At 41.5% G+C, this 72,089-nt stretch overlaps 1 pseudogene; it reads right to left on the reverse strand.

The window, feature by feature from the left end:
• Positions 1 to 20,205: 20,205 nt before the first annotated feature.
• Positions 20,206 to 50,234, reverse strand: LOC117447965 (piggyBac transposable element-derived protein 4-like; annotated as a pseudogene).
• Between the last annotated feature and the right edge of the window lie 21,855 nt (positions 50,235 to 72,089).

Consider the following 72,089-nt stretch of genomic DNA (forward strand, 5'->3'; position numbering starts at 1 on the left):
TATAGACCTATTTCTAATCTTCCGTTCCTCTCAAAGATTCTTGAGAAAGCGGTCGCAAAACAGCTGTGCGATTACTTAAAAAACAATGATTTATTTGAAGATGTTCAGTCTGGCTTTAGAACACATCATAGCACAGAGACAGCTCTGGTTAAAGTCACAAATGACATTCTAATAGCCTCAGACCAGGGACTTGTCTCTATTCTTGTTTTGCTCGATCTCAGTGCTGCATTTGATACTATCGACCATGATATCTTATTGCAAAGACTAGAGCACTTAGTTGGCATACAGGGAACTGCTTTAGGCTGGTTTAGGTCCTATCTATCTGAACGCTCTCAGTTTGTACGTGTTAACGATGAATCTTCCACGCAAACCAAAGTTAGCCATGGAGTGCCACAGGGTTCAGTGCTCGGACCTATTTTGTTCACATTATATATGCTTCCGTTAGGCAATATTATAAGGAATCATTCTGTAAACTTTCATTGTTATGCGGATGATACTGAAGTTATTGTACTTGGCCCGAAGAATCTACGAAACAAATTATCTAAAGACATACTAACTATGGATGGCATTAATTTGGCCTCCAGACTGTAAGGAATCTTGGTGTTATATTTGATCAGGATTTATCCTTTAACGCCCACATAAAATCAATTTCAAGGACCGCCTACTTCCATCTACGTAACATTGCAAAGATCAGGCATATCTTGCCTCAAAACGATGCAGAGAAACTAGTCCATGCATTTGTTACTTCAAGGCTGGATTATTGTAACTCCTTATTATCAGGGTGTACCAAGAAGTCAGTCAAGTCGCTTCAGCTGATTCAAAATGCTGCGGCTCGTGTACTAACCAGAGTTAGGAAAAGGGACCACATTACTCCTGTTCTGGCTGCCTTACACTGGCTCCCTATAGAACACAGGATAGAATTTAAAATTCTTCTTCTTGCCTACAAAGCCCTTAATGGGCAGGTGCCATCTTACCTTTTTGGTGTCTATATACGCCGGGATCCGGAGTCATGGATGATCCTGCGGTCCTGTGTCCTGGATCGCGAGCCCTGGATCTTGAGTCGTGGCTGTGGTCCTGGATCATAGGTCCTGGATGGATATCCTCGTGGATTCATCCTCCTATTATACACACATGCATTTCCAAACATTTGGACTACCTATGTTGCAAATATATTATCTTTTCAATTTACACACGGCATCTATTGCACGTCTGTCCGTCCTGGGAGAGGGATCCCTCCTCTGTTGCTCTCCCTGAGGTTTCTCCCATTTGTTCCCTTTAAACTGTGGGTTTTCTCCGGAAGTTTTTCCTTGTACGATGTGAGGGTCTAAGGACATTGTCATACTGATATTCTGTACACACTGTGAAGTCCACTGAGACAAATGTAACATTTGTGATATTGGGCTATATAAATAAACATTGATTGATTGATTGATTGAAATAGTGCAGCGGACCTTTAGACGATCAAAATAACTTCGGACCGCCCCCCAAACCTGCAGGACCAAACACCAACGAGGGTGGCCTGTTCATTCAGAAGGGGAGGGTGGGTATATTTGCCCTGGCACTTCCCCATTGGCTCTGCTGGTGCTGTTCACCCTAATGCAAACAAAAAACAAAACAAGGCCTTCGCACTACAGTGTCTGTTACTCACGCCCCTGGGCAGAGCTCGTAACTCTGCCCCTGGTCTGCTTTTATCCGTACACTCTTGGTTTCCATGCTTGGTTCCTTTGCTGGATTGCAGCCGCCTCTCTCCACTCAGCTCCTCTGCTCGTACTTCTTAATCCGATGGACACTGTGTCCCAGCTTTCTCTTATTGCATGCTATGTTAATGTGACACTGCTGTTTTCGTTGTGTTCTGTTTTGCTTGTGTAGCATGACTGGAGTTTTAACTGCATTTCCTGTCAACCCTGTTGTGCAGAATGACAATACAGTATAGTCCTTCTATCCTTTAGTCATGCTGACTTTTCTCTCTAGCACAAACTACTCCTCAACAACCAGTGGTGGAAAGTAACTAAGTAATTTTACTAAAAATATTGTACTTATTTTGCTAATCCATTACATTTCAGAGGCAAATATCATACTTTTTACTCCACTACATTTATTTAACACTCACAGTTACATACTGTACAATACTGTAATGTACAGTATTTCACATATCTAAAAAGCTTCACATTGACAAACTACAATAGGAAAATGCTCTCACATGATTCAAAACAGGAGAATATAATAAGCATAATAATATAATACTGCATAACAAGTACTTTGATGTTTCTACTTTTCTACTTTACCTTGAGTTAAAGACCGTAGTATTTGGTTTTTTTTTTACTTAAGTGAAGGATCTGAGTATTCAACAATGGCAACAACTACTACATTTTCAGTTTGATCAATACTACATGCAAAACTAAATAAGTGCCTTCTGCCTCAGCTGTTTTTTGGTCCAAATTTGCTTTAATATGATGTGAACTTCATTACGATATACTTTATTGTCACCCTTCAGAAATAAGTTGTGGACACCATCTTGCAGTTCCACAAAAGATACAAAAATCATATGACATAGTACACGATAAAAGACAAAAAAGTGTTAACACAAATTGCTGATGTGCACAGTTAGCAAATCACACATATACACAGACAACATACTGACATTGGTGACCTATTATACAACCCTCATGGCCAACATTCAAACTATACATTACATTTGTTTGTTGACAACATTAGCATTTAGCTTAAAAGCTTAAAAGCACCACCGTGCTAACTATAAATACAGTGTCACAGAGATGCTAACATGGCTGTAGACCCTTTTTAAAAACGCCTTTTCCTCCTCTTTTTTTGTATAGATTTGTTTCCAACAGCACACATTAAGACATATAATTTATTCTGTGTAACATACTGTAATTTGCAACCGCAATAAACGAGTACCAAGGGACTTCCTGCCTGATTATGTGTGTTTAATTATTAAACCATATTAGATCTTCTGTACTAGTGTGTGCTATGCATTAAACAGTATATGTGGCCTTGAACCACAGCAAACCAACATGCTGTTTGTCCTCATGAATTATTGTGTGATTGAAATGCCTGCTTTGTGGCTATGGCCGGAAACAGCCTGAGGGAGGGGTGCAAAAGGAAAATGAAGGAAGAGAGGATTGGAGCTGGTCGAGGCCGGAGGGGGATACGGATGAAGATGAAAAAAGAAACCAGGTGCAGATTAAAAACATTACAAGAATAGATGTGGTCTGTGAGGAGAAGGTATTAAGAGATCTGGATGATGAAGATGATAATGAGGAAGAGGAGGAAGAGGCTGGGAGAGGAAGACGCAGAGAAAACAAAGAAGTGTGTGTTTTTCGTTCAGTAAGGATCTCTGTTTGGTGGTCTGGTCCATAAAAAACCCTGTTAATGGCTAAAGGCCGATGGCTTTTACCGCCAGGGGCCAAACACAGTCAGTAATGGTTTTCTTATTTGTGTGTGTGTGTGTGCTGCTGTGTATATGTGTTTTCATTTTGATAGAACAAATCACAACCGGCATAAGTCCATTACGTCCTAAATGGACTCATCTGTCCTTCTGGCTTTTTGGGTCTCAGATAGAGAGTGAAAATAATCCAATCGGCTGGATATAAATATGTTTACTTGGGCTAAAAGTATGAAGAAAGCTAACCAGATAACAGAGAGTCCCTAGCTTTATCTCTCCCCAAGAATCTAGATCCCCTTAAGAGAGCACCTTGACACTCCAGTGACACAACCAGAGGTAATACTGCTCAGACGTTATGGACTGACCATAGCTAGTGTCTTTAAATAGTATCATTTTCTTTCTTCGTAAAATATATGCAAATCCGTTATTTTTTAAATGCTGAATAGTACATTGTTTATGTCAACGTTAATTTGCTAGCAGTATTTTGATTCCCTGTCTTTGATGGACATATAACAACGTAAAAGTAATGAAAGAATTGTGACAGGACAGGGTGAAAACCATAGACCTCGCCCCCCTCACTCAACGAAAAGCCACTTGATTTTGTTCAACATCAAGACAATAAATGACAACTAAAGTACCCAACTTGTGTACATAATAAGTTACACACAACAAACTTGGTCCAGTCGGCCATCGTGAGATCAATTGTGTGAGGATCCACAGTTCTGCCTCCCTCTTTGTCTGTCTTCCTGACTGGGCGTGGCTGACCTACTTTTGGATTCCTGCCTCCACACCTCCTCAGCTGCTGCTCGTCACCCTGATTGTAACTACTCACCTACAACTGTATAAACCCGGTTCCCTCATCCAGTAGCTACTCGCCAGTTCGTCGTCCAACCACCAGTGGTAAAAACGTCTCGGCTATCTTAGCTTCTAGCTAAACCTTGTTCTCAAAAGTATGTGTTGCAATTCTAACCTTTTGCTCTCCCTGCCCAGTGACCAACTACTAGTGATGGCAAAATGAAGCTTTGAATGAAGCATCGAACCACTTGGACAATTGTGTCGGAAATAGGTTAATTTCTCGAAGCTTCAGTTACAGCGACCTCTCCTGGCAATGTGCAAGGCTGCAGTGGGTTTAACGTATCTTTGCCTTGAAATAATGAACTGAATATTCGATGCACACACACAGAGTGCTGGAAAAATGTTTGGGCGGAGAGGGCCTTTAATCAGTTATTAAAGTTGAAAAGCAATGATTAAAAGTTTGACTATTCCGGGCTTTGAACCAGGTGCCAACCTATTGAAGTGTTTTTATAGTAATTATTGTCTTTTTGTTCACAACTTCTCCACATTTCAAGTGTTTCCCGAGCCAGAACGACTTATCTTTCTTCCTGGCTTGCTCTGTAATGATCCAATTAAAATGCAATACCAACAACAACTCAACAGCAACAACGCAAACTACGACAACAACCCACACATTGCGCATTGTTTAGAGCGGTCATAAAGTGTTGAAGCGCTCAAATTTGAAACTGTCTCAACCTGTCACCTGTCAGAATCGAGACGAGGCAGTGCATTGAATCGCGTGAATGGACCGCGAACCAGTCAAGTGATTCATTCAGGAAATGAAGCAGTTGCTGCTTCGGACGTCACATGTCACGTGATTTGAAGCAGTTGCTGCTTCGGACGTCACATGTCACGTGATTTGAAGCAAGCTTCGAAGCACTGCTTCTATGGAATAGGAAGTCCAGGGTTGAAGCTCCGTTCGAAGCTTCAGTGTCAAACTGCCATCACTACCAACTACCTGCTCCTCTGCCTGCCGCGCCCAGCCACCTTCCCTCCTGCTGTGTTCCTCCGTGTTCCCTCGCTCCCCTGGTTCAGCCCGCTCCCTCGGCACCCCTTATTCCAGGATTCTGTCCTCCACCCCAGCACATGGTACAATCTCTGGCCCTGGCTTTTTGGATTCCCTTTTCCCCTGTTTTTGGATTATTTCACTCCTGCTCTGTCCCCTGCTTCAGCCCAACCCCCACAGACCAAGCCTGTTTGAAAATAAACATTTTGTTAACTTCAGTCTCCTGCCCAGTGTTCAGTATTGTGGGTTCACTCCAGTAGCTTTTTTGGGAGCGTAACAAATTGGTGGAGCTGGTGACCCATGCACTGGGGCTCAGTTTGCGCGGGGGTCCCAGGTTTGATTCCAGCTTGGAACCGTTTAAACATTTCATCCCTCTGTCTCAAATTTCAAAACACTATAACTCTCCAATAAAAACTAATCTGGCCCAAAAAGTTCTAAACATTCCCCTTGTTCACTGAGTTCCAGCTGGGGCTAGTGTGCTTCGCAGTTGGTTCATTTTGCGAACCACTTAACAGCCAGTTTGCTTTTCCAACCACCAGAGTCAGAGAAAGAAAGAAATCATGACGCACCGTTCATGTCGCTGCAACACTTTGTATAAGGAATATATATAATTATTTGTAACAAGTGTTTAAAGGAATGGTCCACTCATTAGATAATTATTCCAAACTTCAGTATTTAGTGAAACGTTATGTTTAAACCATACCCTGAAGAAATCAGCGATATTCCCCGGTAAATAATGATTTTATAGCTCTTTTTTATCAATACCTGTATATTCCGTCTGGCCGCAGCCATTTTTGCCATTTTCAGTAGTCACGTGATCGTCGTGACGTCATCCATGCGTTCACTTTGTCAACACACGGAAACATGGTGGAGTATTTCAGTTCGGACTCGTCAGCAGAGGAACAAGTTTTGACCAATGTGAAGAGATTGGATGGGGGAATTCAGCCATACATATCAGTATGACAATACGACACCCTCTGTCCTTAGACCCTCACATCGTACAAGGAAAAACTTCCGAAGAAAACCCACAGTTTAAAGGGAACATGGGAGAAACCTCAGGGAGAGCAACAGAGGAGGGATCCCTCTCCCAGGACGGACAGACGTGCAATAGATGCCGTGTATAAATTGAAAAGATAATACATTTGCAACATAGGTAGTCCAAATGTTTGAAAATGCATGTGTGTATAATGGGAAGATGATATAAGATACTATATGCATGCATGTAGTACCACCCTTGCTAGCAATTCCCTCTCTATAGTTTAGCATACTCAGCTTCGTTGTCCCTGGCCATAGAATCACGATTTTATGGGGCCGGAAAAACTGGGGGGAAATACACACTAGTCGGTACTACGCTATATGGAAAGGCCACCAAAAACTGTCCTGGCCTGGACGTTAAAACGGGGCTAGCCGCTGCAATGGAAATGCGCTATAACATACCTTATTCTTACTCCGAGCACTACTTCTGCTCCTCCGTCGCTTCACACTTGCAGAGGGCGATTTCTCTACTGGCCGAACTGGTGTCCTGGTCGGTGATGACACCAGAAAGACCGATGGTACTGCATCTCAATTGAGTAATGGTTGTTCTTTAAATCCCATGTTATGTTTGATCATACTCTCAGAGTAGTCGTCCGGAAATGTGAAATGTTCGCTGCATACATGAGCCTGTAAATCTCTCGGTTCGGGCCGGCCACATTTCGCTAGCCACTGCCTCCGAATGTACTTCTTATGCTTACCTTTTGGCAACAGATGGAACCGAGCATTCCGTGGATTGTTCCTATCCGAATTATGGCAATATTTCGCGATACAGTGAGGCATATTTGAAGAGAGAAACTACAGTAAATAACATGGAGATCAACGTGTCTTCGAAAACCAAACGCATGGATTACGTCACGTCCGGGAAATGGCGGCGCCCACAGTGTTGATGTTATTTCGGTATATAATCAGTTTAAAATCACTGATAATGTCATCGGATTAAAAAAAAAAAAAGAGAGACTGGCAGAGACTGGTCTGTTTTATCGGATGATAATTTTTTAAAAATGAGTGTCATGAGCATACCATTCCTTTAACAACATCTTTTCTGAACGCTTAATACACCGTTAGACAACACAAATACCAACACTGTCTACTTCGTGTAGCGAATGAGTCCTTACTGCAAGGCAAGAATTTCAAGTATGTTGGGGTCTTGTTCTCGAATGAGGGACAATAGAGTGTGAGATGGGCTAGAGAATCAGAACAGTAGGAGGGTAAATGCAGTCGCTTTACACGATTGATGAGTAGAAAGCTGAGCCAGAAGACCAAGCTTGGAGGCTGGAGCTACCTATCCATCTTCTTTCCTAGTTCCTACTCTCATATGGTCATGAAGGGTGGATATGACTGAAAGAACGAGATATATATGCGGATACAAGCGACTGAAAGGACTTTTCTACGGGGGATGGCTGGCATTCTATCTCCCTTAGGGTAAAGGTGAGAAGTTCGGACATCCGGAGGGGATTCGGAGTAGAACCTTTTTGTTAAAGACCAAAAAGGACAATGAAAGCTTCAGAAGAAAAACAAAAACTTAAAAGGATTATCTCTCACTCGACGGTGCTTCTAATGCACTTCTGAAAAATACTGCTCCCCTAAAGTCACATGCATTCCCTCACAAGAGCACTTCAAGATAAGCAAGATTATTAATATTTCAACTGATGTATCTCCCAGGTGTGATAAAGGTATTTTTGATTAACCTTTGCTCAACTTTAAAACAGCACAGTAATTTCTCTGCATGGCCATAGAGAAAGATATGACAACACTGAATGCTTGAGCTTCATTAACAACACTATTCTTTTTTAATTACTGTAAAAAAGAGACCAGAAACACAAGGACATGAAACGGCGAATCCAAACACTGCAGAGAATGTGTTTAAATGCTGTACTGTCAGGAAAACAAGTATAAATTCCAACATACTTTACAGTCTGTTCTATAAATATAATTCACATATTATAGCAGCAGTAAGAAAAACTAACAAAATCAGCTCAGATTAACTGTTTTAAGAGTCAAACAGCACATGTTTTTGTTTACATACCTTTAACTGCAACAGGAAGTACACATTTCAGATGTATGTATTCTGTCCAGAAAATGTGTTGACTATTATATCTAACTACAAATCCGTCTTCTGTAAAATATTAAGTGAGGGATTCTGCAAATTGTACCTGTGATAATACATTCTTAAAAAATGTATTTAAGTGGATGTTCTAGGGGAAATCAAACAAACAATGGCGTGCTGTTATGGCAACAAAACTAGAGTAAAGATGATGAATGAAATGCAGGAGAAATCCCATATTTGAAGAATTACTTACATTTGAAATGTACACACACTCTTTAATTTTGTCCTCTACACTGTACGTGTGTAAGGTACGTTTATATATAGACTAGTGTAGCAGCAGCAGCAGCCCACATGCAGTTTGTAGAGGGTTAGTAGGAAGTGCACATAATGATGGACTCCAAAGCATTCATGTAGACAAGCAGTGGCGTTTTCTCCTGGAGGCCAAGGGAAGCCAGGCTTCCCCTGTTTTTTCAGAGTGTAGTTCTAATTTTAATAAATAAATAAAAATACTTCGTTTAGTTTTGGAAATTCTTTGTTGTGTGTTGCTGCCGGCCCGTCTCTCCCCCATTCTCATTGAGTATTTTACAAAGAGTGAAACAGCGCCCCTCTAGATGTTATGGTGAAACAGTAGATTGCACTCTCTGCTGCGAGAGGAGGCTAGCCGAAATTGGCTTCCTTTGGTGAAAAAAAATTGAGAGATTGACCAATCAGATGAGGCTCACGTGATGCCCCTGCCAACCTGTGATTAGTCAGGGCAATGCCAAGGGAAGCCAGAGGCGGCTGGCTTCCCTTGCCTCACAATCCAATCAAATCGCATCAACTTAGTGTTGCAGTGACGCGTCCTAAAACCCGGAAGTAAGCTGTGCTCGGGTTCCCTCGACAGAAAGCAATGGGATTTCTTCATAGGATTTTGGAAAATTGCTCGAAATAAGGTCAGTGGAAAACGAACCTGTTAGATAAATGCACGTTGTGTTCAGTCGGATAATATTCACATGTCTACCCTACTTTTATAATTTTCGAATCATAAATCGAATCGATAGAAGATAGATAGCGTCACTGCACCACTCTCACCGCCGTTAGAAAGTAGCAAGCAACTGAAGCAAGTGCAATTATGGAGGGTGAAGATTTGGAGTATTTACTCAAAAATTATTGTACTAAACTTCCGCTACAGCAGCAACAACAAATACAATCTGATGACAGGCCAACGCCCAAACTGGAGCTGTGTACAGAGAGGAAAAAAGGAGCGAATCGGACGTAAAACGTTAAAGGTCTCCTGATTTAGTTTGTGAATGAATGCGTATTAGAGTTTGGGCTGGAGAGTGCGTGCGGACCTGTCGGTTAGATAACAGGCGTGTGTAAGTCCTGCATCTGTATGATACAAATGTGTGTAAAATGATACCGGGTGCTGTAATCACTCATCTGGTTACGTTATTATATTGACCACCACACCCCCCCGACCCAAAAGAAAGGACGTATTATTGGCTTCCCCTAATTTTTTTCCCACGCCACGCTACTGTAGACAAGTGAACTATGATATAAAGCAGGTTGGACTCAGTGGCGGCTGGTGCATTTTCTCCAGGGGGGGCTATACCAAAATGTAAGCAAACTCAAAACATATGTCATATTACAACGCAGGGCTAGCTCAAAGGCACCGAGCACTTGATACAGTCTATTATTTTAGTGCCTGTTTTTGTCAACCTCCTTATTATGCTTACTGACCCCTATCCTGTAGCCCTCATTGGACAGCTGTGTTTACTTTCCTAAACATGGCTAGTCGCATAGCATCATCCATCTACGTAACATTGCAAAAATCAGGCATATCTTGCCTCAAAACGATGCAGAGAAACTAGTCCATGCATTTGTTACTTCAAGGCTGGATTATTGTAACTCTTTATTATCAGGGAGTACCAAGAAGTCAGTCAAGTTGCTTCAGCTGATTCAAAATGCTGCGGCTCGTGTACTAACCAGAGTTAGGAAAAGGGACCACATTACTCCTGTTCTGGCTGCCTTACACTGGCTCCCTATAGAACACAGGATAGAATTTAAAATTCTTCTTCTCGCCTACAAAGCCCTTAATGGGCAGGCACCATCTTACCTTAAAGAACTCATTATACCCTACTGTCCTACTAGGGCATTGCGTTCCAAGAATGCAGGGTTGTTGGTTGTTCCTCGAGTCTCTAAAAGTACAATGGGAGCCAGAGCCTTTTTTTATCAAGCTCCACATTTGTGGAATCAGCTTCCAGTTTGTGTTCGGGCGGCAGACACCCTATCCGTTTTTAAGAGCGCGCTTAAGACCTTCCTTTTTGATAAAGCTTATAGTTAGGGCCGATTAGATTCAGCCCCTAGTTTTGCTGATATAGGCTTAGTTTGTCAGGGGACATCTTACTTCTTCCTTCTCTCTGTCTGTACCTGTGTACTCTCATGTTCCGATTAACCCAGCTTCCCCAAATTTCTGTCTTTTTGGTGTCTATATACACCGGGATCCGGAGTCATGGATGATCCTGTTGCTGTGGTCCTGTGTCCTGGATCGCGAGCGCTGGATCTTGAGTCGTGGCTGTGGTCCTGGATCATCGGTCCTGGATGGATATCCTCGTGGATTCATCTTCCTATTATACACACATGCATTTCCAAACATTTGGACTACCTATGTTGCAAATGTATTATCTTTTCAATTTACACACGGCATCTATTGCACGTCTGTCCGTCCTGGGAGAGGGATCCCTCCTCTGTTGCTCTCCCTGAGCTTTCTCCCATTTTTCCCTTTAAACTGGGTTTTCTTCTGAAGTTTTTCCTTGTATGATGTGAGGGTCTAAGGACAGAGGGTGTCGTATTGTCATACTGATATTCTGTACACACTGTGAAGACCACTGAGACAAATGTAACATTTGTGATATTGGGCTATATAAATAAACATTGATTGATTGATTGATCATCCATGTGGACTCTAGTAGGAAGCAGTGGAGAGCGTGGAAGACCTACGGTTCCTTGGAGTCAACATCTCCAATAAATTAACATGGACCTCAAACACCTCAAACCTGGTGAAAAAGGCTCAGCAGAGACTGTTTTTCCTGAGGAAACTAAGACAGGCCAGGCTTCCACAAAAACTGCTGGTAAACTTCTATCGGTCGACCATTGAAAGCACCCTGTCCAGCTGCATAACTGTGTTGTACACCAGCTGCACAGCCGCAGAGCGGAAGGACCTGCAACGGGTGGTGAAGGCTGCTCAGCGCATCGTTGGGACTGAGCTGCCCGCGGCCACTCACTGTTCGAACCGCTGCCATCCGGCAGACGGTTCAGGTCAATAAAAGCACGCACCAACAGACTGAAGAACAGCTTCTTTCCCAGAGCTGTGGCCTCCATCACTCCCATCCCTGTCCAACCACAAAACGCACTATAACATGCACACATACAAACACACTACTTCCCATCAAAGACTGCAGCCTAAAATACCATGTTATTCATTTGTATATTTATTAAGTATCAACTGATATTTTTTAGTAACTATTTATATTTAAACATTGTAGCTTTATATATTTTAACATTCTGGTAAAGTGCATATGATGACCCTGATTATTATTGCTACTATCTCTGCTTTATCACTGTTTTTATGGATGTGTTCTTATTTATGTTATGTATTGCATTGAGAGATGCCAACTGAATTTCGTTGCACTGATGTGTGATGACAATAAATATATATTCTATTCTATTCTATTCTGTTTGTTCATGCTTTTTATCATATGTGCTTTAAGTCACTCACACCTGTCTGGATCCATGCTGGGTCTGGTCCATAGACTGGTCTGATCCTGACGTTTGAGAAGGGAGGCAGGGGAAGCAAAATATAGCACTGGTGTTGCTACAGGTAGTTAGCCTTCTTGCTAAACCAGTTCCTTGAAAAAGCTTTCCCTCCAGTGTCCTCCTCTCAAAGGGTGTTTCTTTAAGTGATTAAACATAATTTTCCTTCTCCATATTCGCTATCTAGTTTTCTTTACACTCCGTCTACGTCTAACTATCTCATTCAAAGGTCAATCACTCACTCTGGTGCTCCTACTGCCCCCTAGTTGTTGGCGGTGTCAACAGCTGCTTTGGGCACAGTTTGGTGTGCCCCGAGCTGCTCCTATCTGTTGCATTGAAGAGGTGCGGACTGCGCATGCACCACTTAAAACGAGAATCAATGGGTAAAGATTTCTGCGCCCCAAGCAGGAAACATGTGACTTATTAGTAACTTTAGACACCGTAAAACAATGTATTGATATTTTATCGTAGATTATACATTTAACTGACACCAACTATATATTATGTACCTTGTTCATTAAAAAAAAAGAAATGTATTTAAAAGAAATTATATTTTTTTATGACAATCTAGAATGTGGGAAGAGGTGGGGCGGCGCCCCTCGCGCCCCTATGGGCCGGCCGCAAATTGTTGAACTGTTCTGCGATATAACATTTACAGTTGACTGACTGTGAACAACAGGAACATCAGAGTTAGAATCTTTGGACCTGTTTGTTTGTTTGTAGCCTTTATTTAACCAGGTGAAGCCCCTTGAGATCAAAAGATCTCTTTTTCAAGGGTGACCTGCAGGACATTAGTTACACATGTAACATCAAAACAACAGAACAACAATAAGGATGACATACAACATAATGTACAGGGTACAGTTTACAAAACTCTATTTACAGTGACAGGTACCATGAGTATCAAACAGCATGTCACCCAGCCGAGTTTTAAAATGTTGCAGGGGAACCAAAGTGCTCAGTTTTAAACATGTTTGCAGACTGTTCCAATTTAGTGGAGCTGCACATCTAAAAGCTTTCTTCCCTAAGACAGTCCTAGCACTTGGCACATTTAATAAAACAACATCATGAGATCTCAGGCAATACGTACTTTCAATTCGTCGAGAGATCAGAGAGCAGATATAAAAAGGTAGTTTACCCAACATGGCTTTATAAATGAACGTGTACCAATGACTGAGCCTCCGTACAGTTAGTGAAGGCAGACCTGCCTTGGCATACAGCGTACAGTGATGAGTAAGTGTTTTACAGTTAGTAACAAATCTCAGAGCACTGTGATACGCAGCATCTACCTTTTCCAGGTAATGGGCAGGTGCATTCATATATATCAAATCACCAGAGTCCAGCACAGGTAAAAAGGTCACAGTGACTAGCCTTTTCCTGGCTTCAAATGAGAAACAGGACGTGTTCCTGTAGAAGAAACCTAGCCTAACCCTCAGCTTTTTAAGCAGATCAGTGACCTGAAGTTTAAAAGTAAGACAATCATCAAGCCAGATACCAAGGTATTTGTAACAGGCAACAACTTCAAGTTTTGTTCCTTGCGTAGTTACAATATCAAAAACACGCTCTGGTGTCTTTTTTGCTTTTGAAAAGAGCATTACCTTGGTTTTATCCCCATTTAAAAGAAGCTTTAATTCAGAGAGCTGAGTCTGAATAGTGTTAAAAACAGCCTGTAATTTAACAACAGCCTCCTTAATGGAGGGACCTGCACAATACATTACAGTATCATCTGCATAAAAATGTAAAGTAGCTTCATCCACATTATCACCTACGCTGTTAATATATATGGAGAATAAAAGTGGTCCTAAAACAGAACCTTGTGGTACACCATTAGAAATGTTTAACCACTCACAAGACAGTCCATCAAACTGAACACATTGGGACCTTTCAGAGAGGTAGTTTACAAACCACCCCACTGCAAGGCTGGATATGCCTATACTGAGTAGCCTCTGCTTTAAAATGCGATGATCGACGGTGTCAAACGCTTTGGAAAGGCCAATAAACAGAGCTGCACAACTCTGCTTATTATCTAAAATACTAGTAATGTCATTTACCACTTTCATCGTGGCAGTGATGGTGCTGTGTTTCTTTCTGAATCCTGACTGATGTTTTGACAGGATGTCATTTGTACATAAAAACTCCTTTACCTGTTCACTCACAAGTCGTTCGAGCACCTTAGCCAGAACTGACAATTTAGAGATTGGCCAATAGTTATTTAAAATAGTTGCCTCCCCTCCTTTCAGTAAAGGTAAGACATAAGCAGACTTCCATACTTTTGGAATTGCATTTGTGCTGAGGGAGAGGTTAAAAAGAGAAGTAAGAGGTGGAGCAATACAATCTGCAGCTATCTTTAAAAAGAAAGGTTCTAAGTTGTCCGGGCCAGCCGGTTTCCTAGGATCTAGCTTAGATAAGGCTTCATGAACAACATTGACAGTACAATTTGTAAAACTGAAAGGGTTTTCCAGACCACGTTGTTCAGAGTCACAGATTGGGGTGTTCACAGAAGCAGAGTTAGTCACAGAATCAAACATAGAACCGCAGGACACAAAATGCTCATTAAAGCAATTTAGCATAGTAGCCCTGTCCGATATAGAGCCAGATGCTGTGGTAAGGCACGGAGGTAGCTCATTACGGATCTCACTGGTGGATATCGATTTTATTGCTTTCCAAAATTTCCTAGCATTATTTAGGTTTTCTGTGGTAACTGACAAATAGTACTTCGACTTTGCACTTTTGACATTTGAAATGAAACTATTCCTTAGCTGCCTAAAACGCAGCCACTCTGAGCCTGATTTCCTAGCCTTTGCCCAGGCCTTGTTTCTCTCATGAAGGAGACTGGACAGCTCAGCAGAGAACCAAGGATTGTCTCGTCCCTTTACTCTAAATGTACGCAGGGGTGCATGTCTATCAATGATCTCCATAAAACCAAGATAAAAATAAGACCATGCGGTTTCCACATCAGCACACAGATCGATTTTACCCCAATCAAAATCAAACAGATCATGCACAAAACCCTGCTCCACAAAATGTTGTATGTCTCTCTCATGCGAGGTTTAACTGTTAAGCTCCGTGATCGCTTTTCAGGACTGAACCCACAATACAAACACGGACAGAAAAACAGGAGTTTGTAGCAAAAGGTTTATTTTCTAATCGTGACAGGGGATATTAACTGTGTAATATAGTCCAGGAAAGGGGATACAAAAACTAGGGAATGGAGATCCTCAGCCGAGGCTCCGGAGTGAGCTGGGGATATCGCCAGGCAGATGAGAGGTGGCTTGAGCCTGAGTCTGTACGCTCCCGAGAGCGAGTAGGTTGGAGTTGGAGTTAGAGTTTGTCCTACCAGACTGGAGTGTGGCGAGCAGGGGTTTCAGAGCCGAGGGGAGCGAGCAGGCTGGAGCTGGTAGCGTGGAGAGCGGATGAATCCGACGAGGAAGTGGCTGGACGTGGCTTGCGGAGGAGGTGATGATGGGTTCTGGATAGAGAGACAAACAGGTAAGACAAAAACTGATTCCAGAGTTGTGTCAGGCTAAGCTAGAAAGCAATACGTTTACCAGTGTAATCTTGACGACGAACTGGTGAAGACTGGATGAGGAGACCGGGTTAATAAGCAGGTGTGGATGAGTAGATGATCAGGATGAATGAGAAGCAGCTGCGGAGATGAATTGGCAGGAACCAGAAGTAGGTCAGCCACGCCCAGCCCGGGAGACACAGACAGACAGACAACAAACACAAAGGGAAGCAGAAGGAATGGAGTACTGCAAATCCTTACAGTACCCTCCCCTCAACGGGAGCCTCCTGGCGACCACCAGGCCTGTCAGGATGGGCCCTGTGGAATTCCCTGACCATGACTGGGTCCATGATTCGAGAACGAGGAACCCAACAACGTTCCTCCAAGTTGTAGCCCTCCCAGTCCACCAAGTATTGTAGACCCCTACCCCGGCGTCTAACATCCAGGAGACGCCGCACGGAGTAGGCTGGATGGTTATCGATGACACGGGGGGGAGGAGGGGGAACGGCCGGAGGGCACAGGTCGCTGGTGAGAGCTGGCTTGATTTGAGAGACATGGAAAGTGGGATGGATTCTCATATTTCTGGGGAGCCTTAAACGGACAGCAGAGGGATTGATGAGTCGCACAATGGGGAAGAGACCAATAAACCGAGGCGACAGTTTCTTGGACTCGGTGAGGAGGGGGATGTTCTTGGAGGACAACCATACCGATTGTCCAAGGGCGTAAGGGGGAGCAACATGTCGACGGCGGTTGGCCGACTGTTGACTCCTGGCGGATGCTTGGAGGAGAGCCAAGCGGGTGTCCCTCCAGATCTTACGGCAACGTTGGACATGTTGCTGGACAGAAGGAACAGCCAACTCACTCTCCTCTTCGGGGAACAGGGGTGGCTGGTATCCCAGAGAGGCTTCAAAGGGTGAGAGTCCCGTGGCAGATGAGGTGAGGGAATTATGTGAGTACTCCACCCACGGTAGATGGGAGCTCCAGGTCCTCTGATTACTGTTAGCCACACAGCGGAGAGCAGACTCCAGGTCCTGATTTGTCCTCTCAGTTTGGCCGTTGGACTGGGGATGAAAGCCAGATGTTAGACTAACTGAAGCTCCAAGAGACTGACAAAAGCTTTCCAAACCTGCGATGTGAATTGTGGACCCCGGTCGGAGACAATGTCAGCTGGGATACCGTGTAGACGGAAAACATGCTGTGTTAGATGTTTGGAGGTCTCCAGGGCTGAAGGGAGCTTGGGTAGAGCAACAAAGTGTGCACACTTGGAGAAACGATCAACGACTGTTAGAATGGTTGTGTTCCCTTGAGAGGGAGGCAGACCGGTGACAAAGTCCAGGGCTATATGTGACCAGGGTCGACTAGGGATTGGAAGGGGTTGGAGCAGCCCAGCGGGTTTCTGATGGGAGGCCTTGTTCCTAGCACAGGTTGTGCAAGCTGACACAAACTCCCTTGTGTCTCTGTCGACTGTAGGCCACCAGAAGTGTCTTCGGAGGAGAGAAAGTGTTCGATTGGCACCGGGGTGATTCGAGAAACGGGAACTGTGGACCCACTGCAGGACTTGGGAACGAACAGAGTCGGGAACAAACTGACGGTTAGGCGGCCCGCTTCCTGGGTCGGGTTGTTCCAAAAGGGCCTCTTGATTGGAATTACTAATCTCCCAGGTGATGGCTCCCACTACACAACTCAGGGGGAGTATTGAGTCAACAGAGGTTACTGGACTCACAGACGAGAACGATCTGGACAGATCATCGGGCTTGGTATTCTTGGAACCAGGGCGATAGGTGAGGGAGAACTTGAAGCGGCCGAAGAAGAGAGCCCACCTAGCTTGTCGGGAGTTCAGCCGCTTGGCTGACTGGATGTATTCCAAATTGTTATGGTCCGTCCAAACCAGAAATGGCTGCTCGCTGCCCTCAAGCCAGTGTCTCCACTCCTCCAAAGCCATCTTCACTGCCAGCAGTTCCTTGTTGCCCACATCATAGTTTCTCTCCGCAGGGGAGAGATGGCGAGAGAAAAACGCACACGGGTGAAGCCTGTTGTTTGGCCCTGCTGTCTGAGACAGGACAGCGCCGACTCCGATGTCTGATGCGTCAACCTCAACAACAAATTGTTTGCTGGAGTCCGGCTGGATGAGGATGGGGGCAGAAGTGAACAGAGACTTGAGTCTGAGAAAGGCCTCGTTAGCCTCCGAGGTCCAGGAGAACCTGACCTTGATAGAAGTGAGACTGGAGAGTGGAGCTGCGATCCTGCTGAAGTCTTTAATGAACCGGCGATACAAATTGGCGAAACCAAGGAACCTCTGCAATTCCTTCCGCGTCGTGGGGACTGGCCACTCGGAGACAGCAAGAATCTTTCCAGGATCTGCCTCCAGCCTGCCTTGTCTGATGATAAATCCAAGGAAGCTGACACGTTCCTGGTTGAACTCACACTTCTCAGCCTTGACGTACAGCTTGTTCTCTAGCAGTCTCTGTAGAACCTGGCTGACGTAATTCTGGTGTTCCTCCAGGCTCTTGGAAAATATCAAGATATCGTCGATGTAAACAAAAACAAACCGGTTGAGGAAATCCCGCAAAACATCATTCACCAGGGACTGAAAAACTGCTGGGGCATTAGAGAGTCCGAAGGGCATGACAAGGTACTCAAAGTGGCCAAGGGGAGTGTTAAAGGCGGTCTTCCATTCATCACCTTGGCGGATCCGAACCAAGTGGTAAGCGTTTCTGAGATCCAGCTTTGAGAAGATGGTGGCACCTTGGAGAGGCTCAAAAGCAGAGTTAATCAGGGGAAGTGGGTACTTGTTTTTCACAGTGATGTTATTCAATCCACGGAAGTCAATACAGGAACGTAGTGATTTATCCTTCTTTTCCACGAAGAAAAACCCCGCACCCAGAGGGGAGGAAGAAGGACGGATTATTTCAGAAGCCAGAGAATCACCGATATATTTCTCCATGGCCTCTCTCTCAGGCCGGGACAGATTATAGAGCTTGCTTGTTGGTAACTGCGCTCCAGGAAGCAAATTGACGGGGCAGTCATATGGACGGTGAGGAGGGAGAGAAAGAGCCTTATCCTTGCAGAAAACTTCCCCCAGCTTGTGGTAAACTTCAGGTACGCCAGATAAATCCACATCAGAAGAGTCACAAGGAGCAGACACTGGCTTAGCAGGAAATGGAGGTACAGCTGATTGCAAACAGTTAAGGTGACACTTCTGATTCCAAGCAATTATCCTTCCTCCAGCCCAATCAATATAAGGGTTGTGAGCGCGAAGCCAAGGGTAACCAAGAACCAACGGGGTAGATGGAGCGGAAATGACCTTGAGTTGGATCTGTTCTCTGTGATTCCCCGAAATAAACAGAGTTACAGGTAAGGTCTGCTGGGTCACCCTAGAGATGCGTTGGCCATTTAAGGCATAAGCAGTCACCTGCGTTTGGGCGGACAGGGCAACCGGCCAGGAGATGCCCCAGTTTGCCACAATACAGGCACCCTCCTGCCCTCATGCGGCGAAGGCGTTCCTCAGGTGATAATCCTGCACCTCCCACCTGCATCGCTTCCTCCTTATCCAAGGTGGGCATGTGAGATGGCGAGGAAAACACAGATGGTGTGGAATCAAATGGAGCACTTCTGGGAGGATAGCTCGGCTTACTGAAAAAGGTACTTGGTGGACGCTGTCCTCGCTCCGCACGACGTTCCCTTAGCCGGCTGTCGAGACGAGAAACCAAATCAATGAGGGATTGAAGGTCTGCTGGCACATCTCGAGCAGCCAGCTCGTCCTTCAGTTGCTCCTTTAATCCTTTAACGAACACTGCCCTTAGAGCCGCCTCGTCCCATCGGGCTTCTGCCGCCAGTGTACGAAACTCAATGGAGTAATCTGCCACGGTCCGATTCCCCTGCTGTATCTTTAGCAGACGATTGTCAGCCGAGCCAGAATAGTCAGTGTGATCAAAAACTACAGACAGTTGTTCAGAAAAAACTCCAAAAGAAAGGCTGTCATAATCCACTGATGAACTTAGTGCCTCAGCCCAGGTTAAGGCTTTACCACGAAGCAAACTCAATACATAGTTTATCTTGGTAACATCAGAAGAAAAAGACTGGGGGCGCTGGCGAAACACCTTGCTGCACTGAAAGATAAATCCCCTGCATTTCTCCACTTCACCATGAAACGGTTCAGGGTCGGTGATGGGGAAATCCCGGCATGGAGTAGTTACTGGAGGGGGATTAGAGGTGGCAGGAGTTATAGCTGCTGTCGTCAGGTTGGAGATCTGAGCAGCCAGGTTAGAGATGTGCAGAGCCATGGATTGGTTACTTTCCACCAATGCACGGATTAACTGTTCATGTTGACCCAACAGATTGCCTTGATGAGACAGGGCGTGCTGGACAGTGGAGGAGTCCGGTCCGGGTTTGTGGGGTTCATTTTATGACCAGTTCGTTCTGTTAAGCTCCGTGATCGCTTTTCAGGACTGAACCCACAATACAAACACGGACAGAAAAACAGGAGTTTGTAGCAAAAGGTTTATTTTCTAATCGTGACAGGGGATATTAACTGTGTAATATAGTCCAGGAAAGGGGATACAAAAACTAGGGAATGGAGATCCTCAGCCGAGGCTCCGGAGTGAGCTGGGGATATCGCCAGGCAGATGAGAGGTGGCTTGAGCCTGAGTCTGTACGCTCCCGAGAGCGAGTAGGTTGGAGTTGGAGTTAGAGTTTGTCCTACCAGACTGGAGTGTGGCGAGCAGGGGTTTCAGAGCTGAGGGGAGCGAGCAGGCTGGAGCTGGTAGCGTGGAGAGCGGATGAATCCGACGAGGAAGTGGCTGGACGTGGCTAGCGGAGGAGGTGATGATGGGTTCTGGATAGAGAGACAAACAGGTAAGACAAAAACTGATTCCAGAGTTGTGTCAGGCTAAGCTAGAAAGCAATACGTTTACCAGTGTAATCTTGACGACGAACTGGTGAAGACTGGATGAGGAGACCGGGTTAATAAGCAGGTGTGGATGAGTAGATGATCAGGATGAATGAGAAGCAGCTGTGGAGATGAATTGGCAGGAACCAGAAGTAGGTCAGCCACACCCAGCCCGGGAGACACAGACAGACAGACAGACAGACAGACAACAAACACAAAGGGAAGCAGAAGGAATGGAGTACTGCAAATCCTTACATTAACCTTTTGGACCTTAGTGTCCCTAATTGTGGCTACAACACAGTGATCGCTCAGATCATTTGCAAATACTCCCACAGATGAATATTTATGGGGAACATTAGTTAAAATGAGATCAATTATGTTGTTTGGTATTGGCTTAAAAATGACCATGCACATGATTGGATTGGGTATTGCCTTGACCTTAAAAATGCTTGGACTTGGACTTGTCTTGGACTCCACTTAAAGGTCCAGTGTGTTGGATTAAGAGAATTTTTTTGAAAATAAATGACTAATCTCATGTTTTCACTTGTGTATTATCACCAGAAACCAATTATCCATGTGATTACGTTGATACCTATGTAGGGAGTTGGTCCTATTGAAGGAGTGCTTCATGTTCCACCTCGATAACTCCAGAACGGAAAAAGCTAATTCTGGCCCTGACAGTTCAGCGTGATTGTATTTTTTGCATTGGCCATTTTTGTGTTCATTGAGTTGCTTATGTGTTTGCAATCACCTTGTATCTACAAAAGGCAAATGGTGTGCTGAGAGTTAAGCCCTGAAGAAAGCTCTGCACAGTTTGTTAACCCAGCCCTATTTTAGCATGTGTTAACAGCGAATATGTTTTTAGAGTTTTCACTATATCATTCACACAAAGTTTTTTTTTTACTAATCGTCAGAAGAATACTGTGTTTGGTGATGGGGGGAACTTGTTGTCTCAACTTCTATTTGCTTGTTGGAATATTTTATATTAAAATATATTCTGTACCTCTGTTAAGTCAAGTCACATTTATTTATATTGTGCATTTAAAAACAACACACGTTGACCAAAGTGCCGTACAGACCGGAGCAGGTAGCTTACACATTATTTATCACAAATAAAGACATGAATATTTAATGCTGCCAGACAGAAAGCATTGTATCTTTATGGCACAACACTAGTTGGGTCATTAATAAATGCAGCAGCAACACGCTTTGCTGCTTAAAGAGGCATGGACACCAGTAGGAGTAATCTGTCGTAGTTATCAACTCTCTTTAGAAGAACCATTGTGTTGTTGTAGTCGCTACATAATTTTAATCAATATACAGTTAGTCAAGAAAGAGGGTACAGAATTTATCTTTGATATACTGTAGTTCTTGGCAATACTGATTGTTACGTGTAAAGTTTGTACCGCTTGAATTTTTATTTGAGCCATCAAATCAAGTTTTATTTATATAGCACATTTATAAACGATTTTTGGTCGAGCCAAAGTGCTGTACATATAATAAAATTAGACACCTTTACAGCAAATACAACAGCACAGATTGTTCAGAATATCAGTATGAGAAAAACGACACCCTCTATCCTTAGACCCTCACATCGTACAAGGAAAAACTTCCAGAGAAAAACCCACAGTTTAAGGGGAGAAAATGGGAGAAACCTCAGGGAGAGCAACAGAGGAGGCATCCCTCTCCCAGGACGGACAGACGTGCAATAGATGCCGTGTGTAAATCAAAGAGATAATACATTTGACAGCATATAGACCGAATATTAGGAAATGCACGAGGATGTCAGCTACAATCCTGTGGAAGCCATCAGGGAAGCATCATGGCGAGACCCAAGGCAGGACCGCAGAGACAGGTTCAGCCACGACCCGAACGTCCACGACTTAATCCAGAACTCGGGATAGAGGATCCAAGACACAGGACTACAGCAAGAGGATCAGCCTCGACTCCGGATCCCGGCGTAGATATAGATACAAAACAAGAAAAAAAGATTTGGCTGGGTTAATCGGAACACGAGTATACACAGACACAGACAGAGAGGGAAAAGGTCATTGGATAAAATGTATTCTTGATAACCCTCTAGAAAGATCTCATGAACTTCCCCACTCAATCTATCAAGACCCGAGCAGTTCTATCAGAAGTCCAAGGTAAAGGCACAGGCCGGCGCATACCGCTCATGGAATCCCTCACCATGTGAACTCTTACCCCTCAAGTGTACAAGTGAAGAGACACCATGTGTCAACTCCTTTTTAGAATAGTATTTCTTCTCTTCTCAGAGAAACAAGGGTATGAAAAGAACAGCCAGAAACAGAGGAAGAGAGGCACAACGTGATTACGTAAATGCACTCTCGAGTAAGAGGTGAAGAAACACAAAGACAGAAATTGAAATGAAAAGGCACCATCATGCTTCCCCTTAGAATAGGGTAGAAATTATGAAGACCCAAATTATGAAGAGGGGACATGGGATACTAGTGAAGAGGGGCAACAGTGAAAAGGCCCAACGTATCCAATGTACTAGCACTCTCCAAAGAGACAGAAAGTCAAAGTATACGCCGAGAGGCACAACGTGACTACGTAAATGCACTCTCCTGTATACATTACTTCAAGGGAAAGGGGGTGAAAGACTAAACTAATCAAAAGAAGGAAGTAGAGAGGCCTAAATGCCCTCTCCTAGATTCAGTTAAAGGAAAGAACTGGGGAACAAACAAGTACAGGAGGAAAGGCCCAACGAGTCAACGTCAACACACTCTCCTAGAATAGTTCAAGGTAAACGGGGTAGGAAGAATATAGTAAGAAACAGAGCTGAAAAGGCATCCAAGAACGCTTTCCCTCTAGTCCAGGGTGAAAATGTAGGATAAGAAACAGAGATAGAGAGCACAACAACCTATCTCTTCGTCAGATGCACTCCCCCGCCTGGATAAGCGACTCTGTGCCCCATCCCCCTCTACCGGACCTTAGATCCGCAGAGGGAGAGGGGAGGGACCAAACCCAAGGGGGGGTTTAGGGTTTTAAAAGAAAACCCAGCAGAGATCCAAAAATGGATGAAGAAGTAATTACAAAAACGGTTTATAAAACCAAGAGGTTATTCCTCATATTTCTAAAATGTTCTAATCTAATTCAGGATTATACCAACTCAGCTCCAATCAACCAGATTTAGCAACCAGTCAGTCCAGTCAGAACCTTCTCTAAGGTCTCCCCGCCCCCAACCTACTAATCATAAAACACTGAAACCCCATAAAACCCCAATAATATTAATAACATTTAATAATATTAAAAATAGTATCAATTCTGTGGATAACTAAATAAATAAATAATTAAACAAAAGCCAGAGAGAAAAAGTGAGTTTTAAGTGTTGATTTAAAAACCCCCAGGGTCTGGGCCGACCTCACATGGAGGGGCAAAATATTCCAGAGCCTAGGGCCAGCCGCTGCGAAAGCTCGATGCCCTCGGGTTTTAAGCCTGGTCTTAGGCACTATCAACAGCAGCTCATCAGCCGACCTTAAGGCTCTGCCTGGGGTGTAGCGATGGAGGAGTTCGGCTATATAGGCAGGAGCCAGCCCATTTAGGGCTTTGAAAACAAATAAAAGGAGTTTAAAATCTATTCTGACCCGAACTGGAAGCCAGTGCAATGAAGCCAGAATTGGGGTGATATGGTCACGCTTTTTATGGCCAGTAAGAAGACGTGCAGCTGCATTCTGAACTAGCTGGAGGCGTCTAATTGAGGCGTGGTCCATACCCACATACAGAGCATTGCAGTAATCCAGTCTCGAGGTAACAAAGGCGTTAATATCCCTTTCTAGGTCTTTAAAAGATAAAAACGACTTGGTCTTAGCCAATAGTCGTATTTTGAAAAAGCAGGTCTTGACTACAGTGCTAACCTGCTTATCAAATTTAAAGGCGCTGTTGAAGGTCACTCTAAGGTTCATGACAGAGGGGAGGATATTTGTATTGAGGGAGCCCAGAATATCAACCGGGGAGACTGTTGGTTGGGGTCCAAAAAAGATGACCTTGGTCTTGCTCTCATTGAGGGTAAGGAAGTTTTGGCTCAGCCAGGATTTAATCTCTATTAAGTAGTCCTTCAACTGCTGTAGTGAGTTGGCATTTTGATTGAGAGGCAGATAAATCTGTACATCATCAGCGTAACAATGGAAGGGGATATTATGTTTTGTGAGAATTTAACCTAGGGGCAGTATATACAATAGGAAAAGGATGGGGCCCAGAATCGAGCCTTGGGGAACCCCACAGGTAAGAGGGGCTTTGGCAGAGGAGAAGGCACCTAGCTGCACTGAGAAGCTACGGTCCGTCAGGTAAGACCTAAACCATGCAAGAGCAGAGCCTGTAATACCTGCGGACTGTTCAAGCCGTGACAACAGGATACTGTGATCCACAGTGTCAAAGGCAGCAGTTAAGTCTAACAGCACCAAGACAGCTGGGCTGCCTGAATCGGCGGCTAAGAGCAGATCATTAAAAACTCTTAAAAGGGCTGTTTCAGTGCTATGCATAGGTTTAAAGCCAGACTGACATTGTTCGTGGATGCCATGCGTGGTTACAAACGACTGCAGCTGGGTGTAGACTACTCGCTCCAAGGCTTTAGATAAAAAGGGTAGCTGGGAGATGGGCCTGAAATTTGCGAGAATGGAGGGATCGAGATTTTTCTTTTTAAGTAGTGGCTTAACCACGGCATGTTTGAAGGCAGCTGGGACACATCCTGAGCTAAGAGAGGTGTTTACAAGCAATAAAACACTTGCTCCAACTGATTCAAAAACATCTCTAAGGAAGCGAGAGGGAATGCTGTCTAAGATACAGTTTGTCGGCCGCAGGTGCTTGACTACTTCCGAGAGAGAAGAGAGGGATACAGGCTCAAAATGGTCGAGGACAGCAGGGCACAGAAAGGGAGCAGGATCTTGGGTAGCACTAGTATAGGCTAGCCTTAGAGCAGATACATTTTCGATAAAAAATTTAAGAAATGTATCGCAGAGAGTAGTTGATGGCACAATTGGAGAAGCATCACAAGGATTAATGATCGAATTGAGGACATTAAAAAGAACTTGAGGTTTATGGTTGTTTTTGGAGATTAACAGAGAAATATACTCTGTTTTGGCTGCTTTGACTGCCGTCTGATAATCGGAAAGGCAAGCACGAAGAATTTCTAAGGAGACATGAAGTTTATCCTTTTTCCATTTTCTCTCTGCACGACTACAAGCGCGTCTAAAAGCGCGAGTACAATCATTGAGCCATGGCTCTGAGAGAACTGTGTTGCGTCTAAGCGTAAAAGGAGCAACGGAATCCAGTATTAGTGTGCATGTCGAATCAAACAAAGAGATAAGCTCATTCACACTAAAAGCACAGTTCACATCTAATTTACAAATCGGATAAGTATTAAAAGCATCTGAAAACTGTGAGGCAGTCAAGGGGTTAATTGAACGCAGACAACGCGCAGGAGCACGTGATTCGACTCCTACAGAAGGGATTGAGGTTGTAAACAGAACCGTATCTTAAATGGTCTGAGATACGCGTTCCTGCACAGATTTCATCCACAGAGATAGACAATCCAAACGATAATACTAAGTCTAAGGTGTGTCCTTTATCATGTGTTGGGCCAGCCACAGACTGAATGAGACCGAAAGAGTCGAGGAGGTTTAAAAAATCCCTAACCAGAGGTTTAGACGCGCAGCACACATGGACATTAAAGTCTCCGCAGATCAAAACACGATCATATTTCACCATGATCCCGGACAGAAAGTCAGAAAAGTCAGTTATAAAATCATTATTGTACTTTGGCGGACGATACACAACTGCGCATAGTATAGGCGAGGCCAGGTTCAGTTCAAAAAGCTGCAACTCGAAGCTAGCATAGCTAGTTACTGGGTGAAGCAAACGGCATTGGAGATTAGCTCTAAACAATGAAGCTATACCCCCACCACGGCCGGTGTTACGGGGGAGCTGAAGAAAGTACAGTCGGAAGGAAGAAGTTCAGAAAACGGTACATACTCGCGGGTGTGGACCCAGGTCTCCGTCAGGAACATTAAATCCAGATCATGAGAGATGAAGAAGTCGTTTAACAAGAATGTCTTGTTTGCTATTGACCTAGCATTTAGCAAAGCCATGCAGAGATTTCTCTCCGGGCTGGCCGAAGGTGTAGTGCGTCTCAGCTGACGAAGATGTGCGTGTTGAACGCTGCGCGGACCGGGAGCAGTCAGTCGGGCAGGAGGAGCTGCCAGCGGGCCCAGCAGAGGCCGCAGCTCCGGAAAAACAGGGTGAATCCACCGAACCCTCGGGTGGCGTGCAGCGGGAGGGCCATGACATCTGATGCGTGGATAAGTCACGGAAGAAGCCGTCAGGTGTGCTTTTTGATGGACGAGCGCGCCACCACGCTTTCCCCGTCGCCTAAAGCGCTTTCGGTGAGGCAGGATGCAGGGCAACCGACGCAGGTAGGTGGGAATATCTGACAGTAGGGGGGGGGGGGGGGAGTCCATTTACGGTTGCCAGATATAGGTTTGGGTAGCAGTATAAACTCCAGTGAGGGTCTTAGGTGGAGGAGAGCTTGGCGATCATAGACAAGCAGAGCAGGGACATTCTGACAAACATAAAACAAAAACAGGATAGCTAAAGGCAGAGAGCTGAGGGAGCGGCATGCCGACACAGGCGCCATCTTGAAATCCTTCCAACGTGACAGATGGGAGGTGTATAGATACTGTCTTTATTACGTTAGTGAGCCGGATCATTTGGCTCGGCTCTCTTAAGCGCCGGCTGTTTCAACACAGTCTCACATCTAAACGTGTAATAACTACGTTGGTCCACAACGTAGGACGTAGTATTTCTACAAAAACGCCTCTGAAATTATAAGATCCCTACGTTTTTTTTCACCATTCATTTCCAATGGCTGGCGTCTATGTCACGTGATCTTCAAATTTCTCCCTGCAGAAAAAAAAAAGCCTATTTTAAGGTTAGTTTGGTCATTAAAATGCGTGTTGATGTCATTTGATGCGAGAAATATGAGTTGTTATTTCAGATTATGTGTGCAGTGAATGTACATGATCTTTAGTTTGCTAGTTATTACGAAGATTACTTCAGGAAATTGTATCCATACAACGTTTTAATTGTGACCAAGGTGGTTGCTAGGGACGCTGCTATCGATATTATTTCTGTTATGTTGTGTAACTGTTTAATGGTGTTATCTTTATTGCTACCCCCTACCCCGTCAACGTATAGTGTTGGTCCACAGCGCAAACGTATTACTTTAACAAAATCCGCATCTAAAATTGTGGCATAGATACGTTATTTTCCCCTGTGCAATTCTCCAACCCAGTCTCATATCTCACATCTCACATCTCACATCACATCGTCATAAAGAAATACCGGAAACAGACGTAGGCAAGATCCTCAGCTCGGTGATTGGATGGTTTAGCCGCAATGCACGTTGCGAAATGGTGTTTATGCGATGTGAAATCCGAAAACATTTTTTAAAAATAAAATAATACTTTATTCCGAGTGTGCTTGCTTTTCTCTTTGAAAGTCATCACATAACGGCATTGTAATATACGGTTCGGCTACATTAAATATTACATATCTGCCGTAGTTCTCTATTTATAGAGCCCCGATGAGAAGACTTCTAGACAAACAGGAATAACTGCCGCCAAAACTGAATACGTGAACTGGATCATAAATATCATCAATTAAACAACATCTTATATTTCTTTTCACACAATACGTCTCCTTGCAGTATCAACACCAATTCGGCTTACTTTTATATTTGATCAAATTGGTCAAAATGGGGCCATGCCCTCCCATTTGACATTCCTGCCCTCCCCCAATAAACACGTTTTTTATTATTTATAAAAATTTAAAAATATATATATTTTATTTTTTTAATTACAAATAAACTGTGAACTTTTATGCTATGATGTATGTGATGTCAGATAGTAACTAACATTTTTTATCGCAGGCTACGTCAAATAGATTCATGTGTCTGTTGTGATTTGTGATTCGTCCACATTTAGACCAATCAAAGCATCACACTCTGCCGCCTATTCTGGATTTGTTTATTGCTTATTGTGCATTCTGTAGACTCCCATTTATGTTTGAATTACAACATGGACATCAGGAATCGGCTTAAAAGTCTAAGGATTTATTAAAACGAAATAGCGATGAAAGAACTGCAGCCGATGCAGCTGCTGGCGACCCTGCACCTGCTGCCGTTGCAGCAGGTGCAGAAACTTGAATTGAACAAAATAACAGTGCAGCTGTTCTTATCGAATCAATCCCTCCCGACTTTAGTTTTATGAGTCAGGAAAGAATGCATAAGAAAGGGGGTGGAGTTGCTATTCTGTTAAATGATTCCCTTCAATGCAGGAAGACATCGTATGGAAACTTTGATTATTTTGAATATGTGGCCCTTCAGCTGAAATGCTGCTCTCGAGCTCTGTTCCTAAATATCTATAGACCACCCAAATACTGTGCAAGCTTTTTTGATGACTTTACTGAACTGCTGTCTATAGTGTGTATTGACTTTGACCGTCTAGTCATTGTTGGTGATTTTAACATCCATGTTGACAACCCCCAGGACAGAGGGGCTAAAGAACTGTTTTGTGATAGCTATGGACTGACTCAGCATGTGACGGAGCCCACGCACAATAAGGGGCACACTCTGGACTTAATTATCTCAAAGGGTCTGAATATCTCTAAGGTTGTGGTGACTGATGTTGCACTCTCTGACCATTCCTGTGTTTTCTTTGAGAGCTCTATTTCTGTTCACAAAAATGTTCAAAAAGAGATAACCACAAAGCGATATTTAATTGAAAATACTAGGGAAATGTTTACTCAGAATTTTTCTTCCACACTTGCCCCTGCTAACATCTCAGTAAATGAGCTAGTAGATTATTTTAATTCAAAAATTAAAAATGTTATAGATTCCATTGCTCCAACTAAGGTAAAGGAAGTGTCTGGCAAGAAAATATCTCCATGGAGAAAGGCCATGACCGGGAAAACAGAAAAAAGAGAATGTCGAAAAGCTGAACGCAGGTGGCGAAAAACAAATCTCCAGGTTCACTTTGAAATCTATAAAGAGAGACTTGGCCTTTATAATTTGGAATTGAAAAACGCACGACAATCGTTCTTCTCGGACATCATTACCAAAAACAAAAACAACGCACGTGCCTTGTTTGCTACCGTCGACAGACTAACTAACCCCCCAGTGTCAGTAGCCTCTGAATTTCTATCCACCAGGGCGTGCAATGATTTTGCCTCCTTTTTCACTGACAAAATTAATAAAATCAGACAAGCAGTCAGTGCCTCTGCATCAGGAACAGCAAATGTGTTGTCTCTGTGTCCACCTAATAACAATTCAAGCACCATGACACAATTCCATCAGATTAATGATAAACACCTAGAGGACATTATACAACTTCTGAAATCCTCCTCCTGCTGCCTTGATATTATTCCAACAGGATTTTTCAAAGATGTTTTGCCTTGCATGGCCTCAGAACTACTTCATATAGTAAACAAATCTCTTCACTCAGGTATTTTTCCACAGGCCCTGAAAACTGCAGTCATTAAACCACTCTTAAAAAAGAATAATCTAGATGCTTCAGTAATGAACAATTACAGGCCCATATCAAACCTCCCATTTCTAGGTAAGATCATTGAAAAAGTTGTTTTTCAACAGTTGAGTAATTTCTTGCATTTAAATAACTGTTTCGATGTGTTCCAGTCAGGCTTTTGTCCAAACCACAGCACTGAGACTGCTCTTGTAAAGGTCTTTAATGACATCTACTTAAACACAGACAGTGGCAGAACTTCAGTGTTAGTATTATTAGATCTCAATGCTGCATTTGACACTGTTGACCACAGCATATTACTAGACCGACTGGAAAACTGGATGGGACTTTCGGAAACAGTTCTAAATTGGTTTGAATCCTATCTAAAGGACAGAAACAACTTTGTTTCTATAGGTACATACACATCTGAGTTGACAAATATGACATGTGGGGTTCCTCAAGGCTCCATCTTGGGGCCTCTTCTCTTTAACATCTACATGCTACCACTGGCTCAGATAATGAAAAACAACAAAATAAGTTACCATAGCTATGCAGATGACACACAAATCTACGTAACAATTTCACCAGGAGACTATGCTCCAATTCAAACACTGAGTAAGTGCATTGAACAAATCAATGACTGGATGTGTCAGAACTTTCTCCAATTAAACAAAGATAAAACTGAGGTAATGGTTTTTGGAGCAAAGTCAGAACGTATAAAAGTGAGCGCTGAGGTTCAGTCTGCAATGTTCAAAACAACAGATAAAGCCAGAAATCTAGGTGTAGTCATGGACTCTGACCTGAGTTTCAACAGTCACACTAAATCAGCCTACTATCATCTAAAGAATATATCTAGGATTAAAAGACTAATGTCACAGCAGGATTTGGAAAAACGTCCATGCTTTCATCTTCAGTAGACTCGACTACTGCAATGGTGTCTTCACAGGTCTCACTAAAATATCTATTAGGAAGCTGCAGCTGATTCAGAACGCCACTGCTCGAGTCCTCACTAACACTAAGAAAGTGGATCACATCACTCCTGTTCTGAAGTCTTTACACTGGCTTCCTGTGTGTCAAAGAATATATTTCAAAATACTGCTGCTGGTTTATAAAGCATTGAATGGTTTAGGCCCTAAATACATTTCTGATCTACTGCTAAATTATGAACCATCCAGATCTCTCAGGTCTTCAGGGACTGGTCAGCTTTCTGTCCCCAGTGTCAGAACTAAACATGGTAAAGCAGCGTTCAGTTATTATGCTCCAAATATCTGGAACAAACTCCCAGAAACCTGCAGGTCCGCTGCAACTCTGACTACTTTTAAATACAGGCTGAAGACTTTTCTTTTTGTCGCTGCTTTTAATTGAACTATTCATATCTTAGACTGCACTGTAACTTTTATCCATGTATTTTTTCTTTTAATGTTTTAAATGTAAACGTAATTAATTTCTCCAAGACATTTATGAGAGGGACTGCTCGAAAGTAGGATATTTGGGATATCCATCGTAGCCAGGGTTTACGATCAGTTTTTAGGTGAGTTGTACTGAGGAACAAGTATCACAGCACCGACGGGTGAAAAATAGTGTTTTGGTAACACGGGGTGTTCAGGTAACACTTAAAGACTTTGTTATGGAACACAACGCAGAGTAGGGGGCTAGTACACCCTCCTGAGGGTCCGATTGTGGATGTCATGCGAGCAAAACATGGTGAAAACCGTCTGAAACTCTATGACATTTATCAGAGGGACTGCTCGAAAGTAGGATATTTGGGATATCCATTGTAGCCAGGGTTTACGATCAGTTTTTGGGTGATTTGTACTGAGGAACAAGTATCACATCACCGACGGGTGAAAAATAGTGTTTTGGTAACACGGGGTGTTCAGGTAACACTTAAAGACTTTGTTATGGAATGCAAAGCAGACTAGGGGGCTAGTACACCCTCCTGAGGGTCCGATTGTGGATGTCATGCGAGCATAACATGGTGAAAACAATCAGTCTAAATTAACAATCGGGACGGAAATGTTCGGATTTCCAAAGGGAGGTTCTGTGAATAAATTAAAAATCAAGAACCGAAATAATTGAACTATTCATATCTTAGACTGCACTGTAACTTTTATCTTTTAATGTTTATTTTATTAGCTTTTCTTTTTAATGACTGATTTTAAATGCCATTTTCTTAATGTCTTTCATTTTTTGTTTTTCTTTTAATTTTTCTTTTATTATCTTTTACTGTTTTTAAATGTCTTTGTCTGAATGTCTTTCATTTTTGTAAAGCACCTTGAATTGCCTGGTGCTAAAAGGTGCTATATAAATAAACTTGCCTTGCCGTGCCTTCATCTGATGCGGCTTTTACTGTAAAGTTTTTTGCAACTGGAAACACGCATTACAGACTGATAAAGGACTGCTAAGGCATGCCGCATCAAAAGAACACATTTCATGTGAGAGTTTGTGGAGAGAGAGACAGATACACGAGGAAACAAATAAGGAAATTAGTACTTTGGTGCAGATCAGCTGGCACTGAACCGTTATTACGTGTCAGCTGTCGTTGATATTATAGCTTTTTTAGCTGTCAACCAACTCCCTCTCAGAGGTGACCACGATTCACTCCACAGCATGTCCGGGTGCAGTGCATAGGAAAATAAACCATGCCCAAGGCGGGCTAAACAGTTCATCGTCTCCGTCTCTACTATTTCTCTCCGAGTGCAACGATGAGGAAGCTTCCATCCTTAACCAGTGATTTACCAGTGTTTGTGCTGCCACGCACACAATGTTTCAAAAGTGGTTTCTATGTTGCCCTTTATTTGTGTATGTATTTGCAATAAGTGTGCGTCTTTGCGCAATGCTTTTGGCCTACAGTATAGTATGTTTGACAGCTGGACCAGTAAATTCTATTTTCTAAAACACTGACATGGAGCCGTACATGTTTTCGTGATAGAATAAACCTATATCATGATATCCTGAGTGAAACTAATAAAAACAAGTGTGTATTCCCATTTTTGTTCAGTTTTATACTCTCAGCTCAGGACTTAATTATATTAGAAACTTCCTGTGAAGCGATCATAATCAGCTTTTAAGTAATGCACTTATAAACAGAATGGGCAGGCGCCATCTTACCTTAAAGAACTCATTATACCCTACTGTCCTACTAGGGCATTGCATTCCAAGAATGCAGGGTTGTTGGTTGTTCCTAGAGTCGCTAAAAGTACAATGGGAGCCAGAGCCTTTTCTTATCAAGCTCCACATTTGTGGAATCAGCTTCCAGTTTGTGTTCGGGCGGCAGATACCCTATCCGTTTTTATGAGTGCGCTTAAGACCTTCCTTTTTGATAATGCTTATAGTTAGGGCTGATTAGATTCAGCCCCTAGTTTTGCTGATATAGGCTTAGTTTGTCGGGGGACATCTTACTTCTTCCTTCTCTCTGTCTATACCTGTTCCGATTAACCCAGCTTCCCCTAATTTCTTTCTTTTTGGTATCTATATACGCCGGGATCCGGAGTCATGGATGATCCTGTTGCTGCGGTCCTGTGTCCTGGATCGCGAGCCCTGGATCTTGAGTCGTTGCTTTGGTCCTGGATCATCGGTCCTGGATGGATATCCTCGTGGATTTATCTTCCTATTATACACACATGCATTTCCAAACATTTGGACTACCTATGTTGCAAATGTATTATCTTTTCAATGTACACACGGCATCTATTGCACGTCTGTCCGTCCTGGGAGAGGGATCCCTCCTCTGTTGCTCTCCCTGAGGTTTCTCCCATTTTTCCCTTTAAACTGTGGGTTTTCTCCGGAAGTTTTTCCTTGTACGATGTGAGGGTCTAAGGACAGAGGGTGTCGTATTGTCATACTGATATTCTGTACAAACTGTGAAGTCCACTGAGACAAATGTAACATTTGTGATATTGGGCTATATAAATAAACATTGATTGATTGATTGATTGATTGATTGAGAACTAATGTGATTTTTGAAGAACGAAGCCAAACTGATTTAACGCTATGTTATGTGGGTCACCCGTTTTTAGGCTATTACCTGCAAGCCTGGAATTTATTGGCTTATCTCCCATTAGACAGACTCAGGAAGGCTTTGGAAGCTGATTTCTTTCTTGCAACCCCCTTCTAAATGTGATGCCCCATGGAGCCTATGTTGACCCGTGACTGACTTGGGTAAAAGCCTGTTACAGCAGAGGGGTTCACAAAGCAGGAATAGATACTATGACTTGATGGAAAACACAAACATTCTAAAACCTTAATATGGCGCTATTATAAGATTGACTCTAACATTTGTCATATAAAAAACATTTGTAGTGAAAACACTTAAACTTTAATTACACTTGTGTAATTAATATACCTTGCAAAGCTGTAAAATACTGTGGTTTGGTTTTGAATCTATTTAATTTTTTGCTTAGCGACTATAAAAATGTCCTCAGATTTTCTAATTTCTCTCAGTAGTAAGCCTCTGCCACAGAAACATCCCATGAGCCTCTCTTATTAGTTGGAAGTAGATTAAAACAATTTAAGTCTCTAATGAGTAAAATGCTGCTTAACCTCTTAAGCCCGAAGGTCCCCCCAGTAGACCCCCCCCACCGTTTTTTTACGAGACTATGTCTCAGGGCTTCTTAACATTTATGAAACTATTAATGTTTCATACCCTTTTAAAGGTAAGAAACTCCGCTAACTGACAATAAGAACAATTGTTAGCTAAAAAAAACACAAGAGTAATACCAAGCCTTTGAATTAGCATTGAGCGAAAAAATGCTAACTAATGCTAACGCTCTTTTACACAGAACTCACGGTAGAAATGCACTTATTACTATCTTAACTGCACAAACAAGATATATAAAATAAATATATATATTTAAAGCTGAGACTCCACAGATTCCACACATGTAATGTCATCACTGTACAACCTTGAATAACTGGAACTATCAGCCAGAAAAGAGAAAGTAAACAACATCCGGTTTCAAAAATATTACAATAATTACGTCTTACCTTTTTTGATTTGTGATCAAAAGTTGTGTTCAACGGAATAAAAACACCGCTCAAGGTTAATCCAATGTCTTTGTGTCACGTAGACATTTTTACTGATAATCCATCATCATATTTATGGCAATATACTGGGTATAAAGTGTTGCTGTCCAGGCTTGTACTTTCAGATATGTTTCGTTTGCTTCACTATTACGTCCACAATGGTAATGTGTACGTGGATTTGGGAACTGCCCATCGATTCTATTGGATGTAATGGTTATGAAAAAGGTGTAAATCACCCAAATCGACCAATGGGTTCCAGAGATATGGTCCTGTGTAAAGTATAAAGAATGCCAGCCAGCTTAAGTACATTACGCAGGAGACTTTACTTATTGTTTACTATGTAAGGAAGCAGGAATTGCAGGACCCAGAGCACATGGAGCACAGAGCGGACAGCAGATAACGGAATTGCAGTTTTATTGCTATAGATTATCAGAACATTTCAAAGGGGACACAGCCACATTGGATATTAACCTATGGATTAACTACATTATCGTTTTGTATCGTTTTAATGCCATTGAAGACCAGTTTAGACCAGACAAAGAGGAAGGTGAGCCATGTTAGCCTAGCGCATTAGCGCTAGCGCCACTTGTTTTGATGTACGTTTTTGTTGATAACGTCGCGAGTTTGTATCTTTCAGTGTTGAGGTGGGCACCGTTAGATTCTGTGTCTTTACGATCATAAACAATGTGTTGGATGTGCAGCTAGGATAAGTAATAAGGGAGCTAGGAGTGATTTTCGGTGCAGTAATAGGTTAGCATTTTTCGCTCTAGGCTAGTTCAGAGGCTCAGAGGATAACAGAGTAGGCCTATGTTTTTTTTTGTTTTTTTTTCACAACAGTTGTATTTGGATGGAATGAATACCTATAGTGATAATTCAAAGTAATACAATGATTTTTACAGTGAAAAGGTTCAAATGGAACTGATGGTTCCCAAATTACCCAGAGGTGAGTCCGCTTGGACTTTATTTTCTAAACCTCTCTAAAAAGGTCAAATTTCACTTGTTTTGCATCAATCTTGATACAGGGTACTTATTATATGTTATAGTTTGTATTCCTAAAGCTTTTAGTCTACTAGCCCATCATTCAAAGGTGGTTTTCACTATAAGTAATGAGTTTTTTTTAGGCGGACATTAGAATTTACATGTTTTTACTGTGTTCCATCTGAATTGACTTTAAAATAAAAACATCTATATTGATTATGACACTTCTAGATCCAACTCACAGATGTAACCTTGCTTTGAGTGAAAAGATTATTAATTTACCCCTTTTAGAAGTGAAGATATAGTCTTTGTTGTGTTAGTGGCATTTTCGAGCCTGAAACCTGAAAAACAGGCTCAGGGCTTAAGAGGTTAAGAACGATGACAGTGATTATGAATATGATAAAGAGCCCACATTTACACGACAAACACGGGTGTCTCTTGGCACAAGTCTAACAAATTGCGTAGAGACTGCACTTTAAAAGAGAAAAGCTGAGTTAGAGGCTGAAGGGTTAGATCTTTATGGACATTTAACAGGCAGCTAATATGAACTTACGTTATTGGAAGTGTAGCAAGCAGTTTTTTCTAGCTTGAGTCATACAGGGGACAACAAGGCTAAGAAGGATATCTGAAACTCTTTAAAGGTCCCCTATTATACAAAATGCACTTTTTAATGTATGGTACAGTATATCAACCCAGTCTCACGGCATTTCGTGTTCACCAACACGATTTTTAATCTATTGATTCGTGTTCACCAACACGATTTGCCCCTTTTTTTCGTGTTGCACAGCACGATTTTAAAAGCAATGTATTTCTACTGCCTGCAGCACGTCTTTTTCTCCGGTCGGGTCGTGGGAGACCGGAAGCTGTGTGGTTCATAAAAACATGTTCTTACTCAATATCAAGCCACAATTATTGCTTTTATTTTAAATCGTATAATTTCTGACTTTTGTTGCCGTCTGTGAGGAAAATAAATGGGGCTCAGACAATAAATGGGGCTCAGAGCCTCAGGATACTGAAATCTGTATTTTTAAGTATTTTTTCCTTCTAATTTGTTATTCTTTTCAAAATAACACACAGTTATTTACTCACCAATAACACACAATTATCCTTGCTTTTATTTATTGTTTTAATTCCATAATGTCGGGCTTTTTTGGTGTCCGTCAGGAACTGAATTTCAAAATAAAAATAACCGGAAACAGACGTAGGCCTCTAAGGGACATTTCGAGCATCATTGCGATTGTCAACATTTCTGAGTTTAGGATGGCCGAAGACACTACACTACCCATAATCCCCAGCTATCGTTTAGGACTACAGTTCCCGTAAGGTTACGCAGAGCGTCAAACAGCTGTGTGAAATGGAACGAAACCACGCCAGACGATCCAAAACTGGAATCGAACACCCCCCCAGAACTACACATGCTGTCTATTGTGTTTCGCAAAATGTTCTATGGGACGTCTCTACTGAACGTTTTCGTTTTTCCCACAATTAGAAGTTGCCAGTATTAAACACATTGGTGTTATCAAATGTAAAACATATAATTAATAAATGGGTGAAAATCGCTTGTGTCCATAATGCGCAGCATTAATATATACCCACATGACGGCTCATTGCTACTTTGTAATTCTACTCCACTACAATTCAGAGGTTAACCTGGTATTTTTACTCCACTGCATTTATTTGAGTTACTTTGCAGATTCTGATTAATTATGTGAAATATAAACAACCCTTAAATCAGACTTTAGTTACACCTGAGTAAAATTCAGGTAAGGTGATTGTCAAGTGCCAACAATCAGGAGAGATATTTGATAGTTGGTGCTTGAGAAGACTAAACATGTATCTGCAATTGACATGAATGGAAACAAGTAATAAAGTATATTCATTACTCGTTATTCTCTACTAATAGTTAATTAAAGACTGTATATTATGGCTATTTTGCACATCCCTTTCAAGATTTTCAAAGGTTTATTGACATATCATACACAACTACGGTGTAGTTATGCAATGAATGAAAAACTTGGGTCACAGGTTCCTCAACAGTGCATTACAAGACATCTATCAATATGTGTGTACCTCCACCATTAAACTGTCATATTCTGCACATTTCTTATTCTATCTACATACATAAGAGTATAATTAATGTGTATAATATCAGGTAAAATAAGTGCTTCAACATAGTTAACATTGCAGGAAAGCAATATATTAGACGTTAAGTACTTTGTCAGGCTTAATATTTTATCTGTAGATAGATACCCCCAAAGACCTTAATCTGTTATTTAATGTTTAAATAAAGGTTAATTCGTTTTTCTGTTTTGCACCTCCTCCTATTAATATCTTTGTACATCCTGCACTAAACTGTTCTATTGTAGAGATCACTTATAGTATCTTCTTGATTTTTATATTCTATATTTCTATATTTATACTTTCCCCCTATGAAAGTATGTCCTCTAAATATTTTTTTAATCAAATATAACACATAAAAACAATAATTCAATAACGTGCTTTAACCACTAGGAGGTGCACACAAGTTACACACAGCCATAATAACTTTGTATTATTAGTGTGTATGTACAACATCTGAAGATGTATAGTTTTATGCATGCTTTCACATCATTTTACAGCATATTGCTATACTATTTCAGACTCAGTATTTACATTCTTACATTCAAAGAAAATCAGTAATATCTTTAAAAACTACAGTCCTTTTCTATCAGCTGTGCACCGTTATGGTGTAAATATAACCTATCTATGAATTAGATTAAATGTAAAAGTCAGCCGAATTAGTGTTGATACTGCAAGGAGACGTATTGTGTGAAGAAAAATTGAAGATGTTGTTTAATTGTTGATATATTTATGATCCACGTCAAGTATTCAGTTTCGGCGGCATTTCTTCCAGTTTTTCCAAAGGTCTTCTCATCAGGGCTCTCTAAATAAAGAACTACGGCAGATCTGTAATATGTAATGCAGCCGAACCGTGTATTACAATGCCGTTATGTGATGACTTTCAAAGAGAAAAGCAAGAGCACTCGGAATTAAGTATTATTTTATTCTTTTAAAATGTTTTCCGGATTTCATATAACATAAACACCAAATCCCAGCATGCATTGCGGCTAACACATCCAATCAGCGAGCTTAAAACCATAGCTGAGGATCTTGGGTAATCGCTCGAAATGCCTACGTCTGTTTCCGGTTATATTTATTTTGAAATTCAGTTCCTAACGGATGCCAAAAAAGTCAGAGATTATGGAATTAAACCAATAAATGAAAGCAAGGATAATTGTGTGTTATTGGTGAGTAAATAACAGTGTGTTATTTTGAAAAGAATAACAAATTAGAAGGAAAAAAAGATTTCAAAAATACAGATTTCAGTATCCTGAGGCTCTGAGCCCCATTTATTTTCCTCACAGATGGCAACAAAAGTCCGAAATTATACGATTTAAAATAAAAGCAATAACTGTGGCTTGATATTGAGTAAGAACATGTTTTTATGAACCACACAGCTTCTGGTCTTCCTCGACCCGACCGGAGAAAAAGACGTGCTGCAGCCTGCAGGCACGAAACACATTACCAGTAGAAATACATTGCTTTTAAAATCGTGCTGTGCAACACGCCAAAAAGGGGCAAATCGTGTTGGTGAACACGAAAGTTCGTGAAAATCGTGTTGGTGAACACGAAATGCCGTGAGACTGGGTTGAGTATATGGTATATGTCTCCCCTGTGTGTTAAAACCAGTTAAGCCCCACGCAACATCTTGCAAGAAAGAGCATCTGAGATCTTCTTAACATTTAACAAACTATGAATGTGTCATACTCACGTAACGGGAAGAAACTCAGCTATCAGACAATATTAACCATTTTTAGCAAAACGAAACATGAGGGTAATAACAAAGGCTCTGAATTAGCCCTGAGTGAAGAAATGCTAACGTACTTAGAACTCAAGGTAAAATACCCTTATTACTTATCAGATCTGCACAAACAAGATATTGATTAGCAAACTGAGATTCCACAGATTCCATAAATATAAGTATCATTACTGAGCGATCAGAACTCGGGAAGCAAAAACAGATATCACACAACGTAGCTTTAGGTAGCAAACACGGCCAATTTGTCTTACCTTTTGCTCTTTCTGATCAAAGGTTGTGTTCAATGGCATAAAAACGATAAAAACGCTGCTGAAGGTTAATCCAATGGTTAATCCAATGTGTCTGTGTCACTTTGAAATGATTACTGATAATCCATCTTCATATTTACTAGTTTGAGCCTAGGTTTCTGTTTTCAGTTTTCAGAGCATAACATCACTTTCGAGTGCGTGCGCTTCACTCTCCCTCCTCAATGGTAACGTGTGTGTATGTGGAACTTCCCCTTCGATTATATTGGCTCTAATGGTTCCAAAGAGATGTCAATCAACAAAATCGACCAATGGGTTCCAGAGAAACGGCAAATCCAATTTTTTGCTAAACCATGTGACTTGTTTTGCATCAATCTTGATACAGGGTACTTATTATATGTTATGGTTTGAATTCCTAAATCTTTTAGTCTACTATCCCATCATTCAAGGTTTTCACTATAAGTAATGTTTGTTTTTGGATGGACAATCTGAATCTCAATCTGAATTTACTTTAAAATAAAACAATTCTATATTGATTTTGACTCTTCTACATCCAACTCACAGGTTTGTCATTGCTTTGAGAAAAAAGATTATTAATGTACCCCTTTTAGAAGGGAAGAAATAGTCATTTGTTCTGGGAATGTCATTTTCGAGTCTGAGGCCTGAAAAGCAGGCTCGGGTCTTAACTGGAGACTCCGAAAGTTTCAGAAAAAAAGGTTGTCTCTCTTTCCCTCCTGATCCAAGTATGTGAAAGCCGCTTTGCTGTTTTAGGCTGAACAAATCCGGCACTGCTGATAGGGGCGTGGCCAGCAGCAGCTCATTAGCATTTAAAGTAGGGCTGTCAAACGATTAAACATTTTAATCAGATTAATCACAGTTTAAAAATTCATTAATCATGATTAATCACCATTCGAACTATGTCCAAAATATGCCATTTATTTATGTATATTGTTGTGGGAATGGAAAGATAAATGAAAGAAGGCGGATATATCCATTTAACACAGTATGTATGTTTATTATAACATTTTTCTGCGTGTCAAAATGAAAGACAGCCCACACACCTATCAATCATCAAACCGTGGGGTCTTAATTCATTACGTGTTGATTTCTATCAACGGGGGAGTACTTCAGGAAAGTCGACAGAGAGCGGCGGCTAGTGGAGTACTTCGTGACCACAGAGTGTGGAAGTTGTGATCAGCTGTTTTAGCGCAGTTCTCCAGTGAAGGGGGGGAGTCTCCCTCCGCAGCCGGTTGGCGTAGTTTTGCCACAATTCCGTTGTACAGACCGACGTTAACAGCAGCCCTGTCTGTGCACACGGAGACCGACTCTGTCGTCCGGTGGTCTAACCGCCTTCTGGAAAAGCTTCACAAGTACGTCGGTACGCAAATGCGCTTTGTGACACAAGTGACGGTGCGCATTTCAGATGACGCACATAACCTGCGTACCAGTTATGTGCACCCCTGTACTGCAGCAAAAGTATTCTCCGTCGGGACTTCCTGCAACAACACCACGCCGTTATCTTGATTCTGATTGGCCAGAAGACATTATCAAAGATGTTCTATTGAGAAGACGATTACTACGTGACAACAGTTTTCAAAACCGTGGCTACTGAAATCAATCTTACTAACTGCTGTCTGTGCAATTTACTCCGCGAGTTGGCAGACTTTATTTTGCTTACTTTAAATCATTTTTCATGGTGGGGCTAAGCCATTTCTTGGTATGGGTGTAGCCTACCCCAGCCATACCCTGGCGCTGCCACTGGTGGCATGTATGGGGCGGGCCATTCTGCACATGCGTTAAATGCGTTAAATATTTTAACGCAATTCATTCAAAAAATTAATTACCGCCGTTAACGCGATAATTTTGACAGCACTAATTTAAAGCTACAGACACAGAATCAACCCTTTTGGAAATTGGCTGAAACAGAGGGGTTTATGGCATGCTATAATTCACCATCTGTTTGGTATTTTAAGCAAAAAACTTCATAGACATGTTTTGTATATATGAAATAGCATATAATATGTGACCTTTAACTGCATATAGTTCAACAAGAGGTGCAGCAAGAGGATATTACATTAGCCTGCTCAACTCTGGCACATTTACAGCTATGTCCATTATAATGTCTATTGTCCCTGTTTAATAAAAGTATAAATAAGATGCATAAGAATTTGTAAATGCAACCATGGAATTATCATAATACACAGGTAAAATCATCTGTGGGAGACTTACAATAAATACAAATGTGTCACATGGTTAGATAACAGAGGCACAAGAGCAGATATTTGCACATGTCATGTTTAGAAAACTGGACATTGAGAGAATTGCATTAATCCCCGAAACGTGAAAACACTTTTTAAGAATGACTGTAAAATAATTGTAAGAGTTCTGATGAATATGTTATTAGCTACATATACTATAAATACACAAACACAGTCAGCATTTCCAAGATCTGTCTTTTTCTAATAGTCACTATAAAAGAAAACTAATAAAATGTCCTTTGCATCTTTAATGAGTGTGTTTACACCATGAGACACTGTACACTAAACCAGTTATACACTAAAGGCCGTAATGCTGCTGATGGTTTTAGATGCATTTGGTTTCTGACCACGCCCTGATGTGTTTAGCTTTTTAGCCGGCCACAATGAATCTGTGCGGAGCCACATAGAGGGCCCGGAGGACAGCTGGCAGACCCCGGACAGGCAGGAAACTCACTTTACTGCTGCCTTAAAAGGAAATGGAGTTCTATTACAAACATTGTGGGCTTGTTTTAGTGGCTTTTGTGCGCCTGTGTGTGTTTGCTTCAGACAGAGAATAAAAGGATCTTATGTAGTTTAGATTAAATAAATTCAAAATAGTACCAATATTACATCATACGCATGGGACTCTTGAGAGCTTCACCTCTTCTTCCAAGACATCTGAAAATAATGTACATATATGTGGACAAATATTATTGTAAACCTGTATCTGGTAACATCATTTTTATTTGTTGGTGTATTGTGCAAATTGTAAAGTAGATCATAACCGGCCTAGAGTCATGGCCATGTACGTAATGGTACTGCTTTGTAATTGCATCACATTTTGCAGAAGAGATTAGAGAATAAATGTGTCCATATCACACACATTCATAACATTATGGCAACAGTAATGCCCAGAGCAGTTCATAATGTAAAATAAGAAAGAAACTCCTAGCTAAAAGGATGAAATACAAGGATTACATCCATAAAATAACTATTGTTTGATGGTCATTGTTGGATAAAATGCAGGCATAAAAGTGAACACTGACAGCGGTAGGGAAAAAATAAATAAAGTGGCCAACAGTCATCGAACTGCACATTCATAAATGTGCTCTAATTCCCAGGTCTAGATTCATGTGTAAACCTTATAGTATTTCCTGAGTGTACTGGTTGTCCATGTCTGAGTTTTAAGCTGATTTAACAAATAACCCTTCTCCCTCCTCAGAATCCAATCAACTAGAAAATTGATCATCTGCTGATTAAACTGTTAGTAATTTCTGATCAATGTAGGGTAAAAGGTCATGGTCAGCAGGCCAGGCGTCTTTAAAACAACCACCGGAAATATTTCTCCCCCTGTGTAATGTCTGTTTTTACTTTGTGTCTTCAGGACTTGTTTTTTCCTGCCAGTTGTGATTGTCTGCTTGATACCTGATTATTTTCACCTGTGTGTAATCACCCAGCTGCCCTTGTGTCTTTTGCCTGTCCCCCCCAGCTGTGTCTTGTCTACATGATTAGTTATACTTGGATTTAAGATGCAGATTTATGTTAGTCTTGGTGTGATCAGTGTATGTTGTTCATGATGAATTCAATTGGCCTTGCCTTGTTTTGCCTACCGAAAAATATGTATCTTTTTTTATTCAAACTGTCTCCTGCATTTGGGTCCATTCTTCTCCAGTCTCTCCCATGTCAGAAGGAACCTGTCAGTAATGGACCCAGCAGTCGGTATTCCTGAGGTCACTTATCATCTTTTGTGCACATGACTAGAGATACAAATCCAGTTCTGAGAAGAGATGACTGCTGAAATATCAACTATAGCAAATACTTTACCAGGGCCTCGAGGAAAACTCCTGGTGTACGGAAGTTTCCTCAAGGCCCTGTTAAAGTATTTGCTAACTTGGTGGGTAGAGGACTTTTTGAATGTGACTGAGGTTCAGCCTGCTAGCCTCCAGCCTGCTAGCCTTCACCTAGTCAACTCTCCCCCCAACAGCACAACAGCTTAGGAGGTGAGCTCACATTACTTTGCATAAACTGGTGCAGAAATGAATCCTTAAACCTTAAATTAGTTGGCATGTTACCACTTTTGGTCCCATAGCCTCAGACTCAAGTTTTTGGCCAGATGCCTGAGTAAGGTCTGTGGTTAACAAAAGCTTTCGAGATTTTAACTTTTTGTTCTACGACAAAAACATGTCAGTAAATACCCCAGTGGTGAATGTCTTAACTTTAACTTGTCATAAACAACTGGGGATGCTAACAAGTGATTAAATGAGATGTGCAAACATGTGTCTGTGATGTAATTAGTTTGTAGCCTAACGTTAGCTATTTACTTCTGAGGATTGCATTTAGCTCCAACTACTATAAAAGTAGTCTTAATTGTGTGTTTGCCACAGAGCTTATTTTCTGCAATATTTCAAAATCCAATGGAAAAATTCCATTGGATATTTCTCGAGGGAACCCTTGTGATTCTAACTTCTGTTTCAGCACTTGTTTTTTCCTGTTTCGGCCTCCAGATTGTACAGTAGGCTACATTTTAATACAGATTTCCAATATTTAGTGAACAACCAAAACATCAGGTAACATGTTGCTTTACCAATGCGTAGTCTTTGACTACCCCAGCAATACAATATGTTTAGACCCCCTTCAGTTTTTTAATAATATTTCAGATATGTGCAGCCTTTGTGGGTAAAAGACAGCTGCATGTCGGCCCTATCAAGCATACATTACAAAATACTGAAGCAGAGAAAAAGGCCGGTGATTGTGGTTAAACTCGGTTATATGTGTTTGATAGCCAATCTATAGAAAATCCACTGTACTGCCAGCAATGCTAGATAAGAGGGGAAGAGTGGCTCACAGTTTGATGGCTGCTGTGAAACAATCACCAGTTTACCAGGAAATAAAAAACACCAGCCATTTCAAATGTCGATTTAAAACCACAAGTATCATGTTAGCTGCCATGAATAAAAGATGCTAAAATATCCCATTAATGACAACCACAGCCCCTTTGTCTCTAACATGAAACACTCAGTGTTAACAGGCACCTTATAATGTAACCGGGTTTGGATCCAAAGCACAACGGATGAAATGTCCCTGGTATACTCATACCAAAATGAGCGTAACAATTGCTTGTGTTATTTCAAATACACCATGCCTGTCCACTGAAATGTGTACAGCCAGATTTCTTGGCAGTATAACCAACAGAAATATAAGTGCCCCATAAAAGATGTAATATCACTTCTAGAGATGATAGTGAGTTACTGTAGCACCAGTGTGACCTTAGAACAGGGAGAAGATGAAGGCTTCATGGACTCGAGCCAAAATCCCAGGAAGTGTGCCGACTATTGAAGCAAATTTCGTAGGGAGACGGTGATCACGGAAGTCTTCCTCCTGCCTACACAAACTTTACACAAGCATTTATTGTCTGAATACGGCGACAAGAGGTCCATACTCTGTAAATCCAAGACTTCATTTTTTAATCCACCAAAAACCTGACATGACGGTTATGCAAATATTTCTAAAAGATAAATGAATGTGTGTGCTTGAATGAGCCGCAGCGACACCGGACTGATTCAGAGTCACTCTGTCTTCTGATTCTGGTGTTGCTTGTGTTGGTGAATAAAGCAGACTGCTCTGTTTCTGGTGTCTCTGTGCCGCTGTTACTTCTGTTCCTTCATCTCTGTGTTGTCATTCCTTCAACAACCAATTGGATGTTTGTGTGACAGCCTTTACACACAGCGTGCGTCATGTCCAGTTGGTGCTTCTCATTGAGTTCAGAAAATCCATAATGTGCCCAGATGTCCGCTTTCAAAATACTACATGCGTACTTTCTTACTTGCTCTTGATTTTCACCCTCCTCCGCCATATTTGCACTAACTCCGGTTTCCCATAATTCAATGCGACCAGGATGTTATTTTGAACTATTGAACTTAATTGTCCAGCCGGAAAATCCAAAAGCAACTTTACTGCACTATGATCAATTATATTCTGTCACTGCATCGATGCAGAATCGTCCACGTCCCCATCACTGCATCTTAGGAACGATTAATTTCAACACCCCTACTTAGCAGGTGATATACAGCTCCTTTTTTCAGCTCAGAATGACATATTGTACCTTTTTTTAAATAATGTAAAAATAAAGAATGTAGTTAATGCATTAGATACAGAGGAAACTCTGGAGCAGGAACACCCTGTCTTCTCTGTCCTACTGCTTTATATAGGCTGATTTGCATCTATATGGGTGGTGTGTGTCCTTGTTTTCCCGAATGTCCTTGTCACCTAACATGACCGAGCGGTCCTCTGGGATACGATGGTGATGCTCAATTTACTCTCTGTCAACCCCAGCTGAGACTGATGCAGAGTCATTTTGTGCAAGCTGACTTCAGCCAGCAGCAGTGTAAATAACATCAAAAACATGCTTTCAAGCAAATGTGCCTCTGAAGTTCAAGGGTCACAACATCAATTCATACCTAAAGCTCCGGCATAGATATAGCCTGAGAGGGTTTTTCCTTTCGAGGTATGAGCCAAGACATGACACTCAGTATAGGCCAGCCTCTATAGCTGCACTTAAGCAACATATATTACATATATGTTTATTGTGCGAGGTGATTTGAGATGAATCACTATAGCCTGGCATGCAGAAGTGACTGGAAACCAACCTGACCAATTGTCAGGAAGTAAAAGCTCATGACTGGACACAGTGAAATGTTTTGTTTCCACCAACTGCCAATGCAGTGCATTTCTTTGGAAAAAACGTTATGTATTTTTTGGAAAAGTGGATAGGATAAAATGATTAAATACATTAAGCATTTGCCTTTCTACAAACCATAAAACACACAATAGAAATACAAAAAATACCTATAGGGAAGCTAGATCCCTTGTTCAATTATATTTTGGGGAATATAGGGCATCTGACTGCCAACAGAAATGCTAACAGGTAACATAATTCCAAAACCCTGACCTGGAACAATTTTTAAATCCTGCGATGTAAAAAAGGATTTTGGAGGGTGGTATACATGCAAATAATTACATCTTTACTCAAGGTATATAAGTCAGCATTCCTATTTTAAATGAGTAAACTGTTTCTAGACCACTTGCTTTTTAACAGTAACAATTGAAACACAAAACAAACTGGGTAAAGTCTACTCGAAGACATTAGCCCCATAGTGATCTTTGTGCATGCGTCTTTGGCATGTCTGACTTAGTTTAAATGTTACCTTGCAACTTTAACACAATGGACTAATACGAGAAAAAAAAATGGTTTGCTCATTTTTTATATGCAAACACAATACAATCATGACATTCTTGTTTCTTCTCATGGGTGTTGACCATTCACGGCACCCTCAGCTCGTCCAGACTTCACCTTACTTCATATGTTAACCATAAAACTATTACTGGAACTGGTGCAGCCGGGCGATTGGTTCACAAACCATCGACCTGAAGGACGCTTACTTTCATGTCGAAATTGCTCCAAAGCACAGAAAGTATTTGCGTTTTGCCTACCAGGGGATAGCCTATGAGTGAAACACACTACCGTTCGGCTACTCCCTGTCCCCACGCACGTTCAGCAAATGTGTGACCACAGCGCTTCAGCCGCTTTGCGACCATGGCATGAGAGTTTTATTTTATCTCAACGACCTCATAGTCATGGCCAGGTCCAGGGAATGGGCAGATGTTCCACACAGCCCAATTAATCTTACACCTAACCAAGTTGGGGGTTTGCGGTCAATTGGAAGAAGAGCAGTCCCATACCTCACCAGCAGTTGGAGTATCTGGGGATTTTGCTCAATGCAGCCCCCATCGAGAGCGAGGGGTAAGCCCCCATCGAGAGCGAGGTGTACACCCCATCGAGAAGGAGGGCAGGCTATGTGTCACTCTGTCAGAGGACAGACAGACGTGGTACAAGGAAGGGAGTAGAGCCTCTGTCCGGCACATTGGGCTCTATTCTATCCTGTAGCTACTGGTGGACAAGGGGCTTGCCACGACCCGAAGTCCACGACTTAATCCAGAACTCGGGATAGAGGATCCAAGACACAGGACTACACCTATCTCTTCGTCAGATGCACTCCCCCCCCAAATATGTACTAATTAATCATCAAACAGGCCATTTTGCACAATAACATATGTTATCACCTGTATATAAACTCACTAAAAACAGTCTTATGAATACATTACATTTATTATATTTTTATAACAAGACAAATTGCAATGGTATATAGAGCGACAGAACTACATTATAACAAGCATTATAACAATTGCAGTAATCTTAGTAACAACTACAATAATCTGAGTACAGTTTTAACTTTAATAGTACTTCTTTACTGTTATTTTATTACGCACAAGACCATCAATGAAATGTGCTGCATTCAAACTGCACACAAATAGCATAGCAGTATGTACACATATGCTGCAGTGCTTGCATATATACTTGCTGCATTTGGTGCAGGTGATGTTGCTCTTTATCTCAGTGTTTGGAGGACAGCTCTGGCACCGTTTTCGTTTCTTCCCAGCCTCAGGTTGATTAGGGCCAGGTACAGCAGGTACAGCAGGTACAGCAGGCACAGCAGGTACAGCAGGTACAGCAGGTACAGCAGGCACAGTTGAACCTGGTAGAAAAGGAGCAGAGTCTGTAGCCTGGAGTTTTTTTACTATGGCTGCAGCGGCTGGATTTGTGGGTAGGCGCTGTCTGCATATTATATGAGGGGTAACAAGAGCTTTTCCCAGTTCTTGTAGGAAAATCCTCCTCCTGCAAAGTTTCCCTCTGTTCCAGTCTGGGTCTATGGCAGTCCATACAACAAATGCGTTGTAGGCAGAGACGTCAATGATGTTGTGGAACACCACAAAAGGCCAACGTGCTTTTGCAGCTGTATGTACCTGTCACCTTGTCTAAGTTATCCACACTTCCCTTGTTGGCATTGTAATCAAGAATGATTGTAGGTTTCCTGTCTTCTCTATTGCTCACGGTAGCATCATGATGAAGGGTTCTCATCAACAGCACATCTTTCCTTTTTTTCGGTGAGTAAGAAACCTCTGTGGTGGTGTCAGTGAAGGCAAACTTGGAGGAGTTCACAGCTCTGTTCTGCATATTCAGCAATGCACTGGGAAGCTCAGGCTTGTTTTTCCTCACAGTCCCAACCATTGTCAATTTCTTTTTCAGCAGTTCCTGGCCAAGGCTGTAGGAAGTAAAGAAATTGTCGCAGGTGATGTTGTGACCCCTGAGATCTTGGGTCAAGTCCAGCACCACTCCCATTCCTTGATTCTTTTCCGGCGCTCCTCCAGGTGGTTTCCCTGTGTATACTTGCAGATTCCAAGCATACGTTGACTGTGCATCACACAGCACCCACATTTGAATGCCATATTTACCTGGCTTGCTAGGCATGTACTGTCTGAAGGGACAGCGGCCTTTGAACGGCACAAGGCGCTCATCAACTGTGACTTGAGAGGCCCAGGGTTGTAGATTAGTGGCAGGCGCTCAACCCACCTATCCCACACATCCCTGATAGCTGCCAGCTTATCTCGCTCACGTCGCCCAGGTCGTGTTTCCCGGTTGTCAAACCGAATCACCCTTGAGATAATGTGAAAGGTCTGTAATGACATGGTGGCCTGAAATATTGCCCTCCCAGTCTCTGGGTTCTATAGACTGGCTGCTGACGGTACACTCCAGCCAGCACACCAATATAAGCATTCATGTGTGTCCCATAGCTCCTTCCAGTTAGTACCGTACAGTAAACCCGTCTTGCCTCCAGGTTTGTGTTGCCTACAATGATCCTCTCCCCTGATTGTGGTATGAACAGTTCAAAAGCAGATTTGATGTCATGAACACGTGTAATTGCAAATCTGGAAGGCCCTGGGATCATTCTGATCATGTTTTCAGCTGACAGTCTTCCCTGACTTGCACGTGGGGCTTGTGACCATGCTATGTTACCATTTTTTTATATGAGCATCTCCTCTACTGCAGCCTGTGTATGTTCTCCCTCTTCTTCAGTGCTTGAATCATTATTACATTACATGTCATTTGTTTGATGCTTTTATCCAAAGCTGGGTCTTTACATTCATACATTCTTTACACCCATGTACACACATTCAGTACTGTGGTCAATCCCCACAGGAGCAATTTGGGGTGAAGTGTCTTGCCCAGGGACACAACGACATGCTGACTGCAGTGGGACTCGAACTTCCTACCCCCTGATTCGAAGTCCAGCACTCTATCCACTGAGCCACATCCGCCCTATAATCTGAATTGTTTTCAACATTGTCCTCACTTTCAGACACATCTTCTTCTATTTCACTTTCATTATCACTGGCTAAGACCAGAGCCAAGGCTTCACTTGCTGAGTCTTTTGCTCATGTCCCTCTTCTGCAATGACTTCTTAGTGAATGATTGAGTCCCACAGTAAGTGGGACCCTTTCTATATCAGTGTGCCCCTCTAAGACAGCAACTGAGAGGTTTCCCGCACTTTAGATCATGACCTGTCTCATGTTGTGTCTGTGAAACATTGGTAAGCTTTTTGAAGTTGAAATGTGTTTATAAACATGCCTTTAGTTCAAATAGTGTCATTTAGATCAAATAGTTTCAGATACTCTCGACTGTGTGTGTGTGTGTGTGTGTGTGTGTGTGTGTGTGTGTGTGTGTGTGTGTGTGTGTGTGTGTGTGTGTGTGTGTGTGTGTGTGTGTGTGTGTGTGTGTGTGTGTGTGTGTGTGTGGCCGAGCATTACTATACTTGTGGGGACCTACATCGGTTTACACAGTCACGTGTGGGGACTCGCCTCCCTTATGAGGACAAATTGGAGGTCCCCATGAGGGGAATCATTCATTTTAGGGTGAAGACTTGGTTAGGTTTAGGGTTAGGGATGTTATGGTTAAGGTTAGGGTAAGGTCAATGTAATGTCCCCTGAAGTGATGTGTGTGTGTGTGTGTGTGTGTGTGTGTGTGTGTGTGTGTGTGTGTGTGTGTGTGTGTGTGTGTGTGTGTGTGTGTGTGTGTGTGTGTGTGTGTGTGTGTGTGTGTGTGTGTGTGTGTGTGTGTGTGTGTGTGTGTGTGTGTGTGTGTGTGTGTGTGTGTGTGTGTGTGTGTGTGTGTGTGACAGTGAAGGAAAAACTAAATCTCCTTGTTTGTAGTTCATAAAGGCCAATTTTCCATTATGGCCAAAACTGGCCGAAGCACCAAATTGGGGTGCAAAGTGCGTACATCAATAAAAAATGTAGGGATGTCAAACGATTACAATTTTTAATCAGATTAATCACAGTTTAAAAATTAATTAATCATGATTAATCACCATTCGAACTTTGTCCAAAATATGCCATTTCTTCATTTATATTGTTGTGGGAATGGAAAGATAAATGAAAGAAGGCGGATATATCCATATAACATACAGTATGTATGTTTATTATAATATTTTTCTGTGTGTCAAAATGAAAGACAGCCCACGCACCTATCAATCATCAAACTGTGGGGTCTTAATTCATTACGTGTTGATTTCTATCAACGGGGGAGTACTTCAGGAAAGTCGACAGAGGGGGGGGCGGCGGCCACAGAGGTTGGCGTAGTTTTGGCACAAGTCCGTTGTACAGACCGACGTTAACAGCAGCCCTGTCTGTGCACACAGGACCGACTCTGTCGTCCGGTGATCGCCTCTACCGAGGCGTCAAAAGTTGAACATTGCTCAACTTTTGCAGCGAGCCACGCCAGCTACGCTCCACGTCGCTTCCCACAATGCATTTCGGCTAAAAGTGACGTCACCCCATTCAAAGTGAATGGGGAAGCGTCAACGCACGCCGCTGTGTGGACGGGCCGTTAATCTACCACAACCTCTTTGAGCTTCGAGGCTTCCTGTTGCAGGTTGTCATTTAGAAGACGCATGGCTTGTTTTTATTTTATCCAATTTCTCCCGTGCTGCATTTTCCTTTTGCTCGTCGCAGAAATTGTTGGTCTCTTCTCTCAAAGCCAATATTTTGATATATAGATTAGATGATGGAGTCTGTCTGAGCTTTTGCGAGATTAAATGAGTCCTTCAAATCTTCAACACGCAGAAGCCTCTCTTCAAGCTGGAACATTTCAAATTGTAAGGCCTCATTTTGATGGCTCCTCCTCCTTTGAGCAGTTAATTGCGACCAACATCTCTTGGATTACATTTTCATTTTGCGAGGTCTTAGCAGAGCTTCTGGACGTCATGTCACAAAGTAAGGTTCTGCAAGTAAATCACCTCTTTGTTCGCCTTTGTTAGATTGTATTGTTCATCCAGGACCTTGATATGATTTTGCCTTGTCTGGAGTTGAACAAGTTGTTTTTAAAGGGTGCCTCTGTTTGCTAATGCTAGCGCTATATATTAGGGCTGCACGATATATCGTGTCGTGACGATAATCGCCATATGCGCATGTGCAATAGCCACATCGCAGGACGTGCGATATTAAGTAGCCAAATTAACTCAAACACGTTATGTTACAATTACTTTGCTGCTTGCTACAAAGGGAAAACGTGCGCGGCTCTCATGTCAGGGGTACTTGAGTGAGTGACATGCAGGCTCTACATGCACAGCAAACCATCAATCACAATCATTCTTGATCAGAGCACAGCAGGCCGCGCCCCCACTAGTGGCAAACCACCAAAACACAGGAAAAAATTGAGCGAGGCACAGGAGGACAATACCGGCGAAAATGAAGATTTGCTTCCAAAAAGAAAAGCAACATCTGACATCTGGAACTATTTTGGATACAAAAAGGTTGATGTAGACCAGTGCTTCTCAAAGTGTGGTCCGCAGACCACTGGTGGCCCGTGAGCGCCCCCTAGTGGTCCATGAGTATATTGGTAACATTTCATATTTTGAAATAAATAAATAAATGTCAGTGTTCCGCACTCTCGCGGGAATATCTCCGCAATGGAGCGAGGTCCAATTGCATGATATAGCCCAGGGCAACACCTTCGTCACACATGTTGCCACTTGTTTGTACCATTTTCAGGCGATTTGTAATCTGTTCTAGAAAAACGATGTGTCATTTGATATTTGTGGAGTTAGGTGGTCCGCGAGTGTTTTTTTATTGGTTAAGTGGTCCTTGGAATGAAAAAGTTTGAGAAACACTGATGTAGACCAAACAAAGGTACTTTGTAGACAGTGCCATGCAGTTGTTGCGACAATGCGAGGTAATACGTAGGCCTGTCACGATAAGCAATTAATTGACTTATCGTACGATAAATAAAAATGAACTCGATAACTTTTCTGACCTCGATAAATTGCCGTTTACATTCGTGTTTGTTTACATAAGGATGTGTCCAGCATTTTAGCGAGGTGTGCTGTGGCTGCCAGGTGTGCTGTGGCTGCCAGCCAGGCGTGCCGTGAGGGGCGGGGCTCACACAGACACACAGCCAGGTCAGGACACTCCGCATGCAACAGTGTAGCAGCCAAATGAATAATATATATTCACAAGCAAGAGACAACGGGTGACATACTCGAGGGGAATTTGAAGTTAAATGGAATTGGTTGCAAACTCCATCTCCGGTGTGGGAATATTTTGGATTCAAGCCAAATCAACGAGGCGAACCCACGGACTTTAATGAGCCGGGAGGTGTGTCACATTTGTTTTTAAAAGGTAGCAACAAAAGCTAGCAATATGACCAACCTTAAACTGTACCTAAAACACCAACACACTCTCACTCCCTAAGCGTCCAATAGCGACGTTTGGTCAGTGTCCGTGGCGTCCAATTGTGACGCTCCTAGGCTCCTTCAGCGTCATAAAGGGACGCAAATAGCTTTCAACTGATTGCAATGTATTCCCATCTGCGTCGGGATTTGACGCTCATGGAAGCACGGCATTCGTTTATGTCGGCTGCCCTTAAAGGTAATGTGAACGTCCATTCCCAGGAGTAAAGGATGGCAGAAGACACTACACTACCCAGAATCCCCAGCTATCGTTTGGACTACACCATGTGCTCTGTTTGACAAAGCCCGTGATAGTCCTCAAGCTCTGTGATTGGAGAGTGTGCTCCGAGGGTTAAGCCGATTCTCGAACAGCACTTGAAATGGGATGGAACCACGGCAGACTGTCCAAAACTGGATTTGAACGGGTCCACCGCGTCCCCCCTCCCCCACCCCGTCCCCAGAACTACACATGCTGGCTATTCTGTTTCGCAACATGTTCTCTATGACACGTCTCTACTGGGAGTTGTAGTTTTGAAAGACGTTTTCGTATTTCCCATAATAAGAAGTTGCCAGTATTAAACTGTGTACATCCCTGGAGGTTTAGGGGATAGGAAACACTCACATTTAAAACATATAATTAATAAATGGGTGAAAATTGCTTGTGCCCATTATGGGCAGTATTAATATATATACCCACATGCCAGCTAAGGTCAGAAGAGCTTTATTTAACAGCTGGTCTTATGTGTGTGACCCCTGTGATAACATTACATTACATTAATTGATAAGCCTGAAACATGCACTTGTCAAGGTTCAGAGGCACATTTTGCAAATATGGCAGTAGCCATCGATCAGCTTAAGATAAGATATACTTTATTGATCCCAAGTTGGAACATTTGCGTTACATCAGCATGTGTAACAGTTAAATATGCAGTTGTGTTTATTTGAAAATCATTTAGTATAATCACACAAATTCTGTGTTTTATATTCAACAATTCTGTGTTCTTTATTTATTGATTGTTCAATACCTGACAAGGCCGGAGATGAAATATCTACATACATCTTATAAGAGTATAATACATTATGTATAATATCAGTTAAAATAAGTGCTTCAACATAGTTAACATTGCTGGAGGTATGCACAAATATTGATAGATGTCTTGTAATGCACTATTGAGGAACTTGCCAACCCAAGTTTTTAATTCAGTGCAGAACTACACCACAGTTGTGTAGGCCTATATGATATGTCAATAAACCTTAGAAAATCTTGAAATCTTGAAAGGGATGTGCAAAATAGTCATTACATACAGTCTTTAATTAACTATTAGTAGAGAATAACGAGTAATGAATATACTTTATAGGGATCGTATTAATATCTAATAATAAAAATAATTTAATTTAATAACATGCTTTAACCACCAGGTGTCCCTTTATATCAGCTGTGCACCTTTATGATGTAAATACAGCCTATCTACCAATTGGATCAAATATAAAAGTGAGCCGAATTAGTGTTGATACTGCAAGGAGACGTATTGTGTGAAAAGAAATGTAAGATGTTGTTTAATGGCTGATATATTTATGATCCACGTCACGTTTTCAGTTCCTCATGTTTGTCTTCTCATCAGGGCTCTATAAATACAGAACTACGGCAGATATGTAATATGTAATGCAGCCGAACCGTGTATTGCAATGCCGTTATGTGATGACTTTCAAAGAGAAAAGCAAGCACACTCGGAATAAAGTATTATTATTATTTTTGTTAAATGTTTTCGGTCTGTTTCCGGTATTTGTTAATGACGATGTGCTGTGAGATGTGAGACTGGAATTGCACAGGGGGAAAATAACGTAGGCTATCTTTAGATGCGGATTTTGTTAAACTAATATGTTTAGGCTGTGGACCAACACTATACATTGACGGGGAAGGGGGTAGCAATAAAGATAACACCATTAAACAGTTACACAACATAACAGAAATAATATCGATAGCAGCGTCCCTAGCAACCACCTTGGTAACAATGAAAACGTCGCGATTTCCTGAAGTAATCTTCGTAATAACTAGCAAACTAAAGATCATGTACATCCACTGCACACATAATCTGAAATAACAACTCATATTTCTCGCATCAAATGACATCAAAACGCATTTTAATGGCCAAACTAACTTTAAAATAGGCATTTTCCACGAGAATAAAACGAATTTCGGCCATGTTTTCTTTTTCTGCAGGGAGAAATTTGAAGATCATGTGACATAGACGCCAGCCATCGGAATGAATGGTGAAAAAAACGGGGTTTGTCAAACAGAGCACATGGTGTAGTCCAAACGATAGCTGGGGATTCTGGGTAGTGTAGTGTCTTCTGCCATCCTTTACTCAGAAAAAATCTTTGTTTCTCCGAATCGAAGGGGAAAAATACAAAAGCATTGCACACAATTTAAACCAATCAATGTTGTGTAATTAACAAGGATAATCTGGTGTTTTTTAGTCGATGAGTAGTGCAGATATCACTGTAAAATCAATCGACAGTAAGAGGAATACTTACTTCCGGGTGTACAATTCTCCGTTATCCAATGGGAATGGACGCTCACATTGCCTTTAAGGGCAGCAGCATAAACGAATGCCGTGCTTCCATGAGCGTCAAATCCCGACGCAGATGGGAATACATTGCAATCAGTTGAAAGCTATTTGCGTCCCTTTATGACGCTGAAGGAGCCTAGGAGCGTCACAATTGGACGCCACGGACACTGACCAAACGTCGCTATTGGACGCTTAGGGAGTGAGAGTGTGTTGGAAACACAACCAACCCATTCCGTTTTCCCAGCTGGGAGCAAACACGGCAGCTGGAGATGGAGAGCCCCCACCTTCCCGACAGTTTGCAATCAAAGATGTATTTGCCCGACAATGCAACATTTTGGTGTTCCTTGCTCGAAAACTTTGAAATTGTCACAAATTAGACAGAAATACAGATTTGGATATGGCCAGTTGAGTTTGTTTTGCTTGTGAGACAATGTATGCTCATATTTATTATATATATATTTATTTATATATATCAATAAATATAGTGTTGTTTAATTGATGATATATTTATGATCCACGTCACGTATTCAGTTTTGGCGGCATTTCTTACAGTTTGTCCAAAGGTCTTCTGGTCAGGGCTCTATAAATAAATATCTACGGCAGATATGTAATATTTAATGCAGCCGAACCGTGTATTACAATGCCGTTATGTGATGACTTTCAAAGAGAAAAGCAAGCACACTCGGAATAAAGTATTATTTTATTTAAAAAATATATTTTTCTGATTTCATATCGCACAAACACCATATCCCGACATGCATCAAAACCTCTGAAAAAAGAAAGGTATCTCTCAGAATCGAAAGAGAAAAACCTATGGGAAAAACACAAAAGTATTGTACACAATTTAAACCAATAAATGTCGTATAATTAACAAGGATAAACTGATGTTTTTAGTTGATGTGTACTGCAGATATCACTGTTAAATCATTTGATCATTGGTTTTATTATGAAAACGTCGAGACCGGAAATACTGTTTCAACCCGTAACTTTACATGGAGGCTTCCGCATACCTCAAATCATCTTCGTAATATCTATCAAATATTACGAAGATGATATTCGTAATATCATCTTCGTAACATCTTCATCTTCTTTTTTAAGCATCACAGTAATGCTTAAAGTGCGAAGACTGGCTTTCTCATCTTCGAGTTCTGAGATCCGAGCCTCTGCTTCGTCTAGCCTTTTCAAGATGCTGTCCACATTGGTCCGGAGCCCCACATTGCAATCTTTGATTTGGTCAATATCAGACTGCAGGACCGCCAGTAGTTTACTGACCTGACCCATCTCCTCCATGGCTTTTCCCAGTGAAACTTGCATGGCCGACATAACTCCTGCTTCGCCTTCTCATTCCCCGACATGCTGGTTGCGCTACTTGCTGCACCGCCTGCACCTGCCGTTAGCCTCTCGCGTGGTGCTAGTGCAGCCCCCCGTCTTGCTTGGCAGCTCGTGGCTTTGATTTCGGCATGAAATGGCACCAACACTTTCTATTAAATTAAGCTAAAGCGACAAACTGTACTCCGCCGAAGAGTACCACATCCCAAAGGTGTTCTATAGGATTTAGATCTGGTGACTGTGGAGGCCATTTGAGAACAGTGAACTCATTGTTTCTCAAGAAACCCGTTGGAGATGATTTGAGCTTTGCGATATGGTGAGTTATCCTGCTGGAAGTAACCATCAGAGAATGGGTCACTGTGGTTATAAAGGGATGGACATGGTCAGCAACAACACTCAGGTAGGCTGTGGTGTTTAAACTATTTTCCATTGGTACTAAGCGGCCCAAGTATGCCAAGAAAATATCTCCCACACCATTACGCCACCAGCCTGAACCATTGATACTAGGCAGGATGGATCTGCTCTCATGTTGTTTACGCCAAATTCTGACCCTACCCTCCGAATGTCGCAGCAGAAATCGAGACTCATCAGGCCAGGCAACATTTTTCCAATCTTCTATTGTCCAGTTTTGGTGAGCCTGTGTGATTTGTAACCTCAGTTTCCTGTCCTTAGCTAACAGAAATGGCACCTGGTGTGGTCTTCTGCTGCTCTAGCCCCTCTGCTTCAAGGTTCCACGTGTTGTGGTTCAGAGATGGTCTTCTGCATACCTTGGTTGTAACTAATGGTTATTATCTGTTGCCTTTCTATCATCTTGAACAAGTTTGGCCATTCTCCTCTGACCTCTAGCATCAACAAGGCATTTTGGCCTAGATAAATGCAGCTTACTGGATATTTTCTCTTTTTCTGACCATTCCCTGTAAACCCTAGAGTTGGTTGTGCATGAAAATCCCAGTAGATCAGCAGTGCAGCAGAAATACTCAGACCAGCACGTCTGGCACCAACAACCATGCCATATTCAAAGTCACTTAAATCCCCTTTCTTCCCCATTTTGATGCTCTGTTTAACCGGTTAAACTGACAATCGGGCACATCTTATAATTGGGCTGACAGTTATTTTGTCTTGTATGAAAAATGTATCTCTCAATCAACATTGGCATATTTGGACTGCTATCATTTGGCTGAGAAGAAAAAGTACACTGAAAATGAATGTATGACCTGCAGGAGATTGAAACTGTGTGTGTGTGTGTGTGTGTGTGTGTGTGTGTGTGTGTGTGTGTGTGTGTGTGTGTGTGTGTGTGTGTGTGTGTGTGTGTGTGTGTGTGTGTGTGTGTGTGTGTGTGTGTGTGTGTGTGTGTGTGTGTGTGTGTGTGTGTGTGTGTGTGTGTGTGTGTGTGTGTGTGTGTGTGTGTGTGTGTGTACCCAGGGAAGGAGAAAGAGAGGTTGGTTTCCTTCCATTTATCACAAAACCACAGCCTGGCGGTCACATGCAGTACATTAACTAGCCATTAGGAATCGATGGTTCATCCATAATGCATTATGGTCATAGGTACATTAAGGAGTCATGACATTAACATCTGATTGATGTCATCTGAATCGCTGGGACCAAACCCTTTTAGCCAAAAAGCACAGTGGAATAAATATAGCTGCAGCAGCGCAGTGTTTTACAGTAACGACAAAAGGAGACAAACACAACACCATTACTGTCACATACAGTCTGATGTTAGGAGCAGGACGGCATTTCAGTTATTCCTTATTTCTGTCTTTCCAAAACAGGACTGTCACACAGTATGTTTACGTAGATACAGTATGATACTCTACATCAGGGATGGGCAACTTTGATGGTGGTGGGGGCCACATCATTGATGTACTGGCTACCGGGGGGCCGCAGATGAATTTTTTTTTAATTAATTACGTTGTTTATAAATTAATCTGAGGGCCGCAAAAAGAGGAGGTGGGGGCCACATGCGGCCCGCGGGCCGCCATTTGCCCATCCCTGCTCTACATGCTGTACTGTGTAACACCCATTAACTAAAGGATGATTCAACCAAGGGCGAGTAATACAAGATAAATATGTATTGAGTTCAAACAAGGATATTACAATAACAAACGGAAATTGAAGTGAAAAGATAAAATAAAAATGGTTAACATGTATACAGATATGATATATTAATATGTTAAATACAGGGAACGTGCAAGTCCAAGTATGTACTCACAGTGCGAGTCAGATGTACAGTACATAAGGCGCAGGTTGCTTAAAGTTTTTCAGTAATTCATTCAAACAAATAAAGATTATTAGTTTGAAAACCTTTCACTCATCAAGTTCATTGCTGAGATATGGGAACATGATGGCCCTAAGAAGCAGTCGATCTGTTATCCAGGGGCGCCGTAAGGGGGTGAAAAGTTAGGACGATTCTAAGGGCCCGTGACTGATAGGGGCCCCAAAAATTGTAGAACATTAAGAAAAGAATTTCAAGTAACCTTTCATCAATCATCAATAATTAACATTAATATAACATTATTGATAATGTACTCACTAAACTTACGATTCATTTCACTTTTTTTGTTCGAAAAGTTAATTATCCAAAGCATCGAACACCCCCCTCTATTTACATGTAATGGTTTGTCCCTGTCTCCAAACGCTGTGCAGCACCACATTTTTTAGCAGAGTGAGAGCATGTGAGGCAGGGATGCGAGTACTTACGTGTGTATGATGTCTCAACGACTAACAAAGTCAGGCTTTCAAAAAAGAAAAGAAAGGAGAGAAAGACAAGAGAGTTTTGCTCTGATTTAGCACCACCATCAGGCCTTTTCATTTCCATTTCCGTTTTGTTGTCCATTTACACTTTAATACTCGCTTATTTTGTAGTTGGTATGTATATTTAATTAGAAAATCTTCTGCTTATGTTATATGTTATAAATGATAATATTGGTGTTAATGTTCACTTTATTTTAATTTAAGAGGTCATGTATAACATTTTTGAATGTTCCATTCAAAAATGTTATTAAAAAGGCATGTACACCATAAAAGATGACTATTGAGGTCTATTGTCAGGAATGTTAGTGTTATATCAAATAGTGAATTATACTGCAGCAGAATGTTGCAGTAGAATTTGCAGTCTGCACAGTGTTATATTTTCACAGCTCAGTGTCAGTACATATTGTGCAGTTAGTATTGGACTACAAGATAGATGCAAGCCTGTACAGGTAGAGATATTTAAAGCATAAATGAGTGGGTTGGGTTCTGGAGGTGTGGTTACAGCAATTGTGCTTGGTTTGCGTGGCCTGTGCCTGGTGGTGGGGCCCAATGTGATATATTTTCATGGGGCCCAAAATCCCTGCTGTTATCACACATCAGGAATTTAAACGTGGGGTCAGAAGATGCTGTGACTTCTAAAATGTTATCCATTCTATTTGTAGCTCTTTCATATGTCATATGCTCCTGTAACAAAGCTGAAATGACAACACGTTTAAAAAACAATGAAAATGCAGCTCATTGGAGCTACTGGCCATCGCGTCAGCATTAGCAACGGCCACCATTAGTTTGTTTAGTTTATTACAATATACAGTACTTTGAACTAAAGGACACATCTCTTCTCTAGAAGGTTGGAGGAGCTGTGGCTTAGTGGAATAGTGTGTTGCTCTTCAGGTCAGGGGAGCACAGGTTCAATACCTGGGGATTACCCACAGTATTGAGTGTATGTTGCTTTGGGTAAAAATGTCAAACAAGTAACATGTAATTAGAATTTGTTTTAATGTTTCACCTTAATTTGTATTTGCCTCTTAATGTGATATAAATCGCTATAAGAGAATACTGCTTTTCTGCAAAATGCCTTAACGCTGCAGCTTGTGATCTTGTGTGCTTGGGAACAGTTACTCAACCTTACTAAATATAGCACATCAAGTTATCAATAGCTGTGTGACTTTGAAAAATGTTCTCATACACACCTTTCTCAAAGAGAGGGTGTGTATCACACTCATCATACCTTTCATAAATTAGTTGTTTTTACTCCAATTAGGATGCATATGTATAGGTTAAAAAATGTATACTAAATTTGGTTACTGATTTACTCTTTTAACAGTTACAGGCAGTGAGATTACATTTGTTCAGGTTCTGCCATTCTTAATAATTTCGAAATCAGTTTACATACCTATTTTAGAAACACTACATTATATTTCTAGTAATGATTTAAACTCAATACCATTTGCAATCCACAGGGCTCTATTCTGGGGCCTTTACTCTTTTTATTATATGTAAACAATATTTGTAATCAGATGCAATTTTCTACCTATCATATGTACTGTATGCTGATGACACTATTGTATACTCATGTGCTCCTTCTCTGGATATGGCCGTTTCCAATTTAAAATCTGATTTTATCACGCTGCAGCATGCACTTCTTGATTCTAAACTGCCTTTGAACAGTAAGAAAACCAAAGCAATGCTTTTTGCTCCCAAGTCAGCGTCCTCTTGCCTCTCCATTGACACCCTCGATGGCGTCTCTGTTGAGTTTGTCGATACCTACAAATATCTTGGCTTTTGGTTGGACAGTAATTTGAACTTTAAACATCACATTGAAGTTCTATCAAAGAAATTGAAATTCACTCTTGGCTTCCTTTACAGACTTAAATGTTGTTTTTCAACTTCATCCCGTAAAACAGGGGTGGGGAACCTTTTTCCTCTCAAGGGCTATTTCAATTTTTTCAACATCCTCCGAGGGCCGTACAAATTATTGACCTCGGCTTAAAAATACTAAAATCACAACCCATTTATTTCTTCTTTCTTTCATTCATGCTGTGCAAAGAAAAAGCAACCTCTTAATCCAGATATTTTACCATGACTCACGCATGCATGCACGTGCACGGTGTGGCATGACCACCAAAACAGAAAGATATGGACACAAGATGTGTGCAAATTTAGTTTCCTATCCATGTGAACATGATTTAAGTGGGGGGGGGACCTAACCTCCTCTAGGGGGGTCCGGGGGCATGCTACCCCGGGAAGATTTGTTCTTAAATATTGAAGTTAAAAGCATCAATCTGGTGCACTTTGAGAGCAACATCAAGAGATCTATGGAAACATCTCTCAACACCCAGATGAAACAGAACTGTAAACAGATTTACTTTTTCTTGGATATTTTACAAAGCACTCCCCTTTCAAAGTGTATTCTTGTTTATTAATAACAACTTTCTTTTACTGTCATATAGTATTTTATACCTGTTTACTTTATTCTCTTATTTTTTTATAACTATAATGATCATATAAAGATGTGCCTTTGCCTCACTGGTTGTAGAAAAGGCTTCTTATATTCGTTAGCATAGCTAGCTAACCAGATGCTAATAACAACAAAGTTATTGACTGCATGATCAGTATGACAGATGAACAGATCGCCACTGGGTTTACAACTAAAGACACAGCCACGCAGAAACTGCAGCATCTGTACGGCTCCTTATCTGAAGTGCCGAGCCACGTTCCTGTGCTCTCCGTCAGAACTGCACCCCTGTCAGATGAGACATATACCACGTGATGACACGTTAGGCTCGTGTTGTGTTCATGGACCCTGACCTTGGCTAGGAAAAACAGGCACTCACTTGTTTAATTATTTTGCGGTCTAGATTTCTTAATTTTTTTTCTTTTTTGCGTGTGTTTATAAATTACCTCGAGGGCCGTACCAAATGGTCTCGCGGGCCGTATACGGCCCGGGGGCCGGAGGTTCCCCACCCCTGCCGTAAAAGGTTGGTCTCTGGCTTATTCCTGTCCCAACTTGACTACGGTGATACCATTTATAGATTTGCCTGTCCCACTGTTTTGGCCAAACTTGACCCACTCTACCATGCTGCACTGCGTTATATATCAAATGCACCCTATAGGACTCAACATTGCAAACTGTATAGCCTAACTGGATGGTCCTCACTTAGTATGCGTAGGATGCAGCATTGGTTTTTATTAATGTATAAAGCCATTTTAAGTAAGCTTCCACTGTACACATGTGGCAGATTTGCTCCAGTTTGTGACTCTTACAACCTCAGATCCAGTGCCTGGATACGGTTCCAGGTTCCTGCTGTGCGGACTGAGGCTGGGAAAATGAGTCTTTTTTATTATGATCCTTGGTCTTGGAATGACCTTCAATCACGCTTCAAACTGACGGCACTTGTCTCAATAGCATGTTTTAAATTGAAGTTGTCTGAAGTCCTTACCACCAGCTGCTCTTGCAGTAATAAGTAGTGCACCTTTCTTACTGTCCTAATGTACACAATATAATGACTGCTTTTTCATCTTTTGTTTTCTTAGTTATGTTCTCTGTATTTTATATGTTTGTGTTATGTGTAACGTTGCTGCCTTCTTGGCCAGGTCAGCAATGCAAATGAGATTTTATCTCAATGCTTTTTATCTGGTACAAATAAAAAATCTACTGTAGATGTCATCATGTAACACTTGTGCTTCTATTGGGTAGCACTTCAACGCATTGTAAGTGATATGCAAAGGAGAGGGACATCGTTAAGGTTGACCAATCATAAAAGAGCTGGCTATCTAACCAATCAGAGCAGACTGGGCTCTATCGATGAGAAAAATAAAGAGTTTTTTGAGAGCATGGAATCATATGAACCTGAACATGAGCATCATATGTCCCTTTTTTAAATGCTTAATTCAGAATTCCCTATGAGGTCCTACAATCTGGACTTCATTTGTGACTCATTTTGTGAACATTTCCCTCTAGCTATATAATCAAAATTGTGTTTGAACCAGGATTACCCAGATGATGCGCAGGTGTTGTCCACAGTGTTTTCCACTGAAATATGATGTGTAACCCTCAAGGGGAGCAATGAGCCTCCTGGGCTTCCAGCTGTTTTTGCGCATCAGTTGTTACTGACACTTTATTCCCTTTTTATATATATTTTTAAATTCACAAAGTAAGAACCAAATACAGAGGAATTTAAAATATATGTTGATGTATCATAAAATATGAACCAGATTTCTGCAGGATTATCTTCATAGCCAACAGAAGAGTATGGAAACCAACGGCAGCTAAAAGTTAGGAAAGAATATTGGAAACTTGTTCTAAATAAGTTTAAGAGAAATACATGTCAATGGGGGAAAAAAGCCATGTGCATTTATGTATTCATGTTAGCAATACTTAAAGAATACACCTGTACATGTTCAGGTGTGTGTGTGTGTGTGTGTGTGTGTGTGTGTGTGTGTGTGTGTGTGTGTGTGTGTGTGTGTGTGTGTGTGTGTGTGTGTGTGTGTGTGTGTGTGTGTGTGTGTGTGTGTGTGTGTGTGTGTGTGTGTGTGTGTGTGTGTGTGTGTGTGTGTGTGTGTGTGTGTGTGTGTTGTGTTTACCCTACCAGTGTTTTTGATCAATCAGAGTGTATTGTGAAACGCTTTATTTCTGAAAACTTCATACTCAGTTTATAGGTGGAGATTTTCAAAAGAAAAATCGTGAGAGAAAATAACAATACACTAAATCAGACAACTTTTAAGAGAGGGAGTACACACTATGCTGGCAGAACTCTTTTTCTGGGGGATTATCTCAAAGGTAAAAGTAAATGTCTCAGTGGTTGAGCCATACTTTGATATTACACTTTGAGATCCTGATAGTTTTTACCTTCATGTTTTAACAGAGGAAAAAGGTTTTAGCCATCAGCAGTTTGTATCTTGAGTTGAATTGGCTACAGCTCGTTTCTCGCAGCGGTCTAACCCCTTTCTGGCATCACTCTTGATAATGCTGAGGATGTATTTGTTGTATTTGTTATCACCTTTTGTACGTCTAGTGTTTTCCTATGGATTATTGAGATAGCGGCTAAATGGAGCAAACATTTTACCAGTGGTGTAAAGTAACTAAGTACATTTACTCAAGTACTGTACTTAAGTACAATTTTGAGAGACTTGATCTTTACTTTCAATTTTCTTCCTACTGTACATTGTACTTCTGGCCCACTACAATTCAGAGGTAAATTGTATACTTTTGCTCCACTACATTTATATAACACCTTCAGTTACTTTACAGATTTGGATTAATGATGTGAAATATAATTAAGTGTTAAATCAGACTTTAGTTCCACCTGGAGTAAATTCACAAGCTACCCTGCAGTATACAAAGTCATTACAACTAGTTGCACCTTTACCAGCTTTGATAACACTTTAAAGGGCGGTTATTACCCGTCCCCTTGTGTGTTATGAAGGTTTTTCTGCATGTAAACGGTCTGCAGAGTCAAAAACCCTCAAAGTACATCCTGTAGGGAGTAAGTAAAACTCTAACACAGAACCTCCCCAAAACGCCTCGTTGGAAGTTTCTCATGTTCTTCCTGGGCATCGTGACGTCTGGATACCCAGTAGCCACAATATGTTGTATCGAGACTTGTATCGTTTTGGGCCAGTGACGTCACCGATGACAAATGAAGCCTCGCTGCCTGTCGATACCACGTGACTGCTTCAGAAAGATGAACATTTACAGAATGATTCCTTATAATATTGCCTAACGGAAGCATATATAATGTGAACAAAATAGGTCCGAGCACTGAGCCCTGTGGCACTCCATGGCTAACTTTGGTTTGCGTGGAAGATTCATCGTTGACACGTACAAACTGAGAGCATTCAGATAGATAGGACCTAAACCAGCCTAAAGCAGTTCCCTGTATGCCAACTAAGTGCTCTAGTCTTTGCAATAGGATATCATGGTCGATAGTATCAAATGCAGCACTGAGATCGAGCAAAACAAGAATAGAGAGAAGTCCCTTGTCAGAGGATATTAGAATGTCATTTGTGACTTTAACCAGAGCTGTCTCTGTGCTATGATGTGTTATAAAGCCAGACTGAAAATCTTCAAATAAATCATTGTTTTTTAAGTAATCACACAACTGTTTTGCGACTGCTTTCTCAATCATTTTTGAGAACAACGGAAGATTAGAAATAGGTCTATAGTTGGCTAAAACCTCTGGATCGAGGTTGTGCTTTTTAAGAAGCGGTTTTAGCATATCACCCATGGATGTAGGCTATAATAAGAACGATATTACCCCTCCTGTACCTGGAACCGGTGACACCATGTAATTAAGAGAGCTCAGACCCTCACTTATATAGAGGTCGGAACATGTCAAAAGTATAAATAAATAAAAGCATAAATAAATGTAGGAATAAAAAAATAAAAGCATAAATAAATGTAGGAATAAAAAATGAATAAATACAGGACTAAATATATTGCAGTGTTTTCAGAAAGGTTTAGTGTGTGTGCTGTGGCTCAGCCGGAAAGCAGTTGACTCTCAACCGCAGGGTCCCTGGTTCAACGACTGGTCAATACGTCTTTGTTTTTGTTTATAAAAGCTACAGCTAAATGAGATAATGTAGTTAATAAATGTATTCTTTGATATGGTTTAGCCTTTCTCAGGCTACAACATGGTTAAGTTTACGAATATTATTAAGGAATACAAATCTCTCTTTGCAATGTTTAGCAGCCTCCTTAAGCTTTCAATCACAATCATTAAACTGGAATAAATACAATATTGTTAACATGAAAATATGATTTTATGTTCGTTGTTTAGAGGTATTCTAAGGATTTACACATTGGGAACTCGGTATGAGATAGAGCACACTGTAGAGATGTCCAATCTGCCTGTTTTACACACTTTGACCAACAGGGGGGTTTGTGTTCAAATGAAGCCCATGATGAAGCCTCATGAGATGAACCCTTTGGCGAACCAATTGGCTGGAAAGCTTCAAAGCTTCATAAGGCTTCATCTCACCATCACTACACACTCCTACCACAACTACTACTAACAAATCTAAAACAACTAAGTTTCTCTAATATTTTGTGATTTGCATTTGATTTCGTCCAGCTAGATCAGGACACTCCTGGCGTGTCTGGCTGGCGGACAACACATGACGGGATGACCACTCTGATGCCTCGTCCTAAAAAGCCCCGGCAGCAGCTTACAAAGCTGCGATAGGCAAGATGCCGAAAACGCCTATAAGGGGAGGAATGGATGATATACAGTGTATATATGTATATTTATTTACACATGTTCATTTTGTACATTTCTAAAAATAAAGTTTGATGGAAATACATAGTAGCCTTTCTTCCCTGAATTATTTGCTCCTATAACATATCATTCATATATAGCAAACCATGATTTGATTTTTCATCAAACAGGTAAAAATAACTTACTCTTCTATAACAACAGTTGTAGGTACAGTTTGGTTAGTTAGCGTATAAAATATACGGCTGTACTGACGCTATTGTACTGATGTTCCGCTCAGAGCGAGCCAAAAAAAGCACTGTTAGACATGGGCCTCTCTGGTGGTTGACTAATCAGAACAGAGTGGCCGAGCTGACCAATCGGAGCACACTGGGCTCACAGGGAAGGGGGGCAAGAGCTCCAACGAGCCGTTTAGGACAGAGAGTGAATACCGGTGAATACACATACTTTACAGAGATGCTGTATGTGAAACCAATGTGAGTTTGGAAAATTGCACAGTATAAATCTATTTTAGTATACCTCAACAATGGAGTTTACTTCCACTACTTTAAGTATATTTTTATGCCAGAATAAGTGCAAAACCATAAAGATTAAAACTCAGAGCAACAAGGAAAGTGCATATATGTTCACTTCAAGAAAGATCATAGTAAGTGCTGGTTAATTAGTTACAAGGCCTAAATTAACTCAAAAAGTGATTGGTGTTTTTCTTCAGCAATAATGTGATTGCCAAGGTACAAGCAAAATAGTGACCAGCTGCATTTACCTGCTCCATCACAGCTGCAGGTGGTTCTGAATCCTAGGCATTGCCAGAAACCCAGTTGTTGTTACTGCCAAAGCTACTGTCCATGAGGCCTTGATCACCAATCTAGTTGATCGACAGGCTAAACCTACCTGCCAGTCGATGATAGGGGAGAAAACATTGGTCCTCCCTGAACAAGGTCTCCATCTGGATCATGGTTGCCATCAGGGGTCAAAGGCCAGTGTAATTTCCCCTCCCTGGCATCAGTAAGAAATCCATCTCCCTCCTCCATCTCTTTACCAAACTCTGGCCCTGGGAGTTTAACTACGACCACATCATACAATTCCTGGCTTCCTTATAGCAGGTAGCTGTTGCTTTGAGAATCAATTTAAATATGTTATAAAAGACTTACTGTTACGACCCCTCCCTTTCTGCCCGTGTGTCTGCTTCTCTCCGCTGGCAGCAGTCAGGGAGGGTCATTAGGCTAATGTGGGGAGACCTGTGATGGTCTCCACAGAAGATATCAATACCAGTCAATGCTCACTGTCTGTCCTGCCTCCAGGTTCCATACGTTGCTTGCTTTTAAAACGTACACACACCTTTTACTCACCCATACATTACACTCACCACTCTTCACATGTCACATGGTTTTTATAAACTACATATTTACCAATTTACCTTACTTTTCTCATCTCTTTGACACATTCTATGAGCTGGTATTTGACTTTTAAAAGCTTTATAAGGCTTGGCCCTAAGTTTTCTTCTGACCCCTCTTTCTATTGCCCTATGTCTCATCCCACACCCTGAGATTCTCTGATGCATCACTCATGGTTCTACCAAAGGTCCAGATCCAAACACAAAAGGGAAACAGCCTTTGCTTTTAGGGCTTCTGGACTTTGAAAAACTGTTTTTCATGTAACAGAAAAACTGTTTCTGGTCTGGACTGTGTCACTTTTAAAAACCTACTTTTGATTTGATTAATTGTTCTATTTGAATATCTGTGGGTTTTTTGGGGGGGTGTTAAAGGGAAAGTACTAGAGAACAAGGTCGCTCTCTATGAACTATACAGTTCATGTGAATTAACGATACGCCTTGCTAACCAAGCTAGCTAGCTAGTTATAGCACTAGCTGTTGACTCTTTTTTTGGTTTGCTATGCTAACATAACCTACCCAACACCACACCACACCACACAGAATGACAGTGTTGGATCGGAAAAACCACAAACTGGTGGGTTTGATATTCTCGAAGGCTGAAACACAACGATCTGTCTGAGGAGGATTTTAATGACCCTTTAGCGCACAAATGTGCTTAGCATATGACATCTGGCTTTCATGTAACTAGATTGCTTTTGTGCTAAGTTGCACATTTGAGCTGAAAGTAGTGGTAAAAACAAAGCTTGTTTCGAATATAGTGTTCCAAGGCAAAAATATTATACTCTGCTCTTACAACTTTAATATTGTTTTCTAAGATTGCTCTATCATTCCTATCAATCGAATTGTATGTCACTGTGTTCTCATTTCTTTAGAAAGACAGCCGAGATATAAGAACATGGTGACAGTACTGAAAGGGTTATGTGCCGTGAAAGTGAAGTGAAATACACAGTTTTTTCTCTAAAAGGAAACTTTGGACTTGGACATCCTCTGTCAGGCTTTGAAGGCGGCACATTGACCGTGAGATTCTCACAATGAAACTTTTACAAACCACATGTATTCTTTAACACAGGAAAAAACTAATTTATAACTGATAACATAAACCTGCATCAAGCTTAAGCCACTGCTGAAAAATACTTGACAAGTCGATGAAAGGTTGTTGTTGTAGACATGGAACAGACACCTGCTGCTTTTAGATGGCTGCATATCATGAGATGCATTGAGTTATCCTGTATCAAAGTTGGCCGCACTTTGTCTTGGTGTTTGCCCGTTAATCCACATCTTAATAGTTTGCTCTCTGTCTGCGTATCTGCCTCTGCTCCATTTTCTCTTTTTCGGAGGTGGGAGAAGTACTCAGATCTTGTACTTGAGTAAAAGTAGAAGTACATAGTGTAGGAATACTCTGATAGTAGTCCAGCATTCAAAATGTTACTCAAGTAAAAGTACAAACGTATTAGCATCCAAATATACTTCAAGTACCAAAAGTAAAAGTAGTCATTGTGCAGATTGGCCCATTTCAGAATATTGTATTTTTATAATGATTGATCATGAAAGTGTTCTCAAAGCTGGTAAAAGTGCAGCTAGTTTGAATGACTTTGTATACTGCAAGGCAAGGCAAGGCAAGGCACGTTTATTTATATAGCACCTTTCAACACAAGGCAATTCAAAGTGCTTTACAAAAAACGAAAGAAAATGGCATTTAAAATCAGTCATTAAAAAGAAAAGATAATAAAAGAAACATTAAAAGAAAAAATACATGGATACAATTTACAGTGCAGTTTAAATAGTTCAATTAAAAGCAGCGGCAAAAAGAAAAGTCTTTAGTCTGGATTTAAAAGTAGTCAGAGTTGCAGCGGATCTGCAGTTTTCTGGGAGTTTGTTCCAGATATTTGGAGCATAATAACTGAACGCTGCTTTTCCATGTTTAGTTCTGACTCTGGGGACAGAAAGCTGACCAGTCCCTGAAGACCTGAGAGATCTGGATGATTCATAATTTAGCAGGAGGTCAGAAATGTATTTTGGGCCTAAACCATTCAACGCTTTATAAACCAGCAGCAGTATATTGAAATATATTCTTTGACACACAGGAAGCCAGTGTAAAGACTTCAGAACAGGAGTGATGTGATCCACTTTCTTAGTGTTAGTGAGGACTCGAGCAGCAGCGTTCTGAATTAGCTGCAGCTTTCTAATATATTTTTTAGTGAGACCTGTAAAGACACCATTACAGTAGTACAGTCTACTGAAGATAAAAGCATGGACACGTTTTTCCGAATCCTGCTGTGACATTAGTCTTTTAATCCTAGATATATTCTTTAGGTGATAGTAGCCTGATTTAGTAACTGTTTTAATGTGACTGTTGAAACTCAGGTCAGAGTCCATGACTACACCTAGATTTCTGGCTTTATCTGTTGTTTTGAACATTGCAGCCTGAAGCTCAGCGCTAACTTTTATACGTTCTGCCTTGGCTCCAAAAACCATTACCTCAGTTTTATCTTTGTTTAATTGGAGAAAGTTCTGACACATCCAGTCATTGATTTGTTCAATGCACTTACTCAGTGTTTGAATTGGAGCATAGTCTCCTGGTGAAATTGTTATGTACATTTGTGTGTCATCCGCATAGCTATGGTAACTTATTTGGTTGTTTTTCATTATCTGAGCCAGTGGTAGTATGTAGATGTTAAAGAGAAGAGGCCCCAAGATGGAGCCTTGAGGTACCCCACATGTCATATTTGTCAACTCAGATGTGTATTTACCTATAGCAACAAAGTTGTTTCTGTCCTTTATATAGGATTCAAACCAATTTAGAACTGTTTTCGAAAGT

This window comes from Pseudochaenichthys georgianus, chromosome 6 (assembly GCF_902827115.2).
Source record: "Pseudochaenichthys georgianus chromosome 6, fPseGeo1.2, whole genome shotgun sequence".
Classification (NCBI taxonomy): Eukaryota; Metazoa; Chordata; class Actinopteri; order Perciformes; family Channichthyidae; genus Pseudochaenichthys; species Pseudochaenichthys georgianus.